Genomic DNA, 72,089 nt, shown 5'->3' with positions numbered 1-72,089 from the left:
GGACTGCTTCAGCCACTACAGCCGCTCCCGAGGCTGCGTGATTCCAATGCCGGAGCAGCCCCAACAGCAGCTGCCGAGTTCGGAGCTGCCTGGGCAGCGGTGCCCGAGGTCTGACCTGCCGGGCAGCCGCTCCGGAGGCCGGAGCAGCGCAGGGAGCACCAGCCGAGGCCGCCGCTGCCTCGGCATCGGAGATGGGGGTCGGGGAGTCGTGCTATTTTGGCGGTTTTATTTTCAGAGTGCCTAACGGTTATTTAACACTAAAAAAATTGAGAAATAAATAATTTACCTCCTTATTAATCAACTTGACCCACGCACGTGGCCAATCAACGAACCTACCTATAGCTTGCCAAAGCTTTGTTATCTCAACCTCCTCTATCGGTACGGGTAGTGGGATGTCTTCGAATTCCTCAACCATTGAATCGATCCCAACCGAGTAATGATGTGGCCCCACCGTAGCACCGGTCGTCGCTTAGGCACTACCATACGCCACCCAACTCAACGCCATACTAGCTATTTGCATGCCCTGGGGCTAGAAGTGCACACCAGGTGTCTTCCTACACAAGTATATATAAAAAGAAGATAGTTAAATAGGTCTTTTACTACAACATAGATAATATAACAAAATTCATTAAGGTAGAGGGTTACAAATCACATGTAACTCTGGATATTCATGTGGTGTTGGATTATCAAGCTTCTCGAGTCCGCATGTGTAGGAGTAGGAACCTGCAACAGTACATCAATCATGCCACCTCAGATCTCAATTAACTCAGTATTTTAAAACTTTTAATAATCCAATTGATTTTACCTCAGGTGGCACATCTTCACCACGTATCTCATCTCCTCCATGTCTATCACCTTCTCCTTGTCCTTTTGGTTGAGAACATGAGTCGACTGCGGTACTCGCGAGGAACGGCAAAGTTGGTAAGTTCATCTACTTCGCCCAAGCATTGAATTCACCTACTAACTCGTTGCGTACTTGTTCCTTAATTGATGCCACCTTGGCATCCAACTCCCCCGGTGAGTTAACACTGGCTCGAGATCTACCCGATTTCGTGTATTCTGGACCCATCACCTTTTTCCATCCAAGAAATTACCCTCCCGAACCTACTACTCGTCCTGGATGGTATGGCCTTCCCAAAGCCATGGTGAAAGGGTCATTCTCCACACTTGGTTCAAATTTGCCCTCCACCAGCTCTTGAGTGTGCTCAAGCTATTGCAAAAGGAAAAATGAGGTCAGTTAGATAGTTAATGGTTTGTATAGTGATTTAGATGCAAAAGTGACTTAAAATTCAACTGTTCATAGGTAACTTACAAGCTTATCTGCCATTTTTTTGGTTTCCGGACCCTTGATGACCCATTTCCTGGTTTCCTTATCAAACGTATGGAGAGAACAAAAGAAATCACCGGCACGACTCACCAAAGTAGTGATCGTGGAACTAGAGGGTTCCTACGATGCCACTAGAAGCGATTTAGGGTATAAACCCTAATCGACCCACTCAGGTCTCTTTTCACCAAATGTCTTAGGCCCCATACATCGGACGTATTCCTTCATCTCTGCATTCTTTTTATTTTGCTCTCGAAGTTCCTACATTAAAACAAATGTTAGTATCATTTCTACAAAAAGAGTCGAGCTATTATTCAATTGAGATCAGATTTACACAAACTTACAATGGCTTTCTTTTGAGTCTTCATTCTAACGAACTCTTCCTAGTCATCTTTTGACACGGTCGACCATTTTCGCCACGGGAGAAGGTCATCCTCATCAGCTTTCTTCTTATTTTATTTCTTATTTTCTTCTTGTAGATCCACCCATTAGTCAAGTTGGTCTTAAAGCCTCTGAATCTTTCCGCTAATAAAGATTCAAACACCCTTCTCTTCTCGGGATCATTAGGAATAGAAAACAGCCTCTGCAAGCACAAATTAAAACCGATAATTAGTTTCTATATAGTAACAACCATAAGGTTAAGGTTTCTTAAATTGTTTAAATGTGCCAAAAACACACTTACCCTTGTATCATCCCAAAATGTTTGAATCAAACCCGGAGGTACTTGCCGCATTACAAGTGTAATGGGGATTTTCCGCGCACACATGACAACCTGATTAGCATATTGTCGACGCCATTTGGGCCCAGGTTGGCCGTTTTTGTCATATTCCATGACCATGGGACCGTCAGGTTTCTTAAAAGTTCTCGTTGGACCCCTTCCCTTTCTTTGAGCCGGTGCCTTTATCCCCCCTCCACCACCTGTGTTGTTTTGATCTTGTCCTTGGCCATGAGTTTCAGGAGTCGGGTTCTCACCAACAATCTCAGGTGTTGTATTGTCAATAGGCAGTGCACGTTCGGTTGAAATTTCAAATTCTTCAAGCCTACGCTCGAACTCATCTTGAGCCTGATCCTCTGGCTCACCAAAGTCATCCTCCTTATTCACATCATAAGGCTCATCACCGTCCTTGTCCTCATCCTTGTACTCGTCCTCATACTCATTATCGTCAATGTCCTCTACACAATGAGGGTCATGATCGTCCACCATGAGATATAAGCACCTGTCAAAGCAATCATAAAACATTATTAGTGTATAGTAAAGTATGAGTGCAAATGAGTACACTTAGGCAATTTCAAACTACAAACATGTAAAATATAATGAATATAGGTTGTTAGAATGAATAAATGTTAGTTCATACACAAAACAAAGGAGTTAGGTTAAGTAGAAGTTATTTAAGCCATTTTCACCTACTTATGGTCCTATAACCTTGTATATGCATGATAATGAGTACACTTAGGCAATTTCAAACTACAAACATGTTAAATATAATGAATATAGGTTGTTAGAATGAATAAATGTTAGTTCATACACAAAACAAATGAATTGGGTTAAGTAGAAGCTATTTAAGCCATTTTCACCTACTTATGGTCCTATACCCTTGTATATGCATGATAATGAGTACACTTAGGCAATTTAAAACTAAAAAAAGCTTAAATATAATGAATATAGGTTGTTAGAATGAATAAATGTTAGTTCATACACAAAACAAAGGAATTGGATTAAGTAGACGCTATTTAAGCCATTTTCACCTACTTATAGTCCTATAACCTTGTATATGCATGATAATGAGTAGACTTAGGCAATTTCAAACTACAAAAATGTTAAATATAATGAATATAGGTTTTTAGAATGAATAAATGCTAGTTCATACACAAAACAAAGGAGTTAGGTTAAGTAGAAGCTATTTAAGCCATTTTCACCTACTTATGGTCCTATAACCTTGTATATACATGATAATGAGTATACTTAGGTAATTTCAAACTACAAACATGTTAAATATAATGAATATAGGTTTTTAGAATGAGTAAATGTTAGTTCATACACAAAACAAAGGAATTGGGTTAAGTAGAAGCTATTTAAGCCATTTTCACCTACTTATGGTCCTATAACCTTGTATATGCATGATAATGAGTACACTTAGGCAATTTCAAACTACAAACATGTTAAATATAATGAATATAGGTTGTTAGAATGAATAAATGTTAGTTCATACACAAAACAAATGAATTGGGTTAAGTAGAAGCTATTTAAGCCATTTTCACTTACTTATGGTCCTATAACCTTGTATATGCATGATAATGAGTACACTTAGGCAATTTCAAACTACAAACATGTTAGTTTATGGTCATTTTTGCCTACTTATGCTCCTATATACATGATAAATAAACTATATTTGTAATGAAACCATTACTAACTTTTAATCAAACTACCTCAATCTGAAATTCCTTTGTTATGGTCTGATCGCATATAACCTGCTTTGTTGTCTATGTCATTTAGTACAACAGGTCTAGGAACAGTGAAAGGTGCTGAATCATCAAACGCATCATATTCTTCCTCATCCTCAACATCTCCAATGCCTAGGATTCTTCTTTTGCCAGCTAGCACTATAGACCATTTTGAATCTACTGGGTTAGTTACGTAGAACACTTGCTTAGCTTGAGATGCAAGGATAAATGGTTCCGCACTATCATTCAAGTGGCCAAGATCTACAAGAGTAAAGTCCTCATATTTGACGTGACGCCTGATATTATCAACCCACTTACACTTGAAAAGAGCAACCGCGAAGTCACAGTAATCAAGCTCCCATATTTCTTGAATTCGACCATAGTATGACAACTCTGCATCGACAGGTGATTTATCCTTAGAACTTGCAAACTCCCTTGAAGATGCCACAATCATTTCACCACTGTTTTGGGTGGAGGAAGATTTCAAATCACGACCCTCGGTCCAAAAAGTGTACCCATTGATGTTATATCCCTCAAATGAACGAACATCATCTCTAGGACCGTACGCAAGCCACCGTACTGTATCGGTCACATTAGTATCATCCAATCCACTCATTACTAAATCACGAAACTAATTAACAAACCTCTTATTATGCAACTACATAAGTGCCCTTTCACCTTTCGATGGAAATTCGTCACTGTAGGCGTCGCTCGAAGTGCGCCTACGTAAAAGCATGTGTGAATATGCTTGGCACTCTTAGGAAGTGGGAATTGACATATACGATTAGGGACAAGGAAAGTAGAGAGCCGCCAACAAGATTTTAAGGAACTTGTAAACCGTTCACGGATCATAAAAAGGCAACCACGATAAGGGACAACAATAGGCAACAACGATTGACCCGTGAAGGTTACACCCCATTCATAATCCATAAGATTACTAACTCCATATGGTTTGGAACCACGAAAGGAGGATCGGGGATGATGATACGAAGTGAGTCATGGAGTCACATTCACTCGTATTGGCGTCTACTCGATTCTTATTGTGAAAAGTGATTCCTGCGATATCAAAGGCATGCAAACAAAATATTCAATTTTCTCTACACTATTATTAAGCTAAATTGGTTGAATATTGATGCAATATATAATTCTAAAATATTTGTGATCACTTGATTTAATAGCAAGATTAAAAAGGATCCTAAACCGGTCGTCTAAATTATCTTATTAGGCATGATTTTCAATTACATATTCCCTTTAAACATGCAATATGGTGATCAATCACAATAATATAATTAACATTGGAAGCAATTTAACCATAATAGCGTTAGTCAAATCAAATATAAAATAACCTAATCATGATATTAGCAATAAGAAAATAAAATAAGAGTAATTAGATTAATTAATAATTACTCACATTCCGCGCGTTCCTTTAAATTGCTACATCATGAATAAACTGTTAGTAACTTCAATAAAAATATAAAGTAAATGAAAACAATTAAAATTAAAAGTAGAGTTGATTTGGTCCAAACCCTCAGTTAATTCTACCTTTCACGCCTTGGTTTAAGTGTAGAACTTTGGGTTAAGTATGAACTCCTTGGAGTGCTTAAGGGAAGAATGATGTAATTAGGAATATAGGTTTAAGGCTTAGAATATATGAGAGAGAATAGAATAATTTTTGGTGTAAAAGAGAGTTATTTGATCATGAAGCTTGTTGATGATTGAAAAAAGGGGAGACATGACCTCTATTTATAGATCAAAGAGAAGGGTCGAAAAAACAAGATAAGAATTCGAATCGGATAAAACTCTTGCGATAGACAGTAGTTTTTTGCGGTTTTTGTTTTTAGCATATCTTTTGATCCAGAAATCGGAATAAAATGAATAAGATATCGTTGGAAATATCTTTAAGTCTACCTTCTAACCCAATTAGAATCAGATTAAAATATTTTGTAGAATAAAATATATGGCCGAAATAGTGGGACGGTGTCAGTTTTGGATAGAGTTTGACATTTTATTCATATCTTTTCCTTTATAACTTGGAATTGATATTATAATATATCATTGGAAAGATAATTTCAAGGGCTATCCAACCATATAAAATTTGGATAAAAACTATGAGGCACGAAAATAATATCTGTTTATCTTTTAATGTCTTTCAATTCGGATAAAATTAGGACTTTAAAAAAAAGAAGTTTTATTCAATTTCAAACTCTGTAATCTTATCTTTTCAAAAAGGATAATCAGGATCTTTTAAAAACTTATAGAAGCTTCTAATTAATCCTAATTGGTTTATGAGTGGGATTAAACAATTTGGATCCTCCACATGATCATTGGGTCGTAGGTAAGGTGGGCATAGGTTCGGTTTGGGCTCAGTTTAATATTTTGGTCATAACTTATTCGTTATAATTCATATTTGGGCTTATAATATATCGTTGGAAAGATATTTTCAAGCCCCATAAAATTATTGAATCATTGGACCCAGATTATGGACCAAAATAAACTGGATTAAACGTTTTTATCAAAAGGACACGAAATGAATGATTTTAAAGGACACAAAATGAATTATTTAGGGTTTAAAGGCACGAAAAGAGGAAAATAAGTTATGGTTTGGGGAAATGGGATAAAATTTGGGTTGGTTTATGAAATAAAAATATGGATTTAAGCACTCCAAGATTGAATACTCAACCCGACCAATAATGGCGGTGAAAGGTTTTTCATCATCGAGTTTGGTTTTGGGGAGACATTTTTAGGTGTCTACAGAAGCCCCACTTTGACTGAGTTTGTAGAATCATCAGTTTCGAAAACGACAGTCAAAGTAGTCGATAGGGACGGAGAATGATTTAAGACGTTCTGCGATCCTAAATCACTCTGTATACGCTGATATATTATAAGCCCAATTCCGATGAATAATGAGGATGTTATGGCCAAAATACTAAACTGGGCCCAAACCGGATTTTACCTACGACCTAATGATCATGTGGAGGGTCCAAAGGTCTAATCCTTTTCCTAAACTAATTAAGATTAATTAGAAGCTTCTATAAGTTTCTAAAAGATCTTAATAATCCTTTTTCGAAAGATAAGATTAAAGAATTTGAATTAAATAAAAACTTTCCTTTTTTAAAACTTTCCTTTTTTTTAATCCTAATTCTATTCGAATTTAAAGATGTTCAAAGACAGTCAGATTTTATTTTTGTGCCTCATAATATTTATCCAAATTTTATATGGTTGGATATATTTTGAAATTATCTTTCCAATGTATATTAAAATATTAAATCCGAGCTATAATGAAAAAGATATGAATGAGATATGAAACTCTATCCAAAACTGACACCATCCCACTATTTCGGCCATATCTTTTTATCTACAAAATATTTTTATCTAATTCTAATTGGATTGGAAATTATACTCAAAGATCTTTCCAAGGACATATCATATGTCTTATTTGGAATTCTAAATCAAAAGATATGATAAAAATAAAATCCGCAAAAACTGTTGTCCATCGAGTTCTATTTCGATTCGAATTCAGATTCTCTTCTTATTCTTAGACCCTCTTTTTTCTATATAAATAGAGGTCATATCTCCCCTTTTTCAATCACCAACTCTCATCAAGAAATTCTTGATTCTCTCCCTCTTTCTATCCTAGCCTTTTACAAACACAATTCCTCATACATTAGCACTAGACACACCTAGCCAAGTTCGAAGTTGCCTTCGCCCTAGACGTGCAAGGTTTTAATTTCTAAGGGTTTAGTCCCAAATCACTCTTTCAATTATTTAATTTAATTGTTTATTATTTTCCTTGAAGTTACTAACGTGTGTATTTTGTTATTAGAAAGAGGTAAGAGGCATCCAAGTAAGTGCTTTTAATTGATTTATTGATATTATGATATAGAAATCATGCTTAGGATGTTATTATGATTCCTAGTGTCATGTTAGGATATTTTGATCTTCCTAGTATCATGTTTAGGGTAATAACTATAATTTCTATTATCAAATATGACAATTGTGATTTCTATGATACTTCTTATATTCTTTCCTAATAGCATGTTAGTATCATGTTAGGGCTAAATATTTGATCTTTGATGTTTAGTGACATGCTAGGGTTTGTTATTAATCTTTTTAGTATCATGCCTAGGATCTTGTTATTAATATTATGCTTTAACGTGATTATTTTAATCATGATTATTATTATAATAATTATGATTATTATTATGTTGCTATATATTTATTGTTATTGCTTGATCACACCTTTTATGCATGTTTAAAGGGAATTTTTACTTGTAATCACGCTTAATAAAATAATTAATAACCTTGTTTAGGGTTAATTTGATTATATTTCAAGTGATCGCCAATAATAGTTTTATTTGTGCATTAATATTCAAGCAACATAGATAAACAGGTTTAGGGTAAACCTATTGATTGCATGTTAGTCAGAAAGCGCACATGAATACGATCAGAATAAAATAGAGGCCTATTATTAGGGCAGGTTCAATCTCTTTTAGGTTGGATTTGTACCTTCATCCCCGAACTACAAATCATGGTTCAGGACCTATTGGAATTGATGATCTCCTCGATCGTTAAGGGGTGTAACCTTCACCTCGTGAACGGTTTACAAGTTCCTAAAACTTGTTGGCTACTCTTTTGCTCTATCTTCTTTCCCTTTGGACGCCACCGTACTTTAGTGTATGGTCATAGTGGGGTTCAAGCTAGGGGTAATGCTTGAAATATTCCCTACATGTTCATACTCATTTCGATACAAAATACAGTCATTAGGACATGCATGTATCTTCTTATACTCCAAACCAAAGGGACACATGAGCTTCTTTGCGTAATAGTAAGAATTAGGAATTTCATTCCCATCAGGCAAAATATCACTTAATTCGGCCAACAAAGAAATAAAACTAATGTCCGTCCATCCATGCTTCGACTTAATGTTGAAAAGTGTTAGCACGGCTGATAGTTTGGAGTATTTTTTGCACCCGGGATACAAAGGCATTTTGGAAGCCTCCGATAATAACTCAAACACTCCACCTTCAACACCATGCAACATCTCATCCACTTGTTCATCCTCGACCTCATCCGCCTGATCATCATCGGCTCCATCCTCACCATTATCAACAATATAGTCATCATTCTCGTATTCCTCGTCCACATGAATCTCATTGCTTCTAACACGCATATATTCCGATCAAAATCCCCACTGTACTCTCCACTTTATCCATGCCAAATCCACACATGGTATAAATGCCTAAACCCACGACGTAATACATGATCTCTAATGATTTCAACACTATCGACTACATTCACATTATTACAATCAACACAAGGACAATAAAGGCCTTTGCCACCCAGTTTGCGTTGATAAGCTAAAGCCCTCTCGCAAAACTCTTGAACCCCATTCCAAAATTCCAATGTATCGCGTCTACCATACATCCAACCAGGATCCTTCTCCATTTAGTAAATTGTCTCTAAACATATATATCAACATATAATGAATAATGTGTAATTGCTACATATTTTATGTAAATCAAATTCAAGTACAAAACGTGAATATACCATTTATATAGAGAAAAAATTAATGTTTCCAAAGGGTCCTTATCACTCCAACCTAACCCATCTTTGAATGTCTACTCTCACTAATGAACGTATGTCAACTTTCACATTTTAAGGAAAATCCGGCAGCATTTCCCCCTAGTTCTCCAAGTACACGATTTAGATAATTAATTACCCACATATGTACCCAGAGAACATAGTGAGGAAATGGTAAGCCAAGATGTTCCTTAAAATCGAAAAGAAAACATACATTCACCACCTAAGTGAGAGTACACATTCAAGAACAGTCCCAACCGGGGACTATTCAAGACTTTCTCCTAATGAGAAAGCCTTGAACGGGTATCTAAGCATATGATGATGCAAGTATTCTATATATTGTTGTATTTATTTGCAATTAAACAATACATAATTTGCAATTTCATGAATAAACTTTTATTAAATGGATAAATAGAAAGAAATATAGCTAAGTAAAGTTTATAACTCATACCAATATAGCAACTACCCACTTGAGCTCAATATGTAGTCCTCAAGCTAAACTCGTGCTTCAATTCACATATGAATCTATTTATTAAAAAAACAAAAAAAAAACAAAAATTAGGTTAAATATTATGTATGTACTATTTCTTTCTCATAACATGTCAATTCACTAATTTATTTCTAAGCTAAAACACATCATTCATCAAACTAACAATTGCTAAACTATGTATTCACTACTTTGTTCAAAATTCATTTTATTTATTCAAAATTGCTAAACTAAAAAGGTTACTAATCTCTAATTTTTTCAAAATTACCTATACAAAACAACTTAAAATTAACCATTAAAACATTTCAAAATTCAACTAATTTAGTAACAAGGTTACTAATCTCTAATTTAATAAAAAAATATCCATCAAAACAACTTTAAATTAACCATTTAAACATTCCAAAATTCAACTAATTTAATACCAAGGTTACTAATCTCTAATTTATTCAAAATTACCCATCAAAAAAACTTAAAACTAACCATTATAACAAACCAAATTTCAACTAATTAAGTAACAAGGCTAATATTCTCTACTTTATTCAAAATTACACATCAAAACAAATTAAATTAACCATTAAAACATACTAATATCCAACTAAATGAGTAACAAGGTTACTAATTTCTAATATTTTCACAATTTCCCAACAAAAAAACCAATAATTAAAACAAATTGATGTAAAATTATATTCTAACCTAAATTTTAATTTGCCTAACAATTCTTCAAAATGCAAAACAAATTAATATAATTACATAAATGGAAAATTATTGTGAATAAAGAAAAAAAATTATACCTAAAACACTCAAATTATTGTAGTTTAATGTAGCTTGAAGGGAGGAGAGATTAGTTGGAGTAGCTTCCGTGGTCAGTGGTGCGGTGGCGACCTTCAGGGCGGTGGTGCAGGAGAAGAGATGAGGTCGGTGGAGGGGGTTGAGCTGAGGGAGAAACAGCACGGTAGGGGAGAAAGAGAAGGGCAGGGGTGGCGGTGGTGATGGTGGCCGACGACGGTGGCGGAAAGAGTGCAGGTGAGGTGAGGGGTTTCGTAGGTGAGGGCTTGCGGGAATCGAACAATGAAGAGAGAAGAGAATTGAAGCAGCCGAAATGAATGAAAGAGAAAGAGAAGGAAGAAGGAAAGAGGCGGGGTTTTTTTTTAAAAAAAATGGCACCGGTTCAGTGGCACCGGTTCAAACCGGAGCCCTTTGCATTTTTGGCACCGGTTTGGGCTGAACCTGTGTCATTGCTCTTGGCCTAAAATCCCGCCCATTTCTAGACCGGTTTTGGCCTGAACCGGTGCCATTTGGGGGCTGTCTATTGCTATTTTTCTACTAGTGTCACCCTAAACGAGTTTGGGTGTCGTTTAGGGTGGTTTTGAGGGTTGGGTTTAGTAACGGAAATGGGGAAGGGAGGCCGCCGACGAGGAAGGAAGGTGAGGGGTGGCATTTTTAATTTTTATTTTATTTTATTTAATTGTAAATTGATTTTTTTTAAATAATTAATTAAAAAATGAATCTTAATTATTTTTTAATAGAATGACTAATTATTGTTTTAATAGAATGACCAATGACATAATACACATGTCATACTTTACCTTAACTACCGGTTACCTTCTAATCTAACCAATTTTGATTCATTTTGAGAAGATATCTAATAAAATTTGACTTTATTTTAGTTAATTGAAAGGTTGACTTATTTTGAGCTAACCACACAAAGGTTGGCTTATTTTTGACAAATTTTCCTTATTTTTCAAAAGCGTTAGCTTTCACCGCTATTGAAAATTTTAAAAATAAAATCATCAATTTTTCACCAAAACTTGCTCTATTATGGTTTTCGGGGGCATTTTGGTAATTTGGTTTTGATTTGAGGTATGATTTTGAAAAAGGTTATCGAAAATACCTCATTTTGTCCGTGTCATGCAAATCAAAGAAATGATTAGCACACATAATGATTGGTAGATCATATACTTGTATTAAAATTGAATAAAATCTAATTGATCTTATAAATATCAATCATGATATAGTGATGATAAAAAAGTTGTACTCTCTCCGTTTCAATATGATAGTCCTATATAGAATCAATCACATAAAATATGAAAATGATAATATTTGGAATCTAACAATAAAGTAAAAAACAATTCGTAAATAGTTTTTCTTTATTTAAATTTTTTAATTTTTTAGGAAAGCATTAGCCATAATTTCATAAATCAAGGGAGTAATTTCTTCATTTGGAGTCATGTCATCAATTCACAATCAATTAATTTAACCAATCAGAATTTGACGAGGGGTGGAACTAGGTCGTTGAAACTAATCCTCCCTCGATCAAACAAAATTTATAAACACTTAACAAACCTATATACTAGTATAGAGGCAAGTCAAGGGTCAAACCCAAAGGAACGGTAATGTTCAAGCGCTCTCAATTATGCGCCTAAGCTAGGTCGAAGACAAAGATAAAGGGAGAACACTAACAACTAACAAACAAAGAAATCAAACAAATAAAGCACTAGGAACGGGGATCAACAAGTAATCATGAAAATTGTAGCAACTCGAAAATACATGCAAGTCAATGGTTGTGAAGACTAATGGCAAGCTCAATCAAAAGAGTCAACAAACTATCTCCTAGAGGTCAAACTAGCGCCAACTATGAGAGACTCTAACTAGGAGCATCACTAATCAAGCTCAATCGACAAATGTAAGCTAAAAATCAATGGTCCGTATCAATATAGACTCACAAAGCAATCTAGAATAATTCTTAAGGCCTAATCGAATTACACACATGCAAACTTCCATTAATCACTTTAATCTCAACAATTAATCAACATAATTCTCAAATTAAGCACAATCGATCAATCGTACAAGTTTCACCCAATTCCTAGCAAACAACTACTCTTACATCTTCATCAAATCAACAAACAACTAAAGAAATCAAGAATCAACAATATATGAAGAACAATTACACTAATCAACAATCAAACATCAAAATCAAATCAAACAAACTTGAATATTAAACAAAGCAATAGAATGAGATAGAGTTAAGAACGCTCATTGATAATAGAGAAGATCTCAAACACAATTGTCACCATTGAATCTTCAATCTCTCAATCACCATTGAAATTCCTCACTTTCTCTCTCTAAAATCTACTCCTAAACTAACCCTAAAACTAGAGAGAGAAGCTCTCAACTAAGCTAAGAATATGATCTAAATATAGAATGAAACTTGCTTGCAAAAATTGGGTTCAAAAGGGTAATAGTAAGAGGCGCAAAACGAAGAAGATCAAAGCCGGAACCCGCAGAGGAGCGCCAACGCAACTACAGTGCACGCCCGCGCAGCTACAGTGCGCACTCCCGCATCAGGCCTGCGCGCCCGCGCTCTTTTGGGTTTCTTCGGATCTTCTCGCGGCTTCGTGCGTTCGCTAAGGTCGCACGATTATGATGATGATGAACACTAAAGTAGGCAGTCCATAAACACCATGATTGTGGGTTCAACACCCCATATTCATGAGAGCACGGCTTGAGAGCGCAAGAGCTAGAACTTGGAGAATCAACTTCCTTGCATCTTAAGCTTTCCTATTGCCATGAGCTTGCTCCAAAGGCTTCCTCCACCTTATTAAATCACCAATATCAATACCTATACCTCGTACAATACCTACAACCCCGAAAATAGAGCAAATAAAGGAGAAAAGACTAGAAAAACCATAGAAATACACAAAAGCTACAAAATAAAAGAGGAAAGGTAAGACTAAGACCAAAAGCATAAAACTAAGCATTTATTAAGCATGAAATTCATGAAAAGAGGAAGAAAAAAAACCTAAATGTTCATCAAATGGGTGCCATTTATGACACCCATCATAATTTAATATGTATAAAATAGAAAATAAAACTAAATTAAAAGTGGAATACTTTCAATATGGGTAGATTTTTAAAAAACGCCCAAATTGTATATGAGACTAACAAATTAAAATGGAGGGAGTCCTATAATTTTGAGCAAATAAAGATTATTCATAAGTACTAATAAAAATAGACTATTATATACTCGATCAGGGCATATTTGACACTCCCTTTATTTTTTTTAAAAAGCTACATTTGCTATTTTTCTCCTTTTTTTTTAGTTACACTTTCTCTTTTGAAGACCTTTATGACTTGGTTTTTTTTTTTTTTGGTTTGAAATTTCCTAATAAAACCTAAAAATTGTGAGAAGCTACCAAATTAAAAAAAATATTATAAGAAACTACCTAATAAAAGGTAAAAACATAGTAAGATATTAGCTTTTGCCAAATTTCTACCATTAACCTAATTTTATGGCGATGACCCACCTTAAACACCCATGCCACCACAGGTGTTGAATTTCAAGGTGTTAAGGTTAATTTTGGGATGATTGGAGGATATTTTGAGTTTATATATGAGGGTAATTTCGTGACTCAAGATGTTGGTTTTTGGAGTTAGAGATGGTGGTTTTGAGTTTGGTGGGTGGTTTCGGCATGGTGGAGGAAATTTCAAGCAAGTTGTGTTGATTAAAGGGATGAAAGTTGTGGTTTCGGGGGTGTTTTAAGGTGGGTGAACGATAAAAATCCGTTAAAGGAAATATTTTACAATATTTTACCTGTTAATAGGTTGTTGTTTTTGTTAAACAATATTTTACCTTTTATTTGGTAGTTCTTTTAACATTATTTTTAAAAGAAAATTTTATGTAGAAACCCTAAAGATAGGTTGTTTTTTGAACTATTTGCTTTTTAAAATTTTGTTGAGAACTACTTGTTAGATCGCAAAAGTTTCACTACTAAAATTCGGCCAAATTACGACTACCTCTAACAGTCCTTGAAAATAGCAAAAACGGTCGCCAAACATAATTGCGACCGTCAATGATCGTAACGTGGTGTCTTTATTAACTTGGTTGCAAAAAAGAAAAATTACGACCGCTTGACGGTCGCAATTTTTTTGCGGTCGTTTTTAATATTTTCAACGACCGTTTAGAAAATGGTCGCAAATAAATATAATTGCGATTGGTATAGTCAGCGGTCGCAAAATTGGATTTAGCGGCCGCCTAAATCGTTGCTAAAATTAAAAAAAAAACAAAAAAAAAAGAAAATCACCCCTACCCCGTATCCAGCCTCACCAACCCACCACCACTGCCAACCCTATTCACCTTTACCCACCACCACCGTCCACCCTAATTACTACCATCCACCATGAAAACTCCAGCCCACCCCGGATTCACACCCCTTTCCCACGAAAACCCAAATCAGCCACCACAAAAGCCACCCATAAACCAAATTAACCAAAAATCAAACAAAATAACACGAACCCTAAAATTTGGCGAAAATCAAATTAAAAAATAAAAAAAATCAATGATGTGTCTATTTTATATAGTATTTTACTCCCGTCCCTTGGTCGTAATTAGTAGTGTTTTTGGCTCTTTAGAGCCACTTTTATTACTAATTGGTGTTTTCTAGCGTTTTCGTAGATTTGGTTGACTTTTGTAGGGATTTTCATTTTTGGAGCATTTTCCCGAGATATTATGAAGCAATCACGAGCATTGGAGAAGCATGACTAGTTTTTACAGCCCAAGGCCGGTTAGAGCCATTGAACCGCTGATTAAGGGATCGGTATAGGTGATACCGGGGCATTTGGACCGAGTATTCAAGACCCGAAGAGGAAACCCAGATTGTCCCGAAGAATTGGAGCCCAATCGTAGTCCAGATAGTGGCCCAAGAGAGCCGCCCGGCCAAAAAGGCTGGCGCCCGGAGGCGCGCCCGGCCGGGCGAGAGAAGCAAAGGTCGGCGCCCGGACGGGCGCGAGACACGTATCTGAGGAGCAAAAAGGTGCGCCCGATTGATAGGGTAAAGTCGTATCCCCAAATCAAAAGTAATTACCTAAGTCCTCTAACTAAAGTAGATAGGGAAGTAGGGTCGAACTCCACAGGGAAACAAGTCTTTCCATTCCTAATTAACTAATATAATCTAGATTATGAAGTAACCAATATACAAATTGAATATGAAACTAACTACGAAGATTGAGAGTAGGGAGAAAACAATATATAAAAGGATCTAGGGCATAGGTTTACCAATAAATAATATACAAGGGTAAAATGTAATAATCATTCATCAATGCATATATTAATCAGATTATAAAGGGCTTTCGCTACGTATTATATTCACACAATTAATTTACCAGTATTAAATCTCATCTTTCGAATCTCGACCTAACCATTTATAAATTAACCTTCCTATTGAAACTAGACCTAAACATCAATTCTCATCTGTCGAATCTCGAATCAATATTGTCAAACTCATGCATAAAAGATCAGGCATAATCTAGTCATAGAGCATTAAATCAATCAATAGGAAATTAATCTAGCATTGATAATTAACAACAATAAATTACCCCTTCATATTATTTATGGATCCCCATAAACCCTAGAAATAGAACTACTAAAAGCAATAAATCAAGACATAATTAAAGGAATAAAATAAACAACTAAGATTAAGAGAAGAGAAATAGTTACCAAACGAATCTGGAATTAAGAATGGATTAAGAACAAAGGTTTAAGAGAGAGAGAATCTAGGAAAACAATTAAGAGAGAAAAGAAAGAGTAAAGAGAGTAAAAGAGCGAGAGATCCTAAAATTGTATTACGGAGGAGTATTTATACTCCGTACAAATCCTAAACTAAAACAAACTAAAACGACGCTAATCGTCTCCTAACAATTACACGCGCCCGATCGGGCGAGGCACCGCCAGATCGGGCGTGCCTTTTCGCTCTTCAGGTTGAATCTCGCGCCCGGTCGGGCGCGTCACCGGGCGCTGACCTTAGCTTCTCCCGCCCGGCAGGGCGCACCTCCGGGCGCAAGCCTTTTTGGCCGGGCGGCTCTCTTGGGCCACTAATTGGACTATGATTGGGCTCCAATTCTTCGGGCCAATCTGGGTTTCCTCGTTGGGTCTTAATTACTCGGTCCAAATGCCCCGGTATCACCTATACTGAGCCCTTAGTCACCGGTTCAATGGCTCTAACCGGTCCTGGGCTATAAAGTCTGGTCGTACTTCTCTAATGCTCGTGATTGCTCCAACATATCTCGGGAAAATACTCCAAAAGTGTAAATCCCTGCAAAAGTCAACCAAATCTACGAAAACACTAGAAAACACCAATTAGTAATAAAAGTGGCTCGAAAAAGCCAAAAACACTATTAATTATGACCAAGGGACGGGGGTAAAATACTATATAAAATAGACACATCACCGATCGGGCGGTGCCTCGCCCGATCGGGCGCGTGTTATTGTTAGGAGCTAATTATTCGACGTTTAAGTTTGTTTTAGTTTAGGATTCGTACGAAGTATAAATACTTCTCCGTAAAACGATTTTAGGATCTTCTCACTTTTCTCTTTACTCTCTTAATTATTTTCTTAGATTTTCTCACTCTTATACCTTTGTTCTTAATCTACTCTTAATTCCAGATTTGTTTGGTAACTATTTCTCTTCTCTTAATCTTAGTTTTTTATTTTATTCCTTCGATCATGTCCTGCTTTATTGCTTTGATTAATTTAGTTTCTATTATGTGTGAGTAGTTCTACTTCTAGGGTTTGTTGGGATCCATATATAAATAATATGAATGGGTGATTTATTATTGTTGATTGTCAATGCTAGATTAATTTCCTATTGATTGATTTAATGCTCTGTGACTAGATTAGGCCTGATCTTTTATGCATGAGTTTGACAATATTGATTCGAGATTCGACAGATGAGAATTAATTTTTAGGTCTAATTTCAATAGGCAGGTTAATTTATAAATGGTTAAGTCGAGATTCAAAAGATGAGATTTAATGCCGGTAAATTAATTGTGTGATTATAATACGTAGCGAAAGCCCTTTATGATCTGATTAATGTATGCATTGATGATTGATTATTATATTTTACCCTGGAATATTATTTATTGGTGAACCTATGTCTAGATCCTTTTATATATTATTTTCTCCTTATTCTTAATCCTCGTAGTTTAGTTTCACACTCAAATTCACATATTGGTTACTTTATAATTTAGATCACTTTAGTTAATTAGGAATAGAAAGACTCGTTTCTCTATGGATTCGACCCTACTTCTCTATCTACATTAGTTAGAGGATTTAGGAATTACTTTTGATTTGGGGATACGACTCTACCCTGTCAAAATTTGACGTCGTTGCCGGGGACACGGTTTTATTTTTATTTTTGATTATTTTTGTAGTCTAGGTTATTTTCTTTTTGTCTCAGAGAACGTTAGTTCTTTGAGGCAAATCTAATATTTTCTTTTAGTTTTTTTTTTATGCCTAGGTGTTCCAGATTAGGGTACATCTAATTCGATCTTGAGATCAAACGATCCTTTCATAGACAGAAGAATTTCTACAAGCAAATTCTGGCGGACTCTGGTGATAATAATAATCACCGCGATCCTCCACCTGGTTCTAGCGATTCAGAGGTATCATCAGATATAGAATCAGAGATGACGACTCCAAAGAAGCTTAGTTATTACTCACAACCAAAGCTTATAGATTTTCCACATCTCACCCCTACTCCGGCTCTTGATGGGGTAAAATTTGAGATTAAACCCCAATTTATAACGATGATAGAGAGGAAGCAATTCAATGGAGCTAAGGGTGAAGACCCAAATCTTCACATTGCCGACTGTTGTTAATATTGTAATACCATCAGGCAAGTCAGGGTCACACAAGACCAAATCAGGGAGATTCTCTTTCCCTTCTCTTTAACTAGAAAAGCTAAATTGTGGTTTAATGGCTTAAATAGAACTACACTTGGAATAACTGACTGGGAAATTCTTGGTTTGAATTTTTATATCAAGTATTATCCTGCAGAGAGAACATCCGTACTACGGAGTGCGATTCAGAACTTTGCCCAAGAAGCCGATGAATCATTATATGAGGCTTGGGAGAGGTTCAAGGACCTACAAAGAGAATGCCCCCACCATAATTTAGCACAATGGCAGTTAATCCAAGCCTTTTACAATGGCATTGGAAATTCTTCTAGAATAATTTTAGATTCTACAGCTAGTGGGAGATTTATGAATCTTAATGTTGATTATGCAGGTCAGGCTATTGAAGATATGGTGATACATAATTCCCAATATGGGAATCCTAGAGGATTTGCTAACAAGGGGAAGCATAGTGTTAACTCTGTATCCTTTTTGCAAGCTCAATTGACCTCTATCTGCCAAAAATTAGATAATCTTAGCACTGCTAATGTAGCTAATGTTTCTGCAATTAATAATAATGCTAATGAGGCTTTCTGTGAAAATTGTGGTATTATAGGTCATTGGGAACAAGATTGCATGAGTTCCGTGGAGCAAATTAATGCCTTTCAAGCTTATAGGCAGAATAAACCATACTCCAACACCTACAATCCTGGGTATCGGAATCATCCGTACCTTTCCTACCGGAGTACTAATGTTCAAAATCCACCACCACAAGAACCATAGGCGCCACAGCAACAGCAGCAGAAATATTACCATCCCAATGCTGGTCAGAAGAACCAACCACAACAACCCTCCTCATTTTCCGACCCCTCTTTGGTAGAAATTAGAGCGATTCTAGTTAATATGAAGAAGCACATGGAGAGTAGAGATGCGCAAATTGATTCAATTCTAGCACATAATAAAATTGTAGATAATCAAATTGCGCAACTTTCCGCTACTCTACAAGCCCGCCAACAGGGAGCTCTACCGGCACAGCCGACCAGGCCTACGGATCAAGCCTATGCAATTACTCTAAGGAGTGGTTCAAACTATGAAGGGCCCCCTATGCCTAGAGTTGATGAACCTGTTTTATTAAATAATGCTAATCTTGATTCCATTAAACCTGACAATGTAGCTAATAGCCCTGTAGGGCTAAAGCATAGTACTAATATATCTAACTTTACATTGCAAGAAACGATTCCAGAGAAGGTGTCCACTCCATATAAGAGCAATAATGCTCCAAAGCCAGTTATCAAACTTCCATTCCCCAATTGCCACTTGAAGACAAACTTGGATAAGCAGTTTGGTAAGTTCCTAGAGATGGTAAAAGATTTGAAGGTAACAGTTCCCTTCACTGAATTAATCACACAAATTCCTTCATATGCAAAATTTATGAAAGAAATATTGACAAGAAAAAGGTCTATTAGTGAGGTAGAGATGGTAGCTTTCACTGCAGAGTGTAGTGTCGTACTTCAAAATAAATCTCCACCTAAATTAAAAGATCCGGGTAGCTTCTCTATCCCTTGTCATATTGGCAATCTAATGATTGATAATGCATTGTGTGATTTGGGTGCTAGCGTTAGTGTTATGCCATTATCTGTGTGTTCCAAATTGAATATGGGTAAATTAAAAGCTACTAATATTACTCTACAAATGGCCGACCGTTCTTTCAAATACCCCTTAGGTGTTTAAGAGGATGTCCCCGTTAGAGTAGGTAAATTTTATATACCCGTTGATTTTGTTGTTCTTGATATGGCTGAGGATATGCAAACCCCGATTATTTTGGGTAGACCATTCCTTAACACTGCATGAGCAATTATAGTTGTGAGAAGTGGTAAATTAACATTATCAGTAAGGGACGATAAAATTGTTTTTAATCTTAATAATACCCCTAAACGCCCTATGACAGAGGAGAAGTGCTTTACTGTTAATGTGGTTCAGAATTATTCTAACAAGCCCCAAGCTCTTGAAAAAGATCCCTTGGAGGCGGTATCTTGTGTTTCATCCCTTTCAGATGAGATAGACAAATGGCAGAAGGATGTTGATGCAATAGAAAGAGCCCTCTACACTGTCGGTCTTGGTTTTGAGGACGAAAAGGTGGAATCAATCAAGAAAGTTGTGCAATTTGAGCCTACGGTAAGTGTTCCGCCAGATCGAGTTGCAAGTGTTAAATGCAATGACAATATGAAGCAACCCTCGATCAAAGAAGGATCTTTGGTGCTTAGAATTGAAGAACTCCCAATCCAAGTCAAGGAGGATCCACCAGACAAAGTGAATTGGCGTCCCATAGGGCATGTCAGGAAGCCTCGTCGCAGCCAAAACACCTCTAGACCGGGTGAGAAACCGCCTGATCAAGCGTTAGGCCAAGGGTCCTAGTTATTGTAGTTGGTAAGAAGGTCGTGCGGGACCTAGATAAACAAGCGCTTTGCGGGAGGCAACCCGTATTTTAATTTTTTTAGACTATTTTCTTTTTCTTTTTCTTATGAGAGGAGAGATGAGGGAATTTAATGGGTTTTATGAGTGTTTATACAGGTTCGAAAGAAAGGATTTCGTCAAAATTTGAAGAAAAGAAGAAAGTAGAGATTTCGTCAATTAGCCTCGGGTCCGACCGGGCGCGAGAGCTAGGTCTAAAAATCGAGTGTTTTTGCCAAACCGGGCGATGGGCGCCCGATCGAGCGCAAAACTCGTTGTATACAGACATATTCGTCCGCCCGATCGGGCAAATCTCGCCCGACCGGGCGCGAGAAAAGACGAAAATTATTCCATCCGATCGGGCGAAAGAAATACGAGGCATTAGACCGCCCGATCGGGCGAATGGCGCCCGACTGGGCGCGAGAACTACACGAATAAAATATCGAGATCGCCCGACCGGGCAACAGACCGCCCGACCGGGCACGAGGGGCGTCTGCGTATTTCTTCTTCTTTCTTTTTCTTTCTTTCTTCATTTCTTCTTTCCTCCATAACTTATTCTCTCTAAAACTCAAATTTTCTCTAACTTCTCTCTAAGTTTTCTCCTTCATTCCTCAACAAAATTCAAAACTTTTTACAGATTTTTAATCCCTTCTTCATCCTCTACATTTCTATATAAAAAATTTCGAATTCCATTCAAATAATTTTCATACCCATTTTTACCATGGCTTCAAAGAGGGCTCGGTCTATTTTCGGTAGGAGTTCTAGCTCGAGGGAGGAGTATGACCCGGCTTTGCACATCCCGTACTGGCCGACGATCCGTATTGCTAGCTGTAGGGAATAGTTTCAAGCCTTTAAAATCCCACTAGCTTGAACCCCACTGTGATCATACACTAAAGTACGGTGGCGTCCAAAAGGGAAGAAGAGAGAGCAAAAGAGTCGCCAACAAGTTTTTAAGGAACTTGTAAACCGTTCACGAGGTGAAGGTTACACCCCTTAATGATCCAAGAGATCGCCAACTCCATAAGGTCATGAACCAAATAAGGGTTCGGGGATGATGGTACAAATCCAACCTAAAAGAGATTGAACCTGCCCTAATAATAGGCCTCTACTTTATTCTGATCGTATTCATGTGCGCTTTCTGATTAACATACAATCAATAGGATTAACCCTAAACCTGTTTAATCTATGTTGGTTGAATTTTAATGCACAAACAAATCTATTATTGGCGATCACTTGAATTATAATCACATTAACCCTAAACAAGATTATTAATTATCTTATCAAGCGTGATTGCAAATACCAATTCCCTTTAACCTGCAATAAAAGGTGATCAAGAAATAACAATATAAAATAATATGCATATCAAGCAACATAATAAATAATCATGATAATTAATAATAATAATCATAAATGTTAGAAAGAATATAGGAAGCATCATACTTTTAATCATACTTGACATTAAAAACACCCTAGACATGATACTAGAAATAATAATAACAATCTAAGCATGATGTCTACATCATAAAATCAATAAAATACTTACTTGGATGCCTCATACCTCTTTTTAATAACAAAATACACACGTTAGTAACTTCAAGGAAAATAATAATCAAAACAATTAAATTAAATAATTGAAAGAGAAATTTGGGACCAAACCCTCAGAAATTAAAACCTTTCACGTCTAGGGCGAAGGCAACTTCGAATATGGCTAGGTGTATCAAGATCTAATGAATGCGGAATTTTGTATGAAAAAGCAAGAAAGAAAGAATGCTAAAAGATTAATGTTATTGAGAATTGATGAAAGAAAGATGATGAATAAAGAGAATTGGAGAATGTTGGTGATAGATTGATTGTAGATTGTAGATGAAGAAAATTGATAATTGGTTATTGGAGATAATTGGTGATTGGTGAATGATGAAGACTTAAGAATAAGGAGAATTGGTGAATATTGGAGATTTTTGATTGTAGATGAATAAAAACGGAGTTTTTGATACGATATTTATAAAGAAAATCGGCCAAAAAAGATAATTTATCAAAACAGAGCCTGAAGATCGCAAAAACAACTTAGCGCCAGCCCTGGCTCATTGGCGCCAAGACTAGTGGCTTGCGCCAGGCGCCAATGGCTGGCGTCTAGCGCCAATCCTGGTTCCAGGCGCCAAGGCCTGGGGTTGGACGCCAAACCGACTTTTAACACGTTTTCGAAAATATGATAATTTTATCGTACTGGAAGATAAAATAATATAATTTCAGTCGAAAATGCTATTTGATCTAATTAACACTCTAAAGAACCCTAATTGAATTAAGAATGATAAGACCTTCTAGAATGTTCTTAGAAGACCAAAACCTTTCCTAATTACATTAGGAAGATAAATCATATTAGGCCCTCCCCTAGATCATTGGGCCGTACTTAAAACTCAAACCGGGCCCAGTTTAGTAAATTGGCCATAAATTCCTCAATATTCATCGAAATTGGGCTTATAATATATCGTTGGAAAGGTCTTTGTAAGCCCCATCCAACTAAACTACTAATGGACCCATATCATGGACCAACCAAAATGGATTGGCTGTTTTCTTTAAAATAAAGTTTTCAAAAACAGAGAGAAGAGAAGAGAAAAGAAATAAAACTTTCCGCAACACTAGACCTTTCCACACTTTCGTTTCATTCGATTATGATTCGACGTGAAAGGCACTCATCACTGGGTTTGGTTTTGGGGAGACACAAATGGGTGTCTACACTAGCCAGGAGCAAAAGGAGCGGCTAGAAAACCTAGTCGGGCGCGAGGTAATTCCTTCACGGTGGTTACACCGCCCTACTTTAGAATCGTATGGTTTGTATGATTTTGTGAAACAATTTTTGAATGACATAGGCATGAGAAAATTTGTTGATATGCACTATCCTACATACCGTGAATCAACTTGTGAATTCTTGTCTTCTTTAAAAGTTGTAAATAGTAGAAATGGACCGAATTTAATTTTTAGGTTGAACAATAAAAATATTAGTTTAACATTTGTGGAATTTTGTAAATTGTTTGAATTGAATTCTGAATTACCATTCCAATGGCATGTTGATTACAAAATGGGTGACATTTATCATGCTCTGACTGGTTTGCCTACTCTCGACCCCCAACATGCTAGTACCAAACCTATTCATCACCCTGTCCCAAAAATCTGGAAAAGATTTGCGGGTTTATGTTTTTTAGGTAGGAACGAGCCCCAAAATGCCCAAACTAACGAGCTAGCTGTTATAGGTCGCTATGTGTCTGGGTTTGGGAAATTGAACATAGGTAGGTACATTATTCACCATTTGAGCAGACATGCCACAGCCAGTACCCAATCTCGCACCCCAATTCGTATAGTAGGCCTTATCACTAGAATAACAGTGAAAAAGGCCGGTTTTGTTGAGGATGGACCCCACTAACTGACCAACAGTGGACCAGATACCTACATGACTGCTAGGTATTTTGAGGAGTTGGGGTGGGTACGACCGGATACTGAGCAGACACCCCACTGGTGTATTAGGACTGAGACCGAGCAGCCTTTGCCAATCTTTCCCTTACCTAGTCTTGACTTGACCGCCTTTCCCCCAGGGCAACCATCCTACACATATGACCTTTTAGTTGCCAACGCTAGGGGGCAAGCACCACCAGTACCACCACCAGTTCCACCACCCCAGCCTCAGCCCAAGGTGGCGTTTTCTCCACCTCGCATGTCTCACTCCGTCCCCCATGTTGACTCTGACCCAGTTTGGGACCTTCAGAGTATAGGTCAGGCTTTAGGCCGTATCGAGCATTCCCACACTGACCTTAGGAAGATGGTAGGCTCCATAGACCAGAGGTTAGGGTACCTGGAGAGGAATCAGGGTAGAGCTCTCCACCCTAGGTACGATGACTATGCTCGTCGGGGAAACATTCCCGACGATGCTATTTACCCTGACTGGTTTCAGCCTCCACCCCAGGGATACAATAGGGATCCCACTGCCCATGGTATTTACACTGATTATTCTGCCTTCCATGGGTATGACCAGGACATTCCTTTCGGGGGACCGGCGGGGGGGACTTTTCAAGCTGATTATTTTGGTGGTAGCTCTTCTAGTGCAGGTGGTGCAGGTGGCAGTGGAGGTGCAGGGTTCGGCTCCATGGATGAGGATGATCAGGACTAGCTATGATGGGCTAGTTCCGGAGCCAATGAGGACATTGTCTGATTCCGACTTGGGGGAGATTTTTGATTTGGTATCTTTCTTTTTCTCTTTTCTCTTATTTTTGGTGTGTTTTCTTAGGTTAGATTTATTGCTTTCTAGGATAGTTTTATTGCTTTCTTATATAGAAAAAAAAAATACAAAAAAAAGTTGAAGAATAAAAAAATCCAAAAATACGTTCCAATGAATTGTAAATCATGCTTCCCTGTGCCCCATACTTGAAAATATTTGTTCTGTTTCTTGGTATATGATGATAAGAATTGTGAATTAGTCGATCATAATTTGATGTTTGATTGCCTTGAAACCTTAACATGCGCCAATCTTGTCCAACTACTTGTGAATATAGTGCTTGACTAGTTAATTTGGTTAGGAATGTGTGTTAGTTCCTGGTATGTCAATGAATTTGAGTATTGGTTTGCAACTATAAGTAATGTTTATATGATTCATTATTATGCACATTGAGGAGGACGAAGGCGTTCATTCTTTTAGGTAGCCTCCAGATGATTGTAGATACATTTGTTCCCTTCTTGCTACCCATGTTGTTGCCTTGACTTTTTATTGTTTATTAACCACATTACAAGCCTATTTTTCCCCATTGGTTACTAGTCCCAAGCTTGGCTTGGGGGAGCTATTAGTGAGTGAGGTGAGGGAGTTTGTAGTGTGCTTATTATTTGCACAATTTGGGTTGGATTTGAGAAGTTGTTTTGTTTTTTATCATGTTTATTTTTGATGAGTTTAAGAGTTATATTTTCTTGAAAAAATAAAGCATGAAGTTATGAAAAAAAGAGAAGTTCAAGAAAAAAATAAGTGAACTTCAAAAGAAAAAAAAAAGAATAAAGAGAAAAAAAATGTTCAATGTTTAAATGTTCTAGTTGGAGGTTGATAAAAAGAGAAAAAAAAAATTGAGCTTCAATGAAAAATTCAAGTTTGAAAATAAAGTTTGTTTATTCACTCTACTTCTTCATTATTATATCTTATGAGTGAAATTGTAAGTGTTGGGATTGTTTATTATGATTCGAGTATATTTGGTGGATGTTAGAGTTGGTTATAAAGGAGATGTTGATCATTATTTGTTTTGATCATGGGTTTTACTAGGATTTGGCTCCTTTAAGCATAGTTTTTCTCTCACTTGTTCCCAAATGATTCCTACCCTTTACCCTAGCCTTACATTACAAGCTTTAAAGACCTTCCGACCTTTGTGCATAGAGTTGTATGAATGTGAAAGTGTTGTTTATCAATGCAAGTTATGATTTGACATATTTTGAGTCGACTAGTAGGTTGAGCGTAGATTGTTTTTATACACACGAGAGTGTGAGTTGGGAGGGCATTGTTCACATAAAGAGGTTGGTTGGAGAGCGATCGAGTACATCTTTTACTCGCCACATAAATGAGAGTTGAGTGTGTGAGCACTAGTCTTGAATTCTATATTCTCTTGTGGTTTGCTCTATTTGACAATTGTTAGGGAGGAAAGGTAATTGGATGGATTTGATTGGTTGATTTTGAAGTATGTTTATTTGATTTACCCTGAATTGTTTGTGCTTGATTTTTACTTTTTGGGGTAAAGCATATTTATTGATTCATTGATGAGATCTTTGCTTAGGGACAAGCAAAGGTTTGGCTTGGGGGAGTTTGATGTGTCTATTTTATATAGTATTTTACCCCCGTCCCTTGGTCGTAATTAGTAGTGTTTTTGGCTCTTTAGAGCCACTTTTATTACTAATTGGTGTTTTCTAGTGTTTTCGTAGATTTGGTTGACTTTTGTAGGGATTTGCACTTTTGGAGCATTTTCCCGAGATATTATGGAGCAATCACGAGCATTGGAGAAGCACGACTAGTTTTTATAGCCCAGGGCCGGTTAGAGCCATTGAACCGGTGATTAAGGGCTCAGTATAGGTGATACCGGGGCATTTGGACCGAGTATTCAAGACCTGAAAAGGAAACCCAGATTGGCCCAAAGAATTGGAGCCCAATCGTAGTCCAGTTAGTGGCCCAAGAAAGCCGCCTGGCCAAAAAGGCTGGCGCCCGGAGGCGCGCCCGGCCGTGGAAATAAGCAAAACTCCTAATTTAATTTAAGCCATAAGCCCTAGGAATTAAAATACCCAAACTGAATGAAAGCCCTAAACAATAAATTAAATTCCACAATAAGCATACTCCGTATACAATTTTAATGAAATATATATTATCTCCATTTTATATTATTTGCAATAAAGAGGTATTATTATTAAGATAATCCGTATAATATTTTATTTTTTTTTGTTGAAAATAGTATTAAAACTAAATGAAAATTTGATCAATCTTATTAATATCAATCATTATAAAGTGATGACCTTTAAAATTTGCAATTATATCTGTGAGACAAATATATACTCCGTATTATTCATAAGTGCTAATAAAAAATTACCATACTTAAGGCACATTGTACAGCATTTTTTGGCAAGCTTGATAGAGTTGACTCTCAAAGTTAGGTATGTTGAAAATTTTGACTAGAGCTTTATTTGAAATTATCCAAATTTCAAACTCGTACGTATGACACACGCGGACATACCAGTGCAACACACCATTCATGACATCGTCCAGGGCTAAGCACTTGTGAGCTTGGAACATGCCAATAGGTGTAATATCCCACCTTTAATTGGCTTTAGTTTTGATGAATAACTTGTGATTCTTTAAGATCATACTCCCCTTTATCCGTACAAGTGTCTTCAATTTTAACAAAGAATAATAACCTTGAAAGACTGTCTAACATTCGCAAACCCACTGAATAATCAACTATATAAATCATTCCAAAGCATCAGAATAATTTAATTTTAAGCCATATTTTGCCACCTTGTAATAGCACTATAAAAGTGATACTAAATTTTAATAAATAATTTCTCAAAGATAAAATTAATTGGGGGACAGTCCAACATAAAAAGTTACGGTAAAAAAAAATAATAATAAAGCTATACCATCCTATAATTATTTGTAAAAAAATAGTTGTACTTGTATATATAAGAGGTCTCAAGAGCTAAGAATGAAGAAAACAAACGCTTCATTTCAGAAGCAAAAACACACAAAATTACAAGCGGCAACTCCGAAGCTAGTTCAAACTAGTGGGGGGTTGTTTGCTATTAAGCATTCAAAAAACACTCACAAAAAATTTATATTACAAAAAATATTTCATTGATCATCGAATATTAGTTTGTTGGTTAATAATTTCTAAAGAACGAGTGAAGGATCGATACAGAAACTTGATTGGAGATCGAAGACTGATAGAATGGCGCGAGGAAAGGTGCAGCTGAAGCGGATAGTGAACCCGGTGCATAGGCAAGTTACGTTCTGCAAGAGGCGAGCAGGGTTGCTGAAGAAGGCTAAGGAGTTATCTGTTCTTTGTGATGCTGATATTGGGGTTATTGTTTTTTCACCTCAAGGCAAACTCTATGAACTTGCTACTAAAGGGTACGTACCTATACATTTTACGTGTAACATCTTTGATTAGTTTTTGGCTCGAGTAATTTGATGACCCAGGTCACTATATGTATATTGAAAATAAAATTTATAATTAATTTAGGTCAAATATTAACATAGATTAGTTACCTTTATTTTGAGGTTGATGTTTTCATGAAAAGTGCCATTTAAACTTTAATTTTGCAAAACATCAAAATTCATTGTTCATTATTTAGTAACCTGAATTTTATAATCTGTATTAGTTAGGACTTATGAGTATTTAAATTGTCAAAAATTGGAATGTTAATTTTTATTATAAGAACTTCTTTGAAAGCTAACACATTTTTGTGGCAAAAAATAAAGTAAGAAAAAAATATTAACTTAACAATCACAATACATTTTTAGTTGGGTTACATATTTTAGTAATAGGTGTGATCAAATGAATTGAAAGATATGAGATTTATCATTTTAAGTTGTAAGAATATAGATAGATAAGCTGAAACTTAAATATTTACAATTTTATAAATATGATTAACTCTTTTAAAATTAACTTTCTTCATATGATGTGTCATTTGGATTTGTTTTAAAAGTTTAACTTTAATAAACAAGTGACATTTGGAGTTTTAGAAATTTAACTCTAATAAACAAGTAGTCATGGTTCCATTAAGTAGAATATTTATTGAAGTTTATGAATTATGATGAGATTGCTATCTATAAGTTTCACATGATTGAAATAAAACAGTTTTTTTTTAAAAAAAAAAATTAAGCTCAAACAAAATAATTTGTTGGATGACCACTATAAGAACTAGCTTGTCCATATTATGATAATAACAATAATTTGCTATTAGTCTAATACAAAGTACGCTAATCAATGGTCACGATTAATCTCTCCAAGCATGGTTGAATTCTCTAACCAAAAAAAATAATAAAAAATAAAAAATAAAAACATGGTTGAGTTCTCGAGTTGTAATTTTTGCAACGAAAACGTGTGGTCATGCTTATTGAGCTTAACACAAATTATATATATATATATATATATATATATATATATATATATATATATATATATATATATATATATATATATATATATATATATATATATATATATATATATATATATATATATATATATATACACTCCGTAATTCTTATATGTATTTATGGAGTATTGTCCTTAAAATTTCTTATAACTTTTTGTGGATTATTGTCCTTAATCCTCCATGTATCACAAACTAATCCATATAACTACTAAGGGCCTGTTCACATTTACTGAACTGAACTAAATTGATTGGAGCTGAACTGAACTGATTGGAGCTGAACTAAACTGAACTGAACTGAACTGAAATGAATATTTACAAGAGAGAGAAATTAGGAGCTGAACTGAACTAAAATGATTGAAGCTGAACTAAAATGAACTGAATTGAACTGAACTGATGTTGGAGCTGAACTGAACTTAACTGAACTAAAATTAAGTAAATGTGAACATACCCTAAAAGTGGAGTCTTTTTTAGAGGGAATTATCACCTTTATTTGATTCTATTTCATGTATTTGATAATTTAGATTTCATTTGATGAATGGCAATTAATTTTGTTCAAAAAAGAAAATATAAAGACTTCTATATTTCAATTACTACTTTGTATTAATTTTAAAAACCGAGGATGGCTCAAGAATTATCTAGTTTTCTTTAGAAAAAATTTATATCAAAATGTAATTAAAAAATTATGATCATTTTATAGAGTATTTGAAAAAAGTTAAATAAATTAAAATAAGTTCGGATAAAATAAAATAAAATGAATTCAGATAAAATAAAATAAATTCCTTATGAAATATTTTTATATAAAATAAAGTAATTTTAGATAAAATAATTTCAGACAAAACTAGAGGAACCAAACCGTTTAAACAGACCCTTGACTTGATTTAGTTATTTTGATGGAAAATGTTGATCAGCTAAATAAAATATAACCTTTGGCATTTTATTTTGTGGTTCTGCTACCAATCAGTTTGATCACACAAAATCATTTATTCCCTTCGTTGATATTATTTTCTTTTAAAAAAAAAAAATAAATAAATAAATAAATAATAAAAAAAATACACCCTCTTATATAAGTGCATCGATCAGTTGACTTATCTAGCCATTTTAGATAAGTGCATTATTTTTTAAAATGTAAATACTAAATATTCATCTTGTTTCAAAAAAAAAAAGAATGTAAATATTCATCTATATTAGTATATATTTTTTCACTCAAAACTTTTTTTAACTCTCGATCTTTCCTGATACTCCCTTTATATGTGAATAAAATATTCTTTCATTTACTTTTTTTTTTACCCATGAAGTATTAAATTTCTAAATTTACCCAGTCGCACACTTAAAATAAAATTCACTTGAATATACTTTATTTTTAAATAATAAAATAAAATAAAATTCACTTAAATATTCTTGTCTAAACATTGAGCATATAGAACTGATGCACTTAACCAAAAGTTTAATCTACATCGATCTCTTTCTGTTAATTAGGCCCTGTTTGATTCACCTTAATTTTGCTGAACTGAAATTATTTTTACTGAACTAAACTTAATTTTACTGAACTGAATTATTTTTACTGAACTTAAATTATTTTTATCTGAACTGAAATTATTTTTACTGATTTTCTATTATAATTCTTCTTTAAGAAAACTGAATTTTACTGAACTGAACTTATTTTTACTGAACTGAAATTATTTTTACTGAACTGAAATTAATTTTACTTAACTAAACTTTTTTTACTGAACTTAAATTATTTTTACTTAATATTATTTTTTTAAGGTGAAGAGAACAGGGCCTTATTGAATCATATCTCTTATGAATGTCAACTTTTAGAATTTTAACGTAAATTTTCATTATTATATACTTCCATCGTTTCATTTTTTTAAGTCTTATTTGCTTTTTTTTCATGTAACATTAATATTACGGATTAATATTTTATCAAAAAAATTTCCAATTTGTAACAATATTTGTGTCAATTCAACTTTCTTATGTAAATTTTGTTTTTCCATGTACATTTATTCCTTTCTTTCTCTACTTTTTTGTATATCCAATGTAAATTTACATTTTTAATATACTTTTACTACTTAGTTATGTTTATTAATTCTCGTGAAAATTGCCCATAAGTGACTATCAATAAGGGGCGGAGAGAGTAAAATAAAATATAGTTAAGTAAAATCTTGTTGTAATTGTTAATATATCATATATTCAATATGTGATTTTTTTTTTTATGATTTGTAACAATGTGTAATTAAAGTATTCATAATCAAATTAATACATTGACGTTGTCAAAAAAAAAAAATATATATATATATATATATATATATTAATACATTGAAAACCATGAATAAGCAGTAAGCAATAAGCAAAATAAGTAGTGGTACAAAAAGGAGTAGAAGGGGAAAACTGTCTAATTTTACGTGCTATTACGCAGATTTAAGTTGTTTTGTGGTTTTGAAACTATGAAAAAATTTAAAACTTCAAAAACCTTTTTGGCTTTTTGGACTAATGGTTTCATTATCTTAAAAGTCTTCTAGATTATAGCATCAATTGGTCGTCCCGTTTTTTTAATTGTCAAATTGTAGGTAGAGATATCTCATATGGAGAAACGATTAAGGGATTGATGAGATAGAATATATTCTATAATTTTTAAAATTTTTATGTACTAATTTTATACTTTTTTTAAGGGAAATTAATTCAAGTATCTTGAGGTTTTAGAAAATGTACCGTGTACCTTGAAAACTTTTAAATGCATCGTGTACCATTTAGGTTTGTAAAAACTTGCACCAAATACCCTTAGGTTCACAATAAATGTTCATTTTGTTAAATTAAGACCCCCTAAACATCAAATTCTATTAAATTATTACAGTTTAATGCTACTATAATGTTACACCATTAAATTATAAAGTAAACTTAGTTAATAAAACAAATTCTAACATCCAAAAGTAGAAGTGTCAAAATTAAACCGATCCGAAAAAAATCATCCGTTTTGAGTTGTAATAGATCCAATTTGACCCGAGAAATTCAAGACCCAAATCCGATCTGTAATCGACCCAAACTTAATCTGAATCCGAATTTAACCCGATCTGAACTTAACTCCACACAGATTTGATTTGACTTGAACTCAACCTGAACCCGATATGACCCGATATGAACTCAAACCGAACTGGTTTGATTCGACTTGAACTCAACCCGATTCAAAAATGACACGACAAATAACCGATTTAATCAAATCCGTTTTAACCCAAACTAATATTACCTCGTCTCGATTTTAAATCGATCCGGTTTTACCCGCTCCGATTTTAACCCAACCATAATTTTAAACCTAACCTATTATTGACCCTTTTGTTTCAAGTTCTTATACTACATATATTTACAAATTTACTAATTATTGATAAGTTAGAAAGTCTAAAACTCTAACAAATATATTAATTAAATTGAATTAGTAAAAAAGTAAACTAATAGTACTCATAGCCTCATGAGATTAAAGAATTGAACAGTAGTACCTTAAAAAGAGGACATTCTTTTTTGTATATCACCATATGTGACTATCATCGATCTATCAATCTATCACTAGTTCATTACTATTTGTCTCACTTATGTATGTAGGTATCATAACTCATCGATAATTATTCAATCTGAATTTGGCGCCAAGATAAATATTACACAAGTGTTGATTGAATGAGAAAACCAATTCTTCGCACTTCGTAATAATTAATCACGCAATATGAAAAATAACACATGGATGACTTGATATCGACCCAATAATATGGTAAAAATTCAATAGTTACTCTAGTTTAAAAATTAAATTCGGTCAACTTGACCAAATAAAATCTAGCAAACACGTAAATGATTTGAATCGGAATTGACCAAATACTGAATCAACATTATTTTAATCAAACGAACCTTGACCAAATTGAAATCATTCAAACCGAAATCAACCCGACCCTAATTCATCCAACCCAAAATTAACTTGGTCTAACTTATTTTGAATCCGATTCGAATTTATCTGAACCGTATATGAACCGATCGATCTGGAATTGACCCGACCCATATTTGACCTCGACTCAATAGACCATGATCCGAATTCGACCCGACCTGAACGTGACCCAACTTGACTTGACCTGAGTTATAAGAATAATTTTGACCCGAAAATATCTGATCCGAACAGACCCGATCCGAATAGACCCGACACAAACTCCATCCGGTTATGTGAATTTACACCTCTACCCAAAAGCTTAGAATTTCTAATGATCGTCATAATTCAAATTTTGATGTAATTTAAGTACTTAGGATGTTTTCCTGCATAAATACGTAGTATAAAGTATTAAAAGCGAGTTAATATGTGGGCACGATTTTATTTTGATAAGTCTATGATGTGCGCATTTGTTAGAAGATTAAAGTATTTGGTGCATTTTTTTTTACAAACCTCAGGGAGTCAGGTATACATGATGCATTTGAAAGTTTTCAAGGGTACACGGTGTATTTTTTAAAACTTTGGGGGTGCATAGAACGATTTCCCTTTTAATTTTTAATTTATTACTCTATTTTTTTAGTATATTTATCATTACTCTATGTTTAATGCAAATTTTTAATATATATGTGATCACCAACATTATTAATTAATAATATCATCACTTTACACATAAGAAATTAATGTAATTGAGTAATAGGGGTCACAGTGGTAATCAAACTAGGGCTTTTAAAATGATAGAAAAATAAAAGGAAAATTTGCAAATTGCACCATTTAAAGTTCATATTTTGCAAATTGCAGTCATTTAAATTTTTTTTTTTGCAAATTGCAGCCCATAAGTTCGGATAAATTGTAAATTACAGCCCAATTCAATTTTTTCATCGATTTACATGTTCAAAAATCTTCGGTTAAGGTTTTAGGGGTCATTTTAGTCCTTAAGAGCCCGAATTGAGCTCGGAATCAGCAAAAAAAAAAAACGTAAGTGTCTCATATTTATAGTTTCCCACAAATCGATACATTTTTGTTACGCAAAACAAGATACTTGCGTTATTTTTTTGCTGATTCCGAGCTCAATTCGGAACCCTAAGGACTAAAGTAGCCCCGAAAACCTTAATCTAAGATTTTTCAACTTGAAAACCGATGAAAAGTTGAATCAGACTGCAATTTACAATTTATATGAACTTTTGGGCTGCAATTTGCAAAAAAAAATTTAAATGGCTGCAATTTGCAAAATACGACCTTTAAATGGCTGCAATTTGCAAATTTTTCAAAATAAAATTATATATCAAACAAGTAAAGTTATTTTTATATTGATTATTACACAATTTTTTTATTTTTTTATTTTTATTTTTTTTAAAAGAACAATAATATCTTTATTTAATAGACTACATATTTATAATAATAATAATAATAAAGATTTGTAAATCACGTGTGTATTTAGAGGTAACGTAACTTTTACAATCAAAATCATAACTATTTTGCATAGCTCACACTCCACCGTTTTAAACTTGACTCGAGAAATGATGTTTTGATTGTAAAGTTGATTACAAACCCTAAACCCATATGAATCCATATCACCTTCCCAACAATTATTAGATTCCTAAAAATAAAATTCTCATCCATAAAAAGAACAAAAATCCCAAAAAATTTGACAAAATTCCGGAATTTGGGATAAACTTTTACAAAAGAAGATAACAAGCAAAACAATGCAAAAAACTGAATTAAATTAAAGAACAAGGGTCCGAAAAAATTAGATTGTTTTCTACTTAAATTCCCAAAAAAAAAAAAAAAAAAAAAAAAAAAAAAAAAAAAAACCACCTTAGAGGAGAGAGAAGAGGAGGGCGACTTACTCTTAAGTTATAAAACCACAAGCTATTCAAAAAAAAAAAAGTTATAAAACCACAAGAAGAAGGCCGGGACATTGAAATGAACAAATATGAGGTTACTTTAGAGAAAAAAAAATGATGTAGGTTACTCGTATGATGCATTCAGATTACCTTAGATGAAATTAGGTCACCTTAGGGCCTGTTCTCTTCCTTTGAAATTCAGTTCAGTTCAGCTCAGTTAGTTCACTTCAATTCAGTTCAGTTCAGTTCAGCTCTTAATTTACGTCTAATGATATTGCTAATGATATAAAGCCAAATTTCATTCTTTTAAGCTCTTATTACAACAACAACAACAACAACAACAACAACAACAACAACAACAACAACAACAACAACAACAACAACAACAACAACAACAACAACAACAACAACAACAAAAACAACAACAACAACAACAACAACAACAACAACAACAACAACAATAATAATAATAATAATAATAATATTAACAACAACAACAACAACAACAACAACAACAACAACAACAACAACAACAACAACAACAACAATAATAATAATAATCAATAAGTAATAAATAATAATAATAATAATAATAATAATAATAATAATAATAAATAATAACAATAATAATTGAAATAATAATACTAATTATAATAATCAATAAATAATAATAATAATCATCAATAAATAATAATAATAATAATAACAATAATAATAATACTAATAATAATAATAATAATCAATATAAATAATAATAATAATAATAATAATAATAATAATAATCATCAATAATTAATAATAATAATAATAATAGTATTAATAATATGTACATTTGTATATACACATATGTATAGTAATAAATAATCAATAAATAATCAAAGATCACTAATCCGTAGTTAAAAATCACTAATTAATAAGTTCAGTTCAGTTCAGTTCAGCTCAGCTCAGTTCAGTTCAGCTGAATTCAGTCAATCGGAACAGGCCCTTAGCTATGATGGATAAGTATATATTAGCCCCTATTCACTTCACCTTAAAAAAAATATTAAGTACAAATATAATTTCGGTTCAGTAAAAAATAATTTTAGTTGAGTATAAATAAGTTCAGTCCAGTTAAAATAATTTCATTTCAGTAAAATTTAGTAACTATTAAGAATAAATATAATAGAAAATCAGTAAAATTAATTTCAGTTCAACAAAAATAAATTCAGTTTAGTAAAATTAATTTCAGTTCAGCAAAAATAAATTCAGTTCAGTAAAATTAATTTTAGTTCAGTAAAAATAATTTAAGTTCAGCAAAAATAATTTCATTTCACTAAAAATTATTTTAGTTAAGAAAAAATAAGGTAAAGTGAACGAGCCTTACTCTTATAAACAAATATGTCCATACCATATAACTAAACACATAAACGATCTTTGGGTAGATTTTTCCCCATACATATTGATAATTTGACTAGTTTAGTTTGAATTAATTGAAATTAGAATCTCATGTATGTAAAAATTTAGAACATGCGACTCAAATTTAAATTTAGAACATATGACTAATAATTTTGAACATGTGTGTAAGCAATAATTTAGAACATCTTATTCAAGAATTAGAACATGAGAGTCAAAATTTTAAAAATTTGCTTTATGAAATTTAGAACATATGATTTAAATTTAGAACATCTGATTTAAAATTTAGAACGTATGAATAAAAAATTTAGAACACTTGGTATAAAATATAGAAAATGGGAGTAAAAATATAGAACATATAAGTCAAAATTGGAACATATGCTTTCGAATTTAGAATATATAACTAAAAATCTTAGAACACACGCACGTTTTAAAATTTAGAACATATAAGTTAAAATTTCGGAATAAGTCATTCGAAATTTATAATATCTAACTTAACTAATTTATGGTTTAGAACATGTGAGTACTAATTTAGAACATTTGATTTAATTTAGAACATCTAGGAAAAAGCTTAGAACATCAGGTTTAAAATTTAGAACATACGAGTAATAATTTAGAACATAAAAAGTGTTCTCACATAAGAAAAATTCTCACGAGAGCCTCCCCCCCTATATATATATGTTTGGCAGTTTATTAATTTTACGATAAATATTTTTAGATCCATATTAATAAAAAAATTTATAATAATTTAATATTTATAAGGTATTCATTGAAATGAAACAAATAAACCCAATAAATATGACTATGATTTACGAAGTATTTATTTATTGTGAGTAATTTAAAAAAAATTACAGTGTCAATATTCCAATAGGAACGAACAAAAGAATAAGAGAGAGTAGGATATTTGTTTAAATTCTTTTTTTTCTTTTTTTCTTTTTTTATTTTTAATTTATATATATATATATATATATATATATATATATGTTTGTTGGACTCTTCAATAAAATTGAATTCATGTATGTGTTGTTAAAATGAAATGATGAGACTGCAAATTAAATATTGTTCTAATTTTAATTACTTGAAACTCCAATGATTTAATATTTCGACATAGGTTTTAATTAAGGATAATGTTATATATTTCCCTTAGGGCTATATATAGCATTAAAAACACTTTTGAAAATTGTATAAAATTAGAATTCATGATAAAAACACGCGTAGATCAGTATAATTAGTATGTTTTTGGGATACAAGTGAAGAAATGAAATTACTTTAGTCTCCCCCCTCTCTCTCTCTCCTCTCTCCTAATCATTAATATGGATTTCGGGGAACTTAAAAATTAAGTTTTATAAAATTAAGTTTTTGGGATACAAGTGAAGAAATGAAATTACTTTAGTCTCCTCTCTCTCTCCTCTCTCCTAAACTAGCCTCCTTTGTTAATTTTGAAGGGGCTTTCATTGAATTTCACTGGTGAAAAGCCCCAATCTTTATTTCTTTTCAGTTTTTTTTTTTTTATTATTTTTTTTTTTATTATTTTTAAGTTATAATAATGTCTTCCTCAAAAATTAGGGTTTATATCCTTCGAAAGACAAGTCTTTTTCGATCTCATTTTAAAGACAAGGTTTTTTGAAATCTTTTGAAAGGCAAGGCTAAGATTGTGTTTAATTTGGTCTCTAGTTGTGCGAGGCTATGATTGATTATTGCTCGGATTCGGGTTATTACAAATTCAAATTAGCACCAGAATTTTCTATCTAAAAAAATTACAAAGCAATGACGGATTCATTCAAAAAGTTGTATGAGACAACAAATCGGGAATGTCCCTAATTGTTATATTTATGTATTTGGAATCATAGCCCTTCCCCGATTAATTCTTCTTTGATTTTGTTAAATTCGATTTCATTATCTTAATTGTAAATTGTAGATGTCGTATGCATGGCTTTAATGAATGATATTTAGTGTGTTTTAGAACTTCTTTTTTTATTTACAAAAAAAAAAGTTAATTTTTATTTCCTCCGTTTTTTTAGTTGACACCGTTTGACTTTTACACTATTCACACAAGACGCTTTGACTCGCTTTTGTGGTTTATAGATACGACAAAAGAAATTCATGTGGGATCTTATTGTTTGAATTGTTTCAATGTATATTTTATTAATATCCACTTATTATAATTTTACAATGTTGATAATTAGAGATATTAATCGTTAAAAAATGGTGTTGGTAAGCGTGATATAATAAAAAGATGTCAACTAAAAAACCAGAGGAAGTATATAATTCTGACTTGCCAAAAAAGACCTTTTTATGTTGCCCAAAATTTCTGGATAGGATGCAAATTTTTGGCCAAAGTTTGGGTTTTGGACTAAATCGACCACTCTTTTGACAAAGTCTTGCTGTGGACCTGGTCCACAATAATATTATTGTGTACCCGAGATTTATACACACGCAACTGACATTATATTGAATAGAGTGACGCTTATTTTTAACATAGTAACCTTTATTAAAACTTGTATAACGTTTAATATTATTGTGAATTTGAATACGATGTTATGACCCTAATTTGAACATAGTGACCTTTATGATTCATATTAACCAGTATAAAATATTTCCTTAAAAAAATTAACCTTTTATAGCCTATATATTACCAAAATGACTTTAATTTAAACATAGTGACCTTGTTTTTATTATAGTGACTTTTTTTTTTTTTTATTAATAAAACAACCATATTTTCTCTAATACTAGTGGTCCACAATAAATTAGTGTGAACCAGTTTCATTTAAGAATTTATGCATGACCAAGTGTATAATCAATAGAGATAAAATGTTAGAATTTCAAGTATCATGATATCAATTGATTATCAAATTAATAATAACTCAAAAATATTAATGTTTGAAAATATACTATGAGATAATTCTAAATGATTTTACATGATTTTCCCTAATCAAAATACAATAAACAACGCATATGTAATAGGGTTATATTCAAAACATACTAGGTATTTAGATAATAAATTAAAGCAATCGTATAATTTAAGCAAAAATTCCATATTTATTCTATTACATTTTTGTTATGTACTTTTTACTTATTGTTGCTAACCAGCTAGTGTGCATTTTATAAAGAACCATGCAAGGGCTGATTGAGAAGTACATGAAGTGCACAAGTGGTTTTCACCCAGCTGAATGTGACAGTGTCACACAGAAGCACTTACTGGTATTGCACTTCTCCCATTAACTTAATTTTAAGTCAATGTCTTCATTATTATCGTTGAATGTTTTAATGTATGCACAAACTATTAAAAAAATCGGATGTATAATATTGTGCATCCATTATAAAGATAGCTTAAAGTGATCAAAAGTTATCCCTCAAATGAATAAAAGTTACCCCAATATGAATAAAAGTAGCCCAATATAAATAAAAATTATCTACGCTTTATTAATAAAGAATCACATTTTAAATGACTAAAAATCAATTATTAGTGATTGAATGTTATTAAATTACCTTTATAAAACTTTTCTTGTTGTCTATTTATATAAAAACTGTATTATGTTTAAAGTTACCCAAAAAAAGGCAAAAAAATTACCTTAAAATTAGCTAAAAGTTACTATTATACTGCTCGATGTACACTAAGGCCCTGTTTGATTCACCTTAAAAAAATAATATTAAGTAAAAATAATTTCAGTTCAGTAAAATTAATTTCAATTCAGTAAAAATAATTTTAGTTCAGTAAACATAGGTTCAGTTCAGTAAAATTCAGTTTTCTTAAAGAAGAATTATAATAGAAAATTAGTAAAAAAATAATTTCAGTTTAGTAAAAATAATTTAAGTTCAGTAAAAATAATTTAAGTTCAGTAAAATTAAGTTCAGTTCAGTAAAAATAAGTTCAGTTCAGTAAAAATAATTTCAGTTTAGCAAAATTAAGGTGAATTAAACAGGGCCTAATATTAGTGTAAATCAGGTGTATACAAAAGTTTTTCTAATATATGAACGTATTTTTCTCTTTCAAAAATTATAATCTTTACCTCTAAGTGCTTTTGGAAGAATATTGGTCCATCAAAGAATTTTTGGAAATCTTTACCTCTCATACATATGCGTAGTAAGATACATATGCCATAGTTAAATATTTGTACTATTTAGTTTTACAAAGTTACACTAGTAGTGATAGAAAATATACACATAATATATGCAAAAGATTTACTCATTTATCGATTATTTAGCTTTTTTGTTTTTTGTTATTTTTTTTTTTTTTTGTTCTGGAATAGGAATCCAAGGATGAAGTCAACATGATGACACATGAGATCAAATTACTTGAGAAAGGGCTCTGGTACGGTATAAGAACCATCACCATAGTAATTCTTTTAGGGTTCGTTTGGCACCGCTATGGTTTTCTGTTTTTTGGTTTTTTGTTTTCTAAAAGTATATAATATGTGTCCCATAATGAATCAAAAATTATATAAACTTGTTAAAATTATGATAATTTTGAAAACTGACAACAGAAAAGTGGAAACACCTTTTTCTTATTTCCTGTTTTTGGTTTTCAAAAAAACAGAAAACTTAAAACCAAAACTGATGCCAAACAAGCCCTTAGTTATTTGTTTATTATTGGTTTATTAATTATCCAAAAGAAAAGGTTAGAAGCTAAATCCTTTTAATTTTTTCCCTTTCAAAATCACCATTTTTTCCCTTTAATTGAATATTATGAATGATGAATTGCTCATGGCCTCACATAATTTATGATCACTAAGAATTTACTTGATTGGGTAACTGGATCTTATTTTCAATTGGTCTTTTGACTTATGAGCATCGGATTTATAGTAGGCTTGGCTTAGGCCCTATTATGTCCGTGTTTAATTTGCATAGTCATAAGTTAAAGAAATTTTAAATAAATTTAATTCAAACAAATTTGGTCAGATACTATCATACAAAATAAAGCTGCAATTAATCATACATAGGTTAGAAGATAATTAGATAACTTAATATCAATGTGGTTAAGGGACATGTGGACGTACATGTGGTATAAACTTTATTAGAAGGAGAGTTTGGTCACACCATACTACTACGCATTTAACATATATACCATGCACTATACCTACGTGTTTTTATTAATCATGTACGAAGTTTCAATACATCAATACACATACATGCAATAGATCAATTGATTATATACATGCAATTCATGAGATTAATTTGCTACAAAAATGGGAAAAAAAAAATAAAATTGAGCTGGAAATAGGTCCATATTTGGAGGGGCAGAAGGAGCAATGACATTGGATGAACTGCATGCACTGGAAAAGCATCTCGAGTCATGGATTTATCAAATTCGTGCTACCAAGGTGCTTTTTAATTCTACTCTACTTTGTATTTCCTTTTAACTTTTTTAGTTCCACTAACAAAAAACAATTGAATACTTCATCTATCCCACAAATATTGTATCATAACCCGTGTTCACATTATTAAGGAGTAGCGTTATAAAATTGAAATTAAAAACCAATAAAATCACGGAGTTTGGGGCCTCTAGTGTCATATATTTCATTCATTATGCCCTACTACATTATGTTATTCTTTGCACCAAGTTGAGGTGTTGAAACCCACTATAGCCCACTTGTGAGTGTCCCAAATTGGAGAAAGAGGATAGATAATTCCACTTTATAAGGTAGAGGAGTTACTCCTACTATTGCCAATTGGTTTTAGTGTAAAAGCTCCAAAGCCTTGTTTGTGGACCAACTCTCCTCCTCTTTATTTGGGTTGCCCAGACCAATTTCATATTGTTTCAAAATTTATCATGGTATCAGAGCCCAGGTTTGTTGGGCCGTTTATAACTGGGCATTTGTCAAGCCACTAGTTAAGGGGCCTCTATTGGATGTTCATTCCCAAAGAGGATTTATATTGTACCTTCTGGTGTGCTCTAAGTTCTAAGGACACTCATAAGTGAGAGGGAGTGTTGAAACCCATTGTAGCCCACTTGTGAGTGTCCCACATTGGAGAAAGAGGAGAGGTAATTCCACATTATAAGGTAGAGGAGTTTCTCCTACTATTGCCAATTGGTTTTATTGTGGAAGCTCCAAAGCCTTGTTTGTGGATCAAACTCTCCTCCTCTTTATTTGGGTTGCCCAGACCCATTTCATATTGTTTCAAAATTTATCAAGGTTTTGTTGCCTCGTGCACCTACACCCATAGTTTGTGTCACTGTGGTAAAAAAAAAAAGCAAAAAAACAAAAAAACAAAAAAATAAAAAAAAAAAAAAGAAGAAGAAGAAGAATCTTATGTTAAAGGAAAAAAGAAGTACATAGTATATATCTATAATATGACCACAACTAATTTACTCATTATCCAATTGCAGATGAAAATTATGTTTCAGGAGATTCAAGTTCTAAAGAACAAGGTAAGTTTAAATCATCCAACTGTTTTTTTTTTTTTTTTTTTTCATTTAATTGGCAATTGGATTGATTTTGTTTAATTATGGGAAAGTTGTATTTGATATTATTTTAAGCAAAATAAAACATGGGAAGAAATTAGGGGGACATATTAACTTCAGTTCTTAAGAGCTGGCTAATATAATAGAGCTTTTTTATATATTTTTTTCCAAAACAATGGCTAATAAGCATAATAATATTATGGACTTGTTTTTATTAAAAACAATTCAGGTGATGTTGCAAACTTGCAATATTATAGAACTTCTTATAAACATATAATTTGTAATGCGGAAGTGAAAACTAAAAGGCCAGGCTTTTTTTCTAGTCAACTAAAAAGCTTTAATTAAAATGCTTACATTTGATTCTTATTGTTATAATACTAATCTTTACGCTCTACTATTTATTGTTTTCTTAATTTAATAGAAAATCTATTTGGTTTGATTGTTAAGGAGGGTGTCCTGAGGGCAGCGAACAAGTATCTTCAACAAAAGGTAGCTTAATTTATCATCATTATTACTTGACATTTTGCACATATTATATTTCATTATTAGTATGACAATTAATTCCGAACAGAGAGATTATTACAATGTATAAACTTATTTATCACCTTCCACACTTGCAGGTTGAAGAGCAACATGGGTTTTATAATGTTGAACCACTGACAACTAACATCCCATACACACTGACTATACCAAATGAAATATACCAATACTAGTTAGTGTACTAACAACCTATATTTCTTTGTAGTTAATGAATAAAATTGAGATACAATTTGGCTCAATCGAATCTCCATGTAATATATCTCTATCTTATGTAAGGTTTGAGATCATACTATTGAAACTTTGTGTCATGGTTTGCTTAGTGGTTGCTTGTATAATACACTCAATTATGGCATGGATTTATGTATTGTAACCAATGTGTTTGGTTTGCTTTTATTTAATTTTTTAGTTACTACTTACTACACCCCCTTCCAATTAATATGACTCTTGTTATTGACTAAAACAAACAAGTTCAGGCAAAGCTTAGATCAAAATACCTTAACATCAATAGTATATATTAAAAGGCGTTTCTAAAGAAGTTAAGATGCCACGTGGCGCTAGACCTGGCAAATGGGTCATTCGGGTCGGGTATGGGTCGGGTCATTTCGGGTCGGGTCAAGTTCGGGTCAAAAGATTATCGGGTCAAGTTCGGGTCGGGTCGGGTCATTTCGGGTCTCAGGTCGATTTCGGGTCGGTCGATAATCGGGTCGGGTCGGGTATCGGGTCAACACTTCGGGTCAAGTTTGGGTCGGGTCAGTTTGGGTCGGGTCAATTTTCGGGTCGGGTCAGTTCGGGTCAGGTCAATATTCGGGTCCAATTTTCGGGTCAACTTCTAGTCGAGTCATATTCGGGTGATTCATTGGGTTAAATTCAACTCTGTATATACATTTATTTATTTATTTTTGACGAAAAACTCACTATATTTATTAAGGCTATATTTTTCATGGATTATATTAATTGTTTGACTTTTATTAACCTTTTTTTTTTTGTGTGTGTGTTTAGAATTTTAGACTGAGAATCACTTTCAGGATCTCCTGAAACAAAGAGGGATGCTCGAACTAATTGAGTTATACCTCACTCTCTTATTGATCTTAGTTTTAATACGTACTCTTATTATCATTGTCATTGTTGTAATAATTTCTTTGAATTATTCTTATACCCCCTCCGTCCCAAATTACTCTTAATGATTTGACATTTTGCACTATTCACACATATCACTTTGACCATCTTTTTTAGCTATTATATGAAAGTCAATGTAGTCATGTAAGGTGTTGGGTCTATTTTAATGTATAATTTCCTAATATAAACTTTTTAGGGTTTTTCTATACAGTGACCTTACAAGAATCACTTTTCTACGTTGTGCCCTTACTTATATGACTTTCTACAGTGTAACCCAAAGGTACAATGTAATTGTACGGTAACCTACGTCAGCAAGCATTTATGACGGACGTTGGTGTGGCATTTATTCCGTCACCTAACTCGTACTTTATACTAAACTTTCTCTCTCCTTTTAAATTCCCTCGTCTTCTCTTACTTCTCTTTACTTCCCTCTGTTTCATTGAATGATCAGAAACCCTAAGACGCAATTTTTCAGCTAAAAAAAGCAAATTGTTGTGGATAATTTGGTGTGGTTCCCTGTGACATACGTCGCGTGAAGATCAACTTAAAAAGACGCAATCGGCAACGAAGGTATGTACTATGCTTGTAACTTCGACCCTTCGTAGTTGTTCCATATTTGGTGAATTATGTAATGTTTGAGATGTTATATGCATAAAGTTGATAAATTTGTTTGGTAAGTAGTGTATTTGGTGGTTTGGTTTTGATTAAGTTCGTGATTGTTTGTGGGTAATCTTGTTAGGTTAATTGTTTGTGCTTGATTATTTGTGGGTAATCTTATTTGTGGGTAATTTTGTTACCATAATTTTGTGATTGTATCATGGCTTTTTTGAGGTTAAAAATAGCGTGGGTATGATGAGTGTGTTTGATGTTAAATTGCTTACATTTTGATATATTTATTGGAAACAACTTGCAGATGGATGACGAGAGGATTTTGAAAATCCACTATGGTGCTAATTATGTTGATTTAACAATTGATGATGTGGATAAGTGTTTGTTAATTGATGTGTTTAATGATATGTGTGAGGAATTTGCAAATAGAGGGTTTGAGTTGCCTGAGTACCCTGGGCTGCATTATTGTTATAAGGAGAAGGCTATTAAGTTAGTGGATGATAGGACATTGATGAAAATGTTTGAGAATATGGAAGGAAAAAGTGATAGATGTGTGGGTGGGTTGTTTGAGAGAGCCTAGCTTTATAATGAATTTGGCTAGAACAGTTAAACCCCAACAAATTTTGCCCAAGGCAAGTAATGCCACTGAGCCTCCTTGTTCTGTCCCATCTTCTAGTACTTACCCATCTTCAACTACTGGCCCAACACTTGTAACTGGGCCAAGTAATACTGTTGGCCCACCTTCTGCAAGTCTATCTAACCCAGCCACATTTCAACTAGAATCATCTAAACAAAGCTCAATTAAATCTGCCCCACCTAGGCCTTTTATGCCAAAGATACCCTCCAGGAAAAACAAACAACCAGTACAAGTTGAATACCCTCCTACTGAATCTGGGGCTTTAACTATAGGAGAACCTGTTAGGAGGAGCCTAAGGTTGACCACATCCCTTTCACCTCCAAAGGTGACCCCTCCTTTAAGTCAGCCTAGGAGATTACCAAGGTTGCTTGAAGAAATTTCTCCTCACTCTCCCCCACATATCATACTATCTACTGATGCATACTTTAACAAATATATGCTTCTGACCTGTCACCTCCTGCACCCAGAAGAAGTCCTAGGCTTTTACAAGGTATTCCTAGCCCTAATCTTAGGAAGGCACCTTTGAACCCTCCACCAGAAGCTAACCAAAATGAACCCCCAAGTGAGCCATTGAGAAAAAGTAGGTCATGCCAAAGTAGAGTCCTCTTTCCACATGTCAAGAAAATGCCTAACACCACTGCAAGGGTAAAGGGCCTATTTATTCCTTTTAGTCAGACTTCACAAACTGTACCAGAAGAAGAGAGTAGTAGGGGGTGCAGGATAAGGGGTGTTGGGGTCCAGCATAGTGATGGTGCTGGTGTGCATAGTGATGATGGTACTGGTGTGCATAGTGATGATGGGAGTTGTTCTGAAACTGATGGTGAATACATGCTTGAAGGACATGAAGATAAGGAGACTGAGAGTGAAGGTGAGGATACAGATCCAGATGAAGTGGAGGAGAATGTGGCAGATTTACTAAATCAGAATTATGTTGATGGAGGTTGGGAGCCTTTTAGGTGTAATGAGAAGTTTTATGAATTAGATGGGGGTTACATAAGTAAGATGTATAATAATGGTGAGGTATATGATGATGCAGAAATGGGTAGAATTGCATTAAGACCATGGAAAATGTTTGTTGACAGGGACCACTTTAAGGATGCACTTAGAGACTTTTGTATCCAAGAAGGTTTTAGTTTGGTTGTTAGAAGGCAGAGCATGATAGATATACTGCTGAATGTGCTGACAGTAGATGCAGATGGAGAATACATGCAAGTTTGCTTTTAGATGGGATCACCTGGGCAATAAAAAGCATTAAGCATGGACACACTTGTGACATGAATATGGTAAACAATCCCATGTGCAACTGCAAGTGGGCTGCTAGAAAGTTAGTGGAGGATATTAGAGCAAGTCCAGAAATCAAGGGGAAAGCTTTAAATCAATTACTTTGGGAGAGGTATGGTGTTACAATGGCTACCTCCACCCAGTACAAGATGAAGAGTATTGCAATGGAGATCATACAGGGAGGACATGGTGAGTCTTATTTGAATCTGAATGTGTATTGCCAGTTACTCAAGGAAAAAAACCCTAGGTCAGTTGCATTCTACACATGGAAGGCACTGCAGCAACCTGAGCCAAACCTCCAGTTCAAGTCAATCTTCATCAACTTTGCTACACAATTTGAGGGTCTTATTCAAGGTTGTAGAGGCTTAGTTGGTGTTGATGATTTCCATTTGAAAGGCAACTATGGAGGAATACTCTTGTAAGCTGCGGCATTAGATGGGAATAATGAAATATTCCCTGTTGCTGTAGCTGTTGTGGATTCAGAGAACAAGTCAAGCTGGTCTTGGTTCTTCCACCACCTCAAGAACATTCTGACTGGAACAGGAAGAGTTGATTGGACAATAATGTCATATCGGCAGAAGGTATGCAATTCTCTTGCACTCTTAAATTGCATGATGCATATTTTAATTGCCCAAACTACATGTTAGCATAATGTGTTACTTTTTTTAGGGAACTGACCCCTCTTTGGATCAAGTGTGGCCAACAGTTCCAAGAAGATATTGTGCAAGACATTTATGCAAGAATTTCAAGTCTGAGTATCCAGGTATACTCATGCACAAATTGTTGTGGGCAGTGACTAAGGCTTATTCAGCATTCAGCTTCAAGAAAGCACTTCAAAAAATTGCTTCTACTGCTGGACTTGGAGCTGTTAAGTGGTTCAAAGATATTGGTCCCCTTGACAGATGGACAAGGTGGAAATTTGACTGCCAACTGTCTTGTGATGAGAATACCAATAACTTTGTAGAAAGTTTTAACAACACAATTGGTGTTGATAGAAGTTGTCCCATACTCACATTACTTGAAGGTAATGCATTTTCTTAGTTACAACAGTTTTATTTACAACAAGCATTGCTAACTTTTCCTCATTTTATAATCACAGGAGTTAGAAGAATTGCTATGGTTAGGCATGCTACAAGGCAACAACTTGCTGACCAGTGGGTGGAGGAAGGTATATGCCCTAACATTAGGGAGAGGGTTAGGGTGCTCACAAAAGAGTCTAGAAAATGCCATGCATATCCTTCTGGTAGGGGTGAGTATGAGGTGTCTAATAGGAGGAGTATGCTCCCTGTGTCACTGAATAGCTAGTCATGTGTGTGTGGTACATGGCAAGTAAGTGGTATTCCATGTAGGCATGGAATAAGGGCTATCATTGATGCTGGGAAGGATCTAACTAATTTTGTCAGGGAGTGGTACTCTGTGTCTAGATACAATTTAGCTTACAATGGCAACATATTTCCTATTCCTGATCCTGGTCAGTGGCCTGAGATGGATGTTTCTAAGCTACTCCCTCCTACAATGAAAAGAAGCGTTGGAAGACCTTCTCGAAATAAGAGAAGAGAAGAAGGGGAAAAGAGAAAGGGGAAGAGGTTTGCTACTATGCAATGCTCAATCTGCAAACAATTTGGGCATAATTTAACTACTTGCAAAGGTGGTCCAACTAAGAAGGAAGTGCTACAGCAACAAGGGAAGACATCCACCACTTCTAACACTACCAGAAAGGCTAAGAGAAATACAAGGCCAGAAGCAAGTCAGACTGACACTGCAGTAAACTTGATTGCTCAGATGATTGGGATGAACTCAACTGATACAGGTGCAGAGTGCTCAAGCCAACCAGACTTAAGAAAAAGAAACAAGCAACCAGTTGCAGAACACCGTTCTTCTCAACCAGCCCCAACAACAACAACTTCTATGAATGAAAGCATCATTCCAAAGAGGCAAAAGATCATGAACAGGCTTGCCATGTTATGAGTCCACTTGATCTTTAGAAGTCTGCAGCATACATTTTGAGCATCACAATGCCTTTTTTTGGATGTCAGTTGAAACTTTGTTGATTTGGTGTTGATATTTTTGCATCTACAAACTTTTAGTAGTACTAATTATATGCATATCTCTATGAATGGGTGCTGCAGTTATGTAAATCTGCCCCACTTATAAATTCTGATGGGGATTGTGTTTTTTTTTTTGTTGTCGAACTTATGGGTGGGATAATCTCTGTGAATGGGTGGATTATTTTTTGGCTGAAAAAAACTTATCTTTTCTACAAGTTTTAATATAATGCATATAACTTTCTTATCATTTCTTGCTTTATTATCACTTATCCATTGTCTCCAATTCAAGATATTATCAAACAATATTGAAACAAACAGAAAATTTCAATCAAACAAACATAAATTGAAACATTAAAAAAAGGGTAGTTCAACCCAATTCATTAACACATACAACTAACTGAATTCTTGCTATTACAATCACTTCTTTTTTTTTAGAGAAATTATTACAATCACTTCATTCCACACTTTTTAACATCACTATTATCACTAAAACCACATACATAAGCACACCCATTTTAACTACCCTAATGTAGCCACTGAGCTCTGTTAGTTTCTCTTTCACAACTGCAATTTCATTTTCATCTGTCCTTAATACTTCTAGACCCTGCAAATCACCTTCATCCAGCCACTTGAAGAAACCGCAATCGTTGCACTTGAAGAACGCTTTTCTACGGTTGCGATTTGTTGTTGAAATCTTCAACTTTGCCAGTTTTGGAGGGTTGCAAAAGCAACGTGGGCAAAAAAATTGTAATGCACAGGAAGAAATCGAGGAGAATGAGCCGCGAGAATTAGACATGGCCTCTTGCTTTATCTGAAACTTACAAAAATTGAACCTTTAAAGAATTGTAATAAAATTTAGGGGTTTTAAAGGAAGAAGAAGGAAGGAGGGAAATTGTTTTTTTTAGAGGGAAAAATTCCCCCCAAAAGTTGTAACAGACCACCTACACGCACTCTCATATAAGTTAACGGAACGCAATAACGACAGCTTAACGGCGAGGTTACCGTACAATTACTAATTGTACCTTTGGGTTACACTGTAGAACGTCATATAAGCAAGGGCACAACGTAGAAAAGTGATTCTTGTAAGGTCACCGTATAGAAAAACCCAACTTTTTATAACTTATATAATTATTTACTAAAAGAAGTTAAAGGTCGGGTCATTTTCGGGTCGGGTCAACTTCGGGTCTCGGGTCAACTTCCGGTCGGGTCGTTTGGGGTCTCGGGTCAACTTTGGGTCAGGTCATCTCGGGTTAGGTCATTTCGGGTTTGGGGTCAAGGTCGGGTCAGTTCCACTTCGGGTCGGGTATGGGTCGGGTCGGGTTAATTCGGGTTTTGGGTCAATTTCGGGTCGATTTCGGGTCATTCGGGTCGGGTCATCGGGTCTGGGTCAGGATTGCCAGGTCTACATGGCGCTCTCCTCAAGGCGTTCCAAATGAATTTTAGGTGCCACGTGGCGCTCTTCTCATTTAATCCGATTTTCACTCTATGTCTAAAAATATGGTTCATAGAAGGTTTGAACCCACAACTTCAAGTTTAAGTTTAAATTTCAACGTTTTAATTAGCCACTAAACTATTACCATATTACATGTCATTCAATAAAAATAAAATATTAATAAAGATTTTTGTCATGGAAATAACGCAGTAACTCGAGGCATCGCCTGGGCCTAACACTAGTTATACTTTTAATTTGTTGGTGCATATCGATGGAAGATTTTGACACCTCACCTAGCCTCAAAATAAGTTTATTATAGTTATCAAAATTAAGGCCTATTCACATTTATATAAATGAGCTGAGCTAAGCTGAAATGAACTGATTGGAGCTGAACTGAACTAAACTGAACTGAGTAGAGCTGAAATAAATATTTTATGAGAGAAGAAAATTAGGAAATGAAGTGAACTGAACCGGACTGAACTAATTGGAGCTGAATTGAACTGAACTGAACTGAAATTAAGCTAAAGTGAACATGCCCTTACTCCCTCCGTGTTTTTTTAAGTGTTATAGTTTGACCGGCACATAGTTTTAGGCAATTTAATTGACTTAAATAAAATAAGAGGTAAGTGGGGTAGTTGGAGCATTAAAAAATTGTAAAAGAATATAGTGGAGTTAATAATTTATGGAAAAGTAATGAATGTGAGAGGAGCGATATAATAAAAAAAAATAGTAGTGGGTTTGGGGGGATCATGAGAGGAGAGAGATATAATATTTTAATGTAGTTTTATACCAAAAAAGGAAGTGTAACACTTATTAAAATACGGCCGAATTTGGTAAGTGTAACACTTAAAAAAACACGGAGGGAGTATTTATTTCAATCATAAGTTACATAATTGAATTTTACAATTTGTTAGAAGGATTTTTTGACAATTACCACCTGTAATTGTTGTTATTTTATTACCACCTACATTTTATGAAAACACAAAACTTCCCACCACTTTGACCAACCCCTCAAAGATGACGTCATCATTGCTAATTCCCTCCATTTTCTTTCTTCGTCACTCGATTCTCACTTGTCTCTTCTTCCACTTCAATATAAATTGAGGCATATCTTGAAATCGAATTGCTAGAAACCCTATTTTTTTAAGATTCGAAGCAAGAACAACGAATTTTAAAACCCTAAATTTTTTAATTTAATAATTCGATTTTAGTATTTGTGCAAAATTTAAAAGGAGATGAAGAAGAAAGACTACTGAGTATTGAAAGAGGAAGGAAATACCGTTTTGTGGGCCCCACCATGATGTTATCTTTCAAAATAGTGAGAAGTTTTACCATTTTTATAAAATATAGGTGGTAGATTTTAATTAAAAATAAAAAAAAAACCATAGGTGGTGATTCCTAAAACAACAATAATTGTAAGGAGTAATTGTCAAAAATTTCTTATTAGAACTAATCATACCATTGACGATGATAAACATATAAAAGTGTTGAAGCTTAAAGGTTTTGATGATGATGATGAACTTAAACTAAATCAAACTCAATTAACAAAGGTTTATAAGTGTTTGATTAGTATAGGTGAAGTTGACCTTCGAGGTGGAAGAGTAACTTAGACTATGAAGACATGAAGAGACTTTGAAGAAAAGTCAAGCAAAATAGAAAAAGAGTTCTCTAACAAGAATTGAGTTCCTTAACAGAAATGTTCCCTAACAGGAACCTGGAGGATGCAAGCTGAAGACAGTAAGTTCTGAAAGGAACTTATTCTGTGAAGTTCCAGTTGAAGACTAGAGAACGAGTGACAGCAGGAACTTGTTCCTGATCTGCGTGAAGCCCAAGTAATTCAAGATTACAGAAACGCGGCACGACAATATTAATTTAGTTAAGATTTTATCTTCTAGATTTATTGTTAAATATGTTAAATAGATATGCACGAAATTTATTAGAAGCGTGACAAGATAATTGGCAAATATAATTAATACGAAAAAAGATAAAAGATAAATTTTAAGAAAAGATTTTTGATTTATTTTGTTTCTTAAAATCAGTTTTAACAAAAGATTTTATTCGTTTTGCTAAAACTTACCTTATCTTATTTTTCAAAAAAGATTTTATTCTAAAAGATTTACTTAAAACTATATTTTGTGATTTAGTTAATTTAACTTATTTATCTTTTGAAAAACGCTACTAGCTATACGAGTTAATCTTGTATAAATAGTAGAGGTCACATCTTCATAAGTTTTTTGTGAGTTTTGCGTGAAGAAATCTCTGAGCCTAATTTGTGTAAGTTTGCCAAGCTTTTATCTTGTCATGTTAGTTTCGGATTTCGTGCATTGCTTGCCTAACATATTCTAAGTGTTATATTTTCTGTAATTGGTTGGGTTATTGGGTGTGTGTGTATGAATTCAATAATGCATACAGAAAATATAGCTTTGAGTGCAAAAGCTGTGTGTTAGTATTGTGAGAGTACGAGAGAATTCAAATTGGGAACTTGAATTAGGTAGGATAGAGTCCTACTGTGTAGCAAGTTCTAATTGGAACTTATGAGTAAAGGTCTGTCTTATAATAGGTTTATAACTTGGTGTTTACCCTATTATAGTGGATTGGTTTTTGTGTGGAAATCCCTTAGAAGGGTCGAGGTTTTACTTTCAGTTGGGCCCTGGAAGGTTTCCTCGTAAAATCCTGTGTGCATTGCAAAATTCTTTTTGTGTTCTGTTTTATAATTTGAAAAAGTAGTCACTAGGAACTCACCTACAATTCACTCCCCTCTTGTAGTGTTCGTTTCAACTAACAAAAAGTAACTTGTATGTTGGATATATGTGACATCTATTTAGCATTGTTAATTTTTGGATTTTTTTGACGATTACCACCTACAAATGACAAAACAAGAGGCCAATAATAACATGATAATGAAGAAATAAAGCCTAATAAACTAAGATGAATAATACAACAAAACTTAATTGGAACATATAACATGACATAGAATCATATCAATAAGAAGCACATGCATTTCCCTAGAAATGACATTTCTCCTTACTTATTTTTGGGGACACGAGCATGGTTTAATAAGTTTTAGAAGAGTTGCCACCATAATTTTACCAGAATTATATATTCCTTAATAAATTGACTCTATTTGGATAAGAAGCAGGTTTAGATTGACGAAATTAAATCTAAAGATTAGGGTCTGAAATAGTTGATTTATTTTTTTATCGGTTTAGTGCACATTGCAAAGTACTTTGAACACATTCAACATTTTGAAATATGCATGTTTATGGTCTTTGTTGAATTAGCAATTAGTAGGGTTTGGAAAGGTGATCATCATTTTGAATTAAGTCAAAATACATGCATAAGTTAGGCTAAGCATATGGAGAGTGTAGAGAGGAGGGGATGATGCCTAATCACATACTTCCTCCGTTCTTTATTACTTGACCCGTTTTGACTTTTACACTACTCACCACCCCTCCTTTGACCGTCTTTTGTGAATATATGTAAGGAAAAATATATTCATGTATGATATTTTTGGATTTGTCTCAATAAGTAATATCATAATATATAACTCTTATAATTTTTACTTATGGAGAATTTAAGCTATTGATCATTAAAGTTTTGCATTGGCAAGCGTGATAAAAGAAACAAGTCAGGTAAAAAAGAACGGAGGAAGTACTATATATGATTACAAGGCTTTGAGATCAAAATTACAGCCCTTGAAATCATAGACATAAAGTAAAGCAAGACATAAATATAGCAAGTACTATTGAATGCAAAATACTAAATAACCAATTCTCAAATTTCTTGACATGCAAGTCAAATTAAATCATAGTGAGTAAGAATTAAAAGAAAGTGAATATATATTGAAATGTCAAGTGTATGTATGTGTAGCAGTGCAATTTGCAAAACTTACGCGGCTAGAGAAGATAACAATAATGATGAGCTAGTTCCAAGAAATGAAATTGTAGTGTGTTAAATTCTAACTACTACTAATACTACACCGACGAATTTTGTTTTTGCGAATAGATAAATTAAAGAAGTAAATGTAGGCATGTAGTGTTAGGGGTGTTGGTGAAACTGCAGTGTTTGTAATTGTAGCTGTATGAAAGTTGACTATTGCTATTGGTCGTATCACATTCTACCATTTTTTGTAATTTATTAATGGACCACTATATATTGACAATTTGACACCTCTCTATTCAATTCACTTCAAAAGAAAGTAAGTTAGCTTGATCTAATTGGTTATGGTTTCTCATTTGTGAGCTAAGTTCGGATCCTAACAACTTCTTGGTATTTAAGAGTAAGGATCCCTTTTATTGATCGATAAATTAAACAACTTAAAATCCAATTTAATTCGAGAAGAATTGTAATTATTCCGATCTTACATAATGTAGGATCAAGTTCTACTTTATATAACCTGAGATTGAGTTCGAACAGGCTAAGATCTATCCCATTCAACCTGCATTATTATTCTAGACATGACCTTAAGTCAACTGTAGCTTGAATTCAACTGAATTGTTTGTAATTTGAAGAAACTCTATCTAATACCCTAATCAACTTGAGCATTGAACGTCATCCAATATAACTCAACATAAATAACCTAATTGAACTCGAATTTTCATTAATTACACACTTAGGAGTATAGGATAACCCGATTTGATGTATTTCTCTTTTACTTCCTTCGTCCCCGATTGATAGTCACTTTTGAATTGAAGAAAAATCACAGAAATTACGGAGAATTAAAGAAAGTACATTAAAAAAAGTAAATTTACATTGGGTATGCAAAAAAGTAGATAGATAAAGTAATTAAAGTACATAGGAAAGTAAAATTTACATTGAAATTTTCACAAATATTTTTGCAAATGTTAGAGAATTTTGGTAAAAAAATAATATTAATGGTACTTGAAAAAAGCAAATGTGACTAACATTTTAGGTGCCCAAAAATGGCATAAGTGACTATCAATCAGAGACGGAGAGAGTATTATAAATATTTAAAACTCGTTGATTTGATTACATGTTTAAACTTGATCTGAACCCAAGGTTTATACAATACAAACTTGGCCTACACCCTTGAATTCAAACTCGACCCTACTTGAGAAATCATCTAATTTGTACTTAGCCCGAACCAATTCGACCCACATTTGATCCTAACTTGACTCGAATCTATAGTTCTCTTGTTAGGATATGATCCGAACTCGATACTCAATTATTCCAAACTTGACCCGAATAAATTATACCGGTACAAACCCGTTCCAAACCAAGATTAACTCAAACAAGACCTGAACTAAATTGAAATCAACTCTAACCCAATATAATAAATTTATCAGAATATAACTTGAGTGACCCAAACTAATCCAACCTGATCAAAACTTAAACGAATGCAACTCAATTGCATATAACTTTGCCCAGTGAAGAAAAAAAAACGAACGAAGGGAGCATTAGAGTTAAACTCATGTCCAGGATTTTTGTGCAATGGGTCTAAGTTAAAATGGACCATATGTACTGTGAGCAAGCCACATGGAAAACATCAAGTCTTGTGTGTGACTACATATGTTATTAAGAGTAAGGGTCTGTTCTCATTGACTGAACTCAGCTGAACTGAACTGAGCTGAACTGAACTGAACTGAATATTTTATAAGAGAAGGAAATTAGGAGCTGAACTGAACTGAACTGAACTGAACTGAGCTGAGCTGAACCGAACCGAACTGAACTGAACTGAACTGAACTGAACTGAACTGAATGTCAACGTATGAGATTAGGCCCTAACTCTTGCTCTTATTCATCAATCTAGAAACTCAATTATTCAGGAAGGTAACCTTATTTTGTCCATAAAAGAAATATATCACATAACATCTATTAATTAAAAAGACATAACCCCATTTGTTCATTCAAATACTCTCAGAGTCTCGGCCCCTCTTTGTTTGTTTCAAAATTACAAGAATAATTTCCTTGTCTATAATAGTAATCTCATTTTTCCATTGCGTTAACCCTTACATACATATCAAATTAACCCCATTTGATCATCAACAATGTAATCCCAAATATTCAATTAATTACTTATATGTGAACTGACCACCATAAAATAATTAATGGTGTGGCTGACCACATATAAACATGTGTCCATGAGAAAAGGGACTTCAAATGTGAAAGGAGGGTTGTTGGCCAAGTCTTGTACTTTAGGCTATGTTTGGTTCATACTTTAGGCTGTGTTTGGCTGCAATTTACAAATTGCAGCCATTTAAAACTTGTATTTTGTAAATTGTAGCAATTTATTTATTTTTTTTTTTGTTTGCAAATTGCATCCCAAAAGTTGTTATAAATTATGAATTGCAGCCTAATATAATTTTTTCATCGGTTTGTGTGTAAAAAATGTTCATTTTAGGTTTTAGGGGTCCGAATTGAGCTCGGATTGGCAAAAAAAAAAAAAAAAAAAAAATGAAAATGGCTACAATTTGCAAATTTTCATTTATATGTACACATTCTTCATTAAGGCAGACTTTTAATAATTTGTTGTATAATTAGCCCAATTGTGCTATCTAAATTATTTAGATTCACACAATCACAAGTGCTAAATCAGAATTCCTTAATAATCGTATAAGAACACCAAATGTAATCAATGGATTAGAGTAACATAAAAACATTAACGTTATCATGAACTTGTTGTTATGTTGGATTATTCCTAATATTCATTTTAACAACTATTTACAAATTTAATTTTAGCTATTTATTTTATACGAAGTAAGTAGTATGATATATCTACAATATACGTAAGAAAAAAAAAACTTAGGCGATTAGCTACGAGCCTACAAATAATAATATAGCAAAACCCAAAAAATTATATGCATTGAATTGAATGCCATAACATGATTTACATCTCATTTTCAGCTTTCCTGCGGCGTCTTACACAGTGGGACAGTTGAGCCTAATTAAATGAAGTGTTCAGAATTTATGTTTATTTACCAACAAAACAAGTCTTTATTTATTTTAAGCAATTACTTCCTTCTTACCAAACTTCTAACCCTTTACTTTTTAAATACTACCTTCACTTTCACACATTCTCATTATTTACACCACACTATTAAATCTTCTTACACAAAATTGTACTCCTCCAAAAAAAATAAGATAATGAGTAGTTTTCTAGTGTTTGTGGTGGTAGTGGCAGTGGTGGTAATGAATGTATGTGTCGCACAAGATTACGGAGACGTAACGACTGCGACACCGCCATCGAATGGCGGAGTGGCTAGGAATAAGGAGTTGGTGCCGGCAATGTTTGTGTTTGGAGACTCGTTGATTGATAATGGAAATAATAATAATTTGCCTTCTTTTGCTAAGGCTAATTATTTTCCTTATGGTATTGACTTTAATGACGGTCCAACTGGTCGCTTCTCTAATGCCTACACCATTGTAGATGCCATTGGTACATGTTTTTAATTTTTTAATTTTTTGTTTTTTTGTACTCTTTTATTTCATGCAAAATTTTGTGTTTGCATGCATGTTGAATTTGAGGATTTGAGTATTATCTTAATTTTATTTCATCCAAAATTTTTGTCTCTATATAATTTAAAGTCGTAATTCACTAATTACCTTTTCTCTTGATTTCTTTAAAAATAAGAAATTTATTTCATTATCTTATTTTTCATACTACTTTAATAAAAATCACTTTAGTGTAATTCGTTACCTAGAACCCTTGCCCAAGAAAAAGGAGCTTTTATTTATGGGTGTAGCAATTAAATTATGAGTATTTAACATGCAAATTTGCTAAATAACAGGATACTCTCTTCGTTTCAAATTAGTGTCAGACTCACACTAGTCACGTTGCTAATTTAAATTACTACGGAGTATGATCTAACAACTTAACTTTAAAAGTAAGTGTAAAAAAAAAAAAAAAAAAAAAAAAAAAAAACTTTAAAAGTAGACGGATGGAAAGCTAGACAATTATAGATTTAAAGTTGCATGATTTGAATTAACTTATGCATGCATGTGTAATTTAAATTTTAACATTCATGAAATGATTAATTTAATAAATTAATATGACTTTGTGCTAAAATATGTAATTGCAGCGGAGTCACTAGGTCTGCCTTTAATACCAGCATACTCACAAGCAAGAGGAGGGGATCAAGTACGTTACGGTGTTAATTATGCTTCAGCTGCTGCTGGCATTCTTGATGTTACTGGCAGAAATTTTGTAAGCCATTTATTTTCTTTAAGATTTGTTTTTTTAATATTTTTTAATGCTGTTACTTCAATCATGTTCAAAATTTACATTTCATTGTTATAATCGATGCATCAAAATACTGTTACCCTAATAAATTCTATAAAATAAATAATTCTTTTTGAAAAAAATTACCCTAACATTAGTAAAGCAAGAGTATCTCCAAAAAAAAAAGGTCATTTTAAAATAGAAGAGGGACTTGCATAGTTGTATATGCACACTTTAAATTTAATATATGGATGAGGCCTTGGATTAAAGAAATAAATCAAGGGTCTGTACACAGTAATCGAGTTATAATTTGAACTCGCGATATGTACTCCAATTTGTAATTTGTAATTTCGTTGTGCCTATTTTGAACATACATTATTAAGTTTAATAATTCTGGTCCTCGCATGCTAGCTTGACTAGTTGGTGTTCAAATTATCACTAATTTGTCCTTCAATTTATGGATGAAATCAATGTTAGGTACTTTTATCTTGGTTGGTTAATCTCATGTAGGAAGGTTTACTAAGTGGATAAATTTCAAAGAATTGAATGCTATTGGTAGAACCTGGTACCAATTAAATACAGAGTAATAATTATAACAAGCCAATTGAACCGATGCTGTAAAAGCGACTAGCTATTCTCATGCATGAGATCATTTACTGCTCTCAGTAATTTATTGTAAAGGCAATGCTATAATTTAGGTGTTTTTTTGACAGGGTATGTGCAATATCTATTATACATCCCATTGTTCATGTGTACTTTAATTTAATTAATTTATTGCTCATTTATTTGTATGGAGAACTCTAGATTAACAATTAAGTTCATTGAATAAATATCGACTGTACAATAGAGACAATTCTTATTAGCTCTATTGAGCGTCAATGCCTCATAATATTACGTATATAGTTAAAATATATAAAAAAAAACAAATTCCTTTAAAAGAAGGCTTTTTTTTAATGTATGGAAACAACTTTAGGAAAATAGTAACGTCTCAAGTAAACATATTAAAAGTACCTAAAAAACATGTTCCTTATATACAAAATGCATCATTGACACTTTACATTACATAAATTTTAGTAGATAATTTCAAGTAGTAAAATTTAAGACATTTTATTTTTGGTGATAGGTTGGACGCATACCATTCAATCAGCAAGTGCGCAACTTTGAGAACACATTAAACCAAATAACGGCAAATCTTGGGGCTGATGATGTTGGTAGAAGCTTGGCACAATGTTTATTCTTTGTTGGAATGGGAAGTAATGACTACCTTAACAATTATCTTATGCCCAATTATCCTACTCGTAACCAATATAACGGGCAACAATTCGCCAATCTCTTGGTTCAACAATACACCACTCAACTCACGGTAAGCCTTTCAGTCGTTGACTTTTAATAAGCTAGTTTCATGGGAAAAGAATAGAGGCTTAACTTTTTATGTAACATTAACGTGTTATGTGAATGAATTAATTGCAGAGATTGTATAATCTCGGAGGGAGGAAATTCGCTATAGCCGGACTAGGAATGATGGGGTGCATCCCAAGCATACTGGCACAAAGCCCTACGGGCAAATGCTCGGACGCTGTCAACAACCTTATACAACCTTTCAATGCCAATGTGAAGACCATGCTTAGCAATCTCAATTCTAAACTCCCTGGTTCCAAGTTTATTTACGTCGACATTGCTAGCATGTTTCGTGACATCCTAACTCGTCCCGCTACTTATGGTACGCTTACCATCATTTTTATGTGTCAATTTATAAATTTTGTTTCATACAAAAGTTTGTATTGGGATTTGGGATGCAATAATTTCAAATTCACACAATCGCGGTGATAGAAATTAAATTAAAGATAAATGGTTGAACAAAAATTGTTACTTGTAACTCTTTATCATGGTCGTACTACTTTTTTTTAGTGTAACAAAATAAAATTTGAGGTACTAGTAGTTTAGTACATGTATTCTCTTAAGACCTAGATGATTAATTAATTCATAAATATAAATTTACTATAACTTTGTAATTCTTCGTTATGTTGGATGGTAAAATGCAGGATTTAAAGTGATCGACCGAGGATGTTGTGGAATCGGGCGCAACCAAGGCCAAATAACATGTCTACCGTTCCAAACACCGTGCATGAACCGAGAGGAGTACGTATTTTGGGACGCCTTCCACCCTACATCACACGTGAACGTTATCTTAGGGCGTAAGGCCTTCAATGGAGGCAGCGACGTTGCTTACCCGATGAACATTCAACAGCTTGCTGCTCTTAACATTGAAACTGATTGAACAAATTACGTACTAGCCTGGCTTAGCTTCTTAGTTAGTTAATTACAATAGTGTGTCACTTTTCTATGATCTATATTACCTTCACTATTATAAGTGTTGTTAATTAATGTGATCTAATGGAAAAAAAAACAAAGAAAAAGACTAAAACTTGGAATTATAATGTCTCACTGTTATATATGTCTATGCTTTAATTACTTGTGGTGTTATCCATGGTTTTCCGAGCACTGCTTTAACTTTGGTCGATATTAATTTGAAAATGATAAATATAGCCCTTAGGGCTATTTATAAGAAGCTTAAAGAGGAAATATTGAGGAAAAATTAACATTAATTACACCGATTTGCTTGTGATTTTATCATGAATTCCCAACTTATTTCCATTTTAGGTAGTAAATTTAATACTTATATATAGCCCTAAGGGCTACATATATCATTACCCTTAATATTTATTTGGCCTTACAAACATAACTTTATATATATATATATATATATATATATATATATATATATATATATATATATATATATATATATATATATATATATATATATATATATAAAGAAACTAGGTTTGGTCTCATGTCACGCGTGGTAATCACTGTTTATTATTTTATGTGAAGAAAAAGGAATTCATTAATGAAAGATAGTCAAACGACACTTAAAAACAATTCCTAGAAAATCTAAAATTCCAACACAAGTACAAATCACCCTAAAACTAGTTACATCACATATTTGATGAACGATCACCTTAATAAAAAGTTTCATCCGAACTACTACCTCTGTTAACAGTTATTTGCAACATTTACTTAAAACAGGTGCTAACTTTTATTTGCAACATTCCCAAATCTTTCCATTTTTAGAAACTTTTTTTAAATGAAATTACAAAAATACCCTTACATAAAATTTTATAACATCAATTACAAACTTAAACCTTAATTGATTAAAAACTAATCTAATCTAATTAAGCTTAGTTTATCTTTCAATAATCATCTATTCATCATCTTCCCCATTATCTTTCTCTCTCCTCCTCCATCATCTTCTTCCTCTTCCTCCTCTCCATAATCTAATATCTCCATCTTTATCCTCTTCAACATTAACTTTCTCTCTCCTCCTTCAACCACTTTTTATGAATGGAAGAAGAAACACACTCAATTAAGATATGGGATAATGGTCTTGGTTTTGCGGGTTTGGGATCTGAATTTGTGGGTTGTGGGTTAATTCGTCTAGGTCTTGGTGTGAGGGTGTCGGTGATTTTGGTGGTTCGTGGGGGTGATTTTTGTGATTGGATTTGCTGAGTTCGTGGGGTTGGTTTTGGTGGTAAGTGAAGAGTTTCGGTGGTTCTTTGTTTATCATGGTGGTTCGTGGGGGTGGTTTTACTTTGGTGGTTTGTCAAAGGGAAGCAGTCAGGGTGGTTTTAGGTGGGTCATTAAAGGGTTTCGGTGGGGGTATAGTAGTTTTGATGGGTCGTCGAAGAATTTAAGGGGTTTGTCGGTGGTTTTTCTGGGTTTGTGGTTGGATTCCGGTGGTTTCGGTGGTGGTTTTGGGTTGTGGGTTTCGATGGCTTTGGTGGTTCCGGCGGTTGGTTGTTGGTGGTTCTGGGTTTTTGGGTAATTGTGTTTTATTTTTTTTTATTTTTTTTTGGTAGTAGTAGGATTAAACTTAAGGCCTTAAGCACATACCCTTATTTTTCAATAATCATACTTAAAAACTTTTGCCTAGGAGTCCGCACAGACCCCCTTTGTTGCAAATAACTGTTAACGGAGGTAGTAATACAATCTGTGAGTTAGCACTAAATCGGTTTGAGATCCACGTATGAGAAGTTGTTTGGGTGAAAAAACTCACATGGCCTTCTAGATACTTTCGGAAACGATGAAACCCAAAATCTTTAATCTTTAGCACATGAACAAACAAAAGAAATGAGCCTAATTGAATAAACACCATCATAAAGATGGATCCACTAATTGAAAGCAACTAAGAAGTTTTTTGGGCTTACCACCGGAAAAAACACCGTTGGAAGCCCCTACAAATATTTACAGTTGAGATCAAAAGAAAAGAGATGGAAGAGAAAGATAAAAATAAAAATAGAAAAAAAGAAAGAGAGAGAAGAGGGAAGGAAAACCTTAAAAAATGCAAAAAGAAAAAATGCAAAAAAAAAAAAAAAAAAAAAAAAAAAAACTAGCAATAGAGGCTAGAAAAACCCTCCAAAAGGGAAACCCTAGAGCGAAAAAAAAACTCTCCTAGAGAGAACTGTTTCATCCAATATTCCACTGTGGATGCAACATGGGCCCTCCTCATACCGTGCGCGAAATGTTCTTCTTGAAAGTGGGGAATTGATGAGATTTGAACACATAACCTTTGTGTCACGCTGGCTCCGATACCATATTAGTGGACTATTTCAACCAACAAAAACTTTTGTATGCCCTCAGTTTACAATAATTTTATTGTACATCGAACAATTTGCGAAAAGTGACCCTTTTTTCTTATAAAAGTGACCCTTTTTTCTTACAAAATTGACCCTTTTTTCACAAAAGTGACCCATTTTTTACAAAAGTGATTTTTTTTTCACAAAAATGACCCTTTTTCGCAGGAGTGGTCCTTTAATCACAAAAGTGACCCTTTTTTTTCACAAAAGTGACCTATATTTTACAAAAACGCACTACTGTCTGCCGACCTTCAAAAAAAATTGGGTCACAAAATTCAGAAAATATACCTTCAATTTTTTCGTTTGAACTAGTAGTACGAGGAGCAATTGTCTCCTTCTTTGAAAGCTTAACATTCGACATTATATTTGAAAACTAAAATCAAAATAGAATTAACATGAACATACCTTAAAATAACCAAAAATACAAAAAAAATATGAACATACATACCTCAATGTTGGATGTAAAAGAAGAATTAACAAAAGAAACTACAAAATTAAGTTGAAAACCAAGATTAGATAGAAAAACGACAGTGAAATTGAAGAACAAAGGATATAGAAACTAGACAGAGAGGTAAAGAAGATGAGAGAGAAAAAGAAGAGCAGAGGAAAGCTAGAGAAGAAACGATGAGTTATAAATTTGGTTTGATTGGAGTCTTAGAACTCAGCGACCTAGGTTTTCTCCCGTCAAAACACATAAAGAGAGGAGAGGTTTGGGACAATAGAGGAAGAAAGAGGTGAAAACAAAGCACTTTAAAATACCATTCTTAGTGTTAAATTGTAGAAGAGATACAACCGCCACAAAAGAGATAAATGAGATGAATTAGGAATGTGAAAATGAAGAAAGAAAAACAAGGAGGGGATTCAAGGAAGGAGAAAGAGCACTTTAATTAAAAAAAAAATTTATTTTTTTAGAATGTAATATAATCAAAGACAGATCAAGAGTACTTTTTGAAAAGATTCTATAAAATAATAAACTATACTACCACCGTTTTTTTCTTATTCAGTTCACTCATTTAGGCTTTGGCATTAATCACACACTCTCCTTTAACTGTGTTTTATGCTTACGTAATGAGAAATATAGTCATGTGGGTTCTTGTTAGATTTGTCATTATATATATTTTCAAAGTATCAAATTTTAATGATTTTTTCTTATCGATTATTAAAGATAATAATAGTTGAATTTATGCATTGGAAAATATGAATAAGGAAACATGTCAACTAAAAATAAACGGAGGAAGTATAAGTTAAATGTAATCCTGTAAAGGAAGATGGAAAGGCAGAGGAGAGCAAGTGGAAATTAGAGGAGTGGTTTGGATGCAAAATTTCATGCGCTCAAAACTCAAAATTAATGTGATACTTTGTGTAAAAAGTTAAATTAATTTAATAATATATTTAGAACATAAAATTCAACCTTAAGGTAAAATTGTGATACCAGTAAGGTAAAATTGTGTGTGAGTATGTGTGTGTGTGAGAGAGAGAGAGAGAGAGAGAGAGAGAGAGAGAGAGAGAGAAAGAGAGATAAGGGACATGGGAGAAAGCGAGAGAGGGGTGAAGATAGACATATGTGTCGAGAGAAAGAAGAAAAGTTAGAGAAGGGTCGGGGAATGATATGGGTACGGGAAAGGAGAGGAATCAGGACTCGGAAAAGAGAGAAATAGAGTGATAGAAAAAGGGACCGCGAGAGGGAAGTCAAAGAAGAGAAAGGGGCTAGGAAAAAAAGTGAGATAGAAAAAGGAAGATCGAGTAAGAGAGAAAAAGAGTTAAGAGAGAAAGAAAAGGGACCAAAGAAAGGAATTGATAAATAAAGGGGAGAGAAGAGGTGGGATAGAGAAAAATAGAGTGATATACGGGAGATAGTTCGAGAAAAAGAGAAGTGTGAGGAGAGAAAGAGAACAGAAGACCGAGAAAAAAATGAAGATATAGAGAAGCTAGGAAAAACAGTTGGGTTAGTGGGAGAAAGGGAAAGGTCGATGGGAGAGAGAGAGAGGGAGTGAGAGAGAGGGAGGGGGAGAGAGAGAGAGAGAGAGAAGTTGTAACCTATAATTTCAAAGGCATTAGCAAAGGGGGAGGGGGGTAGATAAAAGAAAAAAGAGGTTTTAAAGTAATAGAGGACAAAAAGGTGAGAATCATTTAAAGAGACCATGCTTAATGTTTAATTAGGGAGGAGACTTAGAAGTTATGGAGGAGGCTGAGAAATGGAGAAAATTATTAATGTTTTGTGCTAATTGTGGAAGAGACCTTTTTCTGTTATCATATGTAGTTCACATAAATAATTAATAATTTGTATTAAGTATGTCATTTATTACTAAACTAAAGCAATTACCTTTGAATGCAAATGTGCAATTTGTCCATATTTTCCATTCTATTATGTAATGGGAAATTCGTTAACGTACTAAGTAATTAGCATTCTTTATTAGGAATGTATATAAGCAATTCAGTTTCTGTAGATATGTAATTCTAACTACATACCCTACAACTTATTAATTTTCTAAAACTATATAACAACATGGCAACACTTTTTAAACAATATTAATTATCCAAATAATTAAGACATAACCTTCATTTTTAATCAAAATACCAAGAACTAAGCTAAACTAATAACTAATATATAACATTAATAATGGTTAGCCCACCTCATACTATCCAATCTATGTAATTATAACAATTAAATATTAAATTTCACCATTTATTTTTGGTTAAACCATAATAGCTTTAATTTATAGAGAGAGGGAGACAAAGGAAGGGGAGTAGCTAGAAGGAGTAGGGGAGAGCAAGAAAAGGGGAAAAAAGATAGAGAAAAAAAAGAGGAAGATTTGGTGATTATTATCAATTGTTTTATAGAAAAAAAAATATCCATGATCAATAATACTTTATACACATATGTAACAAGCACCCGTACATGAATTTCTTTTCAAACTCATTTCTCCCACAACCATTAACAAGACACTATGATACAAGTCAGAAAATTATATAAGTTATTTTTAAAAATGAGGAAAAAAATACAATTATTTTTTAAAAAAAAATCATCCACACATAATCATTTTTAATTATTTGAAAGAGTTCATGAATAGTGACAACTTAATCCGAATCTAGAAGAAAAATAAGAAAATCTGAGTCTAAAATTAATAATTTTTTTTTTAAAAAAAAAAATTCATTTATAGGCAATCGTTTATAAATATTGGCAAGAGTTAGTGACAGAATAACCATTTAATCCGACTCTAAGCTAGAAGCAAAATAATCAAATCCAAATCAAAAACTAATAAGAACAAGTAATAAAAAAAAAGGAACAAGTAGTAAATCGATAAATGTGAACATGTTACAAGGTCGGACCCAATTCACGTTACAAATCACTAGTTTAATGGGTGACCCAAAAGAAATTATCTTTTCAAAAACTATCAAAAAATGTTTTTTTTTTAAAATACTCTAAGTTTATTAGAAAATTTCAAAATCCTATCTTTTCACTACATTTAAAATTATCCATATCAAATCAAAAAGTAATAAAAACAAATAGTAAATCTATTAAAATGAACATGTTACTAAGTTAGGCCCATTTCATGAATAACCCATAAGAAATTATCTTACCTAACTTTGGTCCAAATACAAAAGTCATACACTTCATGTTTTTTTACCTTATCAAAATTATTATTATCAATTTTTATTAAATTACCCAATATACATTTTTTTTCAAACTTATTACCTACTTGAAAAAAAAAAATTAATAATAAAAAGACTCCACATTGCCACATCTCAAAGCAAGAATGACACATTTAAATTCACACTAGAACGCGCGCAACGTGCGCGCCCGCGAGCCTCCTTAGACAATGTAAAACTAGCAAAGAATGGGTCTTAACAAACATTTCATTTTGATAAACAAAGAAACAAATGTAGTCTAATTTCAACTCACAATTAGACAAACAATTTCAAATTACATACATCCTAATTTCAACATCAATTCTTATCTTAATTCACATCAATTTCAACTTCAACTATAAAATAATGCAAGCTAAAACTCAACAAAATCAAGTAAACAAACAAATCCACAATTCAACATACCCAATTATTCACAATCATCCAAACAAAATACTAAAAACAACAATCAAAATCAACAACATCCCTCATTTCAACTCCAAAGTAACTCAAATTCAAATTAAATTTTAGAGCTACTGACTGTAGACACCTACTTTTGGCCTTTTGTCCCGAAAGGAAGTGCGATGATACTACAAAAATCCGTTCTTCATGTTAGATCAAAGTTAAAGTGTTTATGGACTACGAAAAGAATTATGAAGTAAGTTAAAACCCATATTTGAGAACAAGTTATCTTAGAGCCTTGTCCGATTACTAATTATGCCTAAAATGTGTTCTTACATATTTAAACTTGATTAATAATGGACCCAAATGCGTGAAATGCAATGATTAGATCCAATGGAACCTACATTGTTGAAAACCGAGCAAAACAGATAAATCAACCATCAAATCCCGTGAAAGGCCTATACAGATGGATATCCCTTTCAAAGAGCTTTCCAACGGTATACTATAAGCCCAATTCTGAGCCAAAACGAAGAAGTTCTGATCAAAACACTAAACCAGGCCCTAAAAGCACACCCTTGCACTCCAATAGCCATAACTTTTTATCCATAACATATTTTAACCTAATTCTAACGGCATTGGAAAATAAACATTGAGAGCTTTCCAATGATATCTAACACACCTTAATCCAACTCCGCAATCAAAAGTTATGGAAGTTTTAAAAACGTGCTATCGTATAAGGAAAACCGCAAACCAGCGCAACTCAATCAGTTGCGCGCGCACCTTGCGCGCGCGACTCATTGAGATGCGCGCGGAACCCAGCGCAACTCAGAGGGTTGAGCGTGCCACTTGACGGCGCGGCTCTAAAACCCTAAACCTGGATCCCTACGCTTATCAATAGGGGTCTTCGTTCAGCATTACGGGGACCGGAAAAAAATCAGAATTAAAACCCAATTATTCTCAAAACCCTAATCTCTCTACTTCTCTTACTATCATAATACTTTTCCCTATTTCTTCCCAACTATTCTTCAACCCTAATCCATCCATTGAAGCTCTTGAAGGTATGAAGAAGAAAGAAAGTCCATAAACACATTAAACGGAGATTTAACATAAAAGAGGAACGGTTAGTTTCCTGAGCACTTAGATAAATCACTTTTCCTTTATTGTTTAATTAAATTTCATTGAATAAATAGTGTTGTTTGATCACTTTAAACAAACTTTTAATTAATTAATTCACATAGTATTCTTTTGTTAATCAAGAATAAAATTTGATAATTAACTGTTGTTTTATCACTTAAGACAAGGCGAATATTGTTTATTTTGTTTTCACGAATATTGATTAAACAAAGAATAACGACTTTTGCAATGTAATTCCTACGTGATTAATGCTTTTAAATAAAATCAACTAACTTAGTCTTTAGGTATCACGTTGTAGACACCTAAAAATGTCTCCCCAAAACCAAACCCAATGATGAACACCTTTCACCGCCATTATTGGTCAGGTTGAGTATTTAATTTTTGGAGTGCTGAAATCCATGTCCTATCCAATACATTTCATAAACCAATCCATTTCCTAAGTCATTTCCCTAAACCATAACTTGTTATCCACTTTTCGTGTCCACATCGCAAAACCGAGCGAAACTGATTTTTTAGTCTTATAATTTTGATCTGATTATTATTTGGTTGGATAGGCCTCAAAATAAGCTTTCCAACCATATATCATAAGCCCAATTTTGAGCTATAACGAAAAAGATATGAACAAAATACTAAACTCGGCCCAAAACTGACACCCTTCCACTAAAACATCCATATCATAAAATCTACAAATTATTTTTACCTGATTCTAATTGGGTTGTAAAGAAAACTTGATAAGCTTCCCAACTATATATTATATGCCTTATTTCAAGTAACGGATCAAAAGTTATGATCATTTTAAAAAGTGTAAAAAAACTGGATTCACCGCGCACAGTGCAAAAGCACCGTGTCACGGGAGTGTGCCTTGTCTGACGATGCCTGGTGCCGTGACACGGTGCTTTACATCGTTTCACTGTGCTATTTTCAAATATTTTTCGCGTCAAATTCCATCGTGGCACGATACCTATTGTCGTGACACGGTACCTAGTGTTGTGACACGGTACTGAACACCGTGTCACAGTGCTTTTTCCGTGTAATTTTTGCATTTTCCCATACCGTGACACGGTGTACTGTACCATGCCACATTGGTGAAAGGAATGGTGCCCTTCGAATAAGTGTATTATTCTGATAGCGGGTTTAGAATTATTAGAAAGCTAATATATTCAGTAAGGTCAAGTGATCGGAATGCTTGGGTGGAGGCCGCTTCCAATCAGTAATATTAATATAATTAATATTACAGCTTAATCTTGATTGAACCATTCGGGTCACACCCAAGAAAAATATACGAACCGACTCGACGAATTAATTCGGAAGAAATTAATTCGTCGCCTGAGTGTTAAATATTTAGACGTCGGAAATTCGAGGTTAGAGCGTCGAAACCGAGCGTCGGAAGTCAAGTCAAAAATAATAAAAAGACGAGACGGCAAATTAGTAATAAATCAACAATGACCAAAATACCCCTAGCATCGGAATCCCGAGTGCTAGGGGATTAGCCGAGCTAGCAGCCCGCACCATGTGCGAGACATGCTAGCAAGGCGTGGCTAGCAGCCCGCACCATGTGCGAGGCATGCTAGCACAACACGTTCAGCAGCCCGCAAGCAGTGTGTGGCGTGCTGGCGTGCGCTGCTGCTAGTAGCCCGCACATGTGCGTGGCTAGCTAGCAGCGCCCTCGGCATCAACAGCCCGCACTGATGTGCGTGGGCGTGCTGGGTCGAGCTGGCAACAGCTAGCAGCCCGCACGGTGCGAGGCTAGCTGGGCCGTGGGCCTAGGTCGGGTAGAAAGGGGAAGCTAGTAAGTATGCTTGCTTTTTGGTGTGGACAAGTGTCACAAGGAGAGGAAGGAGTGGGGAGCAAGTATGGTCCCCTCCTCTCCAAGTGGTCCATACTCCTCTTTACATATGACTAGGACACTTGTTGATTTATTACTTGCTTATGTATTTAATTTAATTTAGCTTTAAATTAATTTGTGGAATTTCATGAATCCCACATTGATGGGATAGAAATTCCCACTCATACTTTCCTCTATAAATACCAACCTTGGGATTTGGAGTAAAGTGCTTGAGTGGGAGTTAGAAAGAGCATTCCATATTTTGGGAAAAACTCTTAAACTCCATTAACACTTGGGTTTTGGTCGGACCTTGCTAACTCCAAGGTAGCGGACCTAAAAGTCGTGTTCGTCCTTTGTGGGTGGATACCGTTGGAGGCACGGCATTTACTGTGCTCAAGGTTTTAAGTAAGAGCCCGTTTTGAGAGGCCGAAGCTCGCTTCAAGGGTATGATTCGTTCTTCCTTTTCTTGTGTTAATTTATTTATTCTTTATGGTTTTATTAATTACGAGTGGTTCCTTGGGTCGGGGTTGTTTCCGCGGTGAGTCGGACTCACCAAACACCAACAGCGGTATCGGAGCCCCGCTCATTTATTTTTATAATCATGTTTTTTTTAAGGTTTATTTTGGCTTATTTTTCTGGTTTAAGTTGCTAATTAGATTAGTAGCTCGGTTTTATTTATTTTAATCCCGTTTTTAATGTCGAATTTGACCCAGAACCCAGTTTTTCGCCCAAAAATAGTGAATTTTGGGTGGAAAGGGTGTTCTGGAAAGGTTTTTCTCCCTTTGGACTTGTGATTTTAGCCAAATTCTGACCAGAAATGCCTTTTTAGAGGGATTTTTCGTTTTTGACGAAAAGTTTTAAGTCTTTTCTAACCTTGAAATTAATGGCATAACTTGTTGATTATGTGGTTGATTATTTGCATTATTTTCTGCATTTTTAAGTCCCCTTAAAGCACACTTACTTGGTAGTATTTGATGCTTAAAGGTTGATTTTTTTTTGACATAATTGCAAACTAATTGCTTTTTAGTGTGAAAATTTTTGTTTTGAGGCTTCCTAAGTGTTAAAGATTCAATCTTTATTTGTGATAAGTGATTGAAACTTTAAAAACCACTAAATTCCATGTTATTTTGTGTTAAACTTTGTTGTCTTAATCATTTAGAGTTGATTGGAAACATAAAGTTTCAATTTTTGTGATAGAAATTTGGTTATCTTCATTTGGAAGATATAATTTTCAAGGATTCACAAAATTTAGATGTTGGAATTTTCATTTGAACATTAAAGTTCATATTTTTCCAACTTCCCCTTACTTTGTCAAATTCTCAAGTTTAATTTAAATTGATTAAATTAAAT

The 72,089-nt window shown here is 33.7% G+C and overlaps 3 protein-coding genes across 6 annotated transcripts; all 3 read left to right on the top strand.

Moving 5' to 3' along the window:
• The first annotated feature begins 28,143 nt into the window (after positions 1–28,143).
• On the top strand, positions 28,144–44,145 carry LOC110682755 (agamous-like MADS-box protein AGL12). Of its 2 annotated transcripts, XM_021859084.1 has the most exons (7): positions 28,145–28,584; positions 39,920–40,010; positions 41,060–41,121; positions 42,031–42,130; positions 43,138–43,179; positions 43,660–43,701; positions 43,833–44,145. In XM_021859084.1, the coding sequence occupies exons 1-7, from the start codon at positions 28,403–28,405 to the stop codon at positions 43,923–43,925; spliced, it is 612 nt and encodes a 203-aa protein (XP_021714776.1). In that variant the 5' UTR covers positions 28,145–28,402; the 3' UTR covers positions 43,926–44,145. The 2 variants fall into 2 exon arrangements, with proteins under 2 accessions (XP_021714777.1, XP_021714776.1); XM_021859085.1 differs by lacking the exon at positions 43,833–44,145 and having other exon boundaries at positions 28,144–28,584; positions 43,634–43,701.
• Positions 44,146–45,019: 874 nt separating this feature from the next.
• LOC110682754 lies at positions 45,020–48,723 on the top strand. 3 transcript variants are annotated; one of them, XM_021859083.1, is made up of 4 exons: positions 45,020–45,438; positions 45,782–47,976; positions 48,065–48,419; positions 48,495–48,723. In XM_021859083.1, exons 2-4 carry the CDS (start codon positions 47,959–47,961, stop codon positions 48,698–48,700), a joined length of 579 nt encoding a protein of 192 aa, XP_021714775.1. In that variant the 5' UTR covers positions 45,020–45,438; positions 45,782–47,958; the 3' UTR covers positions 48,701–48,723. The 3 variants fall into 3 exon arrangements, 2 of the variants coding, with proteins under 2 accessions (XP_021714775.1, XP_021714774.1); XR_002503463.1 differs by having other exon boundaries at positions 45,782–48,419; positions 48,495–48,706; XM_021859082.1 differs by having other exon boundaries at positions 45,782–48,706.
• An 8,950-nt stretch (positions 48,724–57,673) lies between these two features.
• LOC110682720 (GDSL esterase/lipase At1g71691-like) lies at positions 57,674–61,526 on the top strand. Its single transcript, XM_021859047.1, has 5 exons — positions 57,674–58,271; positions 58,915–59,039; positions 60,178–60,417; positions 60,525–60,774; positions 61,097–61,526. Exons 1-5 carry the CDS (start codon positions 57,785–57,787, stop codon positions 61,330–61,332), a joined length of 1,338 nt encoding a protein of 445 aa, XP_021714739.1. The 5' UTR covers positions 57,674–57,784; the 3' UTR covers positions 61,333–61,526.
• The last annotated feature ends 10,563 nt before the right edge of the window (positions 61,527–72,089 follow it).

Source organism: Chenopodium quinoa, unplaced genomic scaffold (genome assembly GCF_001683475.1).
Source record: "Chenopodium quinoa cultivar QQ74 unplaced genomic scaffold, ASM168347v1, whole genome shotgun sequence".
Lineage (NCBI taxonomy): Eukaryota > Viridiplantae > Streptophyta > Magnoliopsida > Caryophyllales > Amaranthaceae > Chenopodium > Chenopodium quinoa.
Note: the sequence above shows the minus strand (reverse complement) of the source record. Positions and strands in the feature narration are given on the sequence as shown.

What these genes read in the sequence shown, in the direction of transcription:
- LOC110682755 (XM_021859084.1), top strand. Translation starts at nt 28,403, where the DNA reads ATGGCGCGAGGAAAGGTGCAGCTGAAGCGGATAGTGAACCCGGTGCAT. An exon ending in ATCAAATTCGTGCTACCAAG is followed by an intron (nt 42,131 to 43,137) that starts GTGCTTTTTAAT and finishes ATCCAATTGCAG; the next exon opens with ATGAAAATTATGTTTCAGGA. An exon ending in ACAAGTATCTTCAACAAAAG is followed by an intron (nt 43,702 to 43,832) that starts GTAGCTTAATTT and finishes CCACACTTGCAG; the next exon opens with GTTGAAGAGCAACATGGGTT.
- LOC110682754 (XM_021859082.1), top strand. Translation starts at nt 46,739, where the DNA reads ATGCCTAACACCACTGCAAGGGTAAAGGGCCTATTTATTCCTTTTAGT.
- LOC110682720 (XM_021859047.1), top strand. Translation starts at nt 57,785, where the DNA reads ATGAAGTGTTCAGAATTTATGTTTATTTACCAACAAAACAAGTCTTTA. An exon ending in AATACACCACTCAACTCACG is followed by an intron (nt 60,418 to 60,524) that starts GTAAGCCTTTCA and finishes AATTAATTGCAG; the next exon opens with AGATTGTATAATCTCGGAGG. An exon ending in AACTCGTCCCGCTACTTATG is followed by an intron (nt 60,775 to 61,096) that starts GTACGCTTACCA and finishes GGTAAAATGCAG; the next exon opens with GATTTAAAGTGATCGACCGA.